Source organism: Papaver somniferum, unplaced genomic scaffold, assembly GCF_003573695.1.
Source record: "Papaver somniferum cultivar HN1 unplaced genomic scaffold, ASM357369v1 unplaced-scaffold_132, whole genome shotgun sequence".
NCBI classification, from domain to species: Eukaryota; Viridiplantae; Streptophyta; class Magnoliopsida; order Ranunculales; family Papaveraceae; genus Papaver; species Papaver somniferum.
In genome coordinates this window covers 20217859-20289947 of record NW_020622381.1, presented here as the reverse complement: position 1 = coordinate 20289947, position 72089 = coordinate 20217859, and the positions used below count along the sequence as shown (strand labels likewise).

Below are 72089 nucleotides of genomic sequence, written 5' to 3'. Positions count from 1 at the left end.
TATATGGAGTAATTGAGGGAGATTCAACGAGCTGTAGGTGTATAAATATGTTCCCTGGGAGTACTAGAGAGTCTGTCGAGAGTTGGGAGAAGAGAGGAGAGCCACAGACGCAGAAATCAAGAGTTGATCAAACTCTGCTGCTGCTGATGAAGAACACCAAGAACACGAAGAACGGACTCGCAGCAGCAGTCGTTTATCAACAGTGAAAATGACTCACATCCGTGGGTCGTAGGTGTGGGTCTTAGCATTTCAGCGACAACAACACCTCAGCTTTGTCGTTAATTTTGGACGCCTTCTATGGGTCGCAGAATCCTGTTTTAGAACATTTACTTATCTTTCTCTTTATTGTAAACATCAATTGAGCTTAATAAAATATTTTGAGAGGTTTTCCAACATGATGAGTTAATTCCCTCGTAACCAAGGCAATGGAGGAAGCTATTCACGCAACATAAATGGGTAACTATTTCATTTAATTATATAATTCACCTAATCGCTGCTTTTGCAGAGTTTTAAATTGTTTGAATGATTGTCTTAATTATTTGTTATTCAGTTTGATAGGTTATTCTTGGTTTAATCTCTTGATAATCTATGCTTAAGGTTTACAAATAATGTTTGAGAATTTGTATGATTGATAGTGAATTAAAGATAAAAGAGGACTTAAGAATTGAATAGAGTTTTGAAATATTTATCATTCAATCTTGCGTAGTAGTGGAATCTAGTGTCTTGGTTACCTCTCGCCCAAAATTGTTAATATTTTGTATATATATTTTTATAAGTCTAAAAAAATCCTTTACCTTCACAAGTCTTAGAGTTCGAACCTTTATTACTACAACCCCCATTAAATCTTTAATCAATGGTTGGTCTTAGGACTAATTCAACTAATCCAGATCAGAATCTTTCAAATGGCAGCATTCCTCATGTTACACCTGACGGCATGGAAGGCGGAGAAACCCCGACTTTGGCAGAGTTGGCCCAAATTCTGGAGGTCCATACCAGGAACATGGACCTGATGAAGGATACAATGAACCACATCCTCGACTTTCTAATCAAACTAACATCTGAGTTAGGCGGTATCTCTGCTTTAGAAGTCCCAACACTGGAGACTGAATCGTCACCTGACCCTCAAACCAACAGTTTCACTACTTATGAGAAGTCGGTGGACCAAGAAGTTGCACAACTGATCGGGAGCTTGTGTGAGCTTCTGCACTTCTCCAGGGATCAACGCACGAATACATTTGCCGCACTCAACCAGATATCGTCAGACACACCTCTGACTCCAGCGTGTCGGACAATTGAGGAAAGACCTGTGATGTCTGGCCAGTCGATCCACAACATCACTTTTGGAGAAGAAGACCGCATGGCAGACGAAGGACACAATCGAGATTTGTATGTGACTGGTTTCATCAGAGATTACGAGTTCAAGAGAGCCCTCGTTGACACAGGCGCCTCTACAAATATCTTCACCATGAAGACTCTCAAATCAGCCAGGTTCCCGCAAAATAAGATTGTCCGACACCCCATCCTGATGACGGGCTTTGAAGGAAGCCAGATTCACACATACGGGTATGCATACATATACTTGAAGGTAGGACCTATTCATTCAAAAGTCAAGTTCCACGTGATCGAACAAGTGCCAGACTATCACATGATACTTGGACGTCCATGGATTCATGACAATAAGGTGGTCCCTTCAACGTACCATCAATGCATGAAGGCTCTACTCAACAACAAGATTGTTCGCATCCCGGCTTCATCATCTCAATACCTTTAATGATGTCGAATTCCTTGAATCTCAATACAGCATCCCAGAGCCTCCAAGCAAGGTTTACAACACCCCACTTTCAAGTTGAAAGACTATTGAAAAGATTACTGACAAGCCATCACCCTCGGATGCTAAAGTGATTAAGTAACCTACTACACCGATTAAACGCCGTAATGATCAAATCTCGACTCCAGGATCAAACTTCATAACTGACCGTGATGCAGAGGGGAGGATCGTTTATCGCCGACGTGAAGATTAGCAATTAATAGGTGAGAACGATGAAAAGTCTCCCCACTCTGAAGAATCATGTCAGAGCGAGCCGTCACTTGAAGAAGAGGTCCAGGATGCCCCACGACAACTACAAGACGACACTGACTCTACCACTGACGATCTCGAAACAATCAACATTGGGATTGATGACGATCCAAGGCCAATCCTAATCAGTTCAACACTGTTATCAGAGGAGCGGACCGAGCTGATAAAATTACTAAAAGAATATCAAGATGTCTTCGCCTGGACGTATGAAGAAATTCCCGGTCTGGATGACAAACTGGTCACCCATCACCTCCACATTGTTCCCGGTTCCAAAGCCGTCAGACAACCGCCTAGGCAATTTAGACACGAAGTTGAGGAGCAAATCAAGGTCGAAATCCAGAAACTGTTAGCAGCAGGATTCATCAAGCCTATTCTTTATCTAACGTGGCTAACGAACGTGGTACCTGTCAAGAAGAAAATGGTCAAATCAGATGTTGTGTCGATTTCAGGAACTGATGTGCTTGGGAACGACACACAAAAGACTTGCAAGTATACAAGGCCAAGTTTTAGTATAGAGAGTAAGCAAGGGATCAGTCCACAGGGAGTGGGAGCATACGAGAAATTTTCCTAAGCTAGCAATGGAGACAAGGCACTATGGCAGTGAGCAAGGCAAAGTAATATGGCAATTGCAAAGAACCAAAACAGTTAACAAAGCAAAGATGACAAAACAGCATGGAACCAAGGCTGTGAGCCAAGGGCAGGGGTGAGTTTGTGCACTGATTTCAATGCACAACAGGCTTCAAAATACAAGAAATAAACAGCAAGATAGCTAAGAAATTTAGCTGAGCAGGGAGCAAAATAAGACTGAAATTGTAAGTGACTGAAATAAGGTATTGTGGTCTAAGCTAAGGCTTAGAGTCCACCTTTGTGTCCTAGCCAAACAATGTGATCCTAGGTTGAGTTGAATATCCTATGCATACATCTAGAATGGGAGGAAAACTAATTTGCTCACTAGTTTGCCCCTAGCATTGACTGTCTTTTGACAGAACAATCAATCACAGGCACTATGAGCATCAATCTCTTCCCATTGCTCAATCAGAACATACATCAGGATAACTATCCTAGCAATTCACCATTTGACAATGCACTAGGCTTCATCTGAGCCTCAGCCTAATGCTACTTAGCTCATGCTCAACATATTACATACACAAGCATTCATCATACAAGATAATTCAAACACAACACACAACATTCAAAAATCAACTGTGATAAAGGGACTGAATTTGAAATTGTAATGAAAATTTCTTCAAATGTCTACTGGCTAGTCCAGAGATGCCCAATTTTACAACCCCTAACACCCTTTTATAGTTACAGCCCAAAAAAAAACTAAAATCCCCAAATCAGTAAAATTAGGGTTTACTAAAAAATCTAAAATTGACCTTTACCTAATCTCTGAAATCAATCAATGGTCTCGACCCATTCTTCTATTGCTTCTCCTCTTCCGTAATTGGTGGTTTGATTTCACTAACTCTGTTTCTCTCAAACCTAGTTTCTAGGTTCACTGTTTTTGAACAGATAAAAGGGTTGAGAGAGAAGGAGCTAGAGAGTATCATGGTGGTGTCCTTTAGTGATGGAGGGGGTGGCTGATTGATGGGGTACAGTGATGGAGGTGGTTGAGCGGACATGGTGGAGGTGATGGTCGTTGTAGAGGAATGGAGAAGATGGAGTCGATGGTTTTGGGAAGAAGGGTGTGTTTGTTTTGCGGGTATAGGTATTTGGTTGTTTGGGTGTTGAGAGGGCTCATCAAATCTTGATGTTTCGCGAAGGGAATCCGTGGGATGATAACTTCTGAAACGGATCTAACGGCGAGATGGAGACAGATTATGAGCGACCGTTGGATGATGAGATGGATCCAATCCGACGGCTGAAGATGGAGGCGGGTTTGGATATTGGAAATGGGTTTGGGTGAGGGTTTTGGGCCTTGGGTATGCCAAGCCCATATCTTCTTTAAGAACAATTCTTCCTTCTTCAAGACCATTCCTAGCCTCTTGGTTTTGTGCACAACGTTCTTCGCGGCTTCCTTGCGTAACTCCTCCCGGCTTTTCACTACTTTTCTGCTCTATTCCGCTCCGCAATTCATCCAAACTTTATTTATTACCTAAAAATATAAAATTAAGTAAGAAAAATATTTATTCTTGAAAACAATGAAAATACAGAATATGGGATAAAATGTAGAATTAATGCACAAAGATGAGTTAAATGCTAACAAAAAGGGATAAATATATGCACTTTTTAGCACTCATCAAATACCCCCAACCTGAATTTTACTTGTCCTCAAGTAAAACAAAACTAAGGAAATCCTACCTATACCACTGTCGCTGGTCTCTCGAATGCATTTAGCATATGCACTAAGCCTTTTAAACCACTAAGTGTCCCTAGTGGACGAGTGAAGTCTCGTGAAGGTTTGCTTAGAACGTACCTACAAAGTTCTAGGTCAAAATATAAGCTCAGATTCCATCAAATGTGACATGTGCAAGTCAGTTTAAGCTCACAGCAAAATGGAGATGTCAATCTAGCTATCAAAGGCACAATCCTAGCACTGATAACAACAAGACGTGATAAGAGTGTAAAGTGTATCTACACATTTCTAGAATGACCTGAAGTTATGACTACTAATCACCAAGAGATAGTTTTTAGGCTAAGAACCGAATTCTAAGCCAAGCTAGCTGTCCGGCTTTACGAGAATTGTGAATGTTCACCCAATGAGTTGGTGATATTTCAGTTTACCCGCGTTATACATCGATGGCTGCACCCTCCTTGCTTATTACAAGACTATTTACAACAAAAAGATAACTCTTTACATGACTCTTATTTACATTGATTACTCTCTTTTATTTTTGGAACAAGAGAGAACTATTGTCTTTACATGACAAAACATAGAATAAATAAATACTTATTTTTTTTTTTTTTTTTGAAGAAAAACTTTGATCTTTAACATCATGACACTTTTGATACATGAACAAAAAGAAAAACATAATTACATGACTTAGCAAGAGGTGGCCCTTATCGAATGCATCCGGTCAAATTCTATGGTTGCTTTTCTTAACGTATCCTCCAACTTCTATCCCAGCCAACCAAAGAACAAGCTAGTCAAGTCTCATTCAGTATTCTAAAGTGATTGGCAATCTAACTTCCTATCAAACACCTTGAAGATCGAGGCTATACATGTATTGGTAGATCGTGCGCGTGCAAGTTTCTTATCACTATGTGAATTGTGCTAGAATCAGGGTGCCTAAATATCTGACTAAGACTCCTAATAATTACATATTTGCACAAGAGTCAACATTTCAAGGTAAATGAGCTCCATTTTTATGTTTTTATTTTTTTAATTTTTTTGGAATTTTTCAATTTTTCAAAAAGAGGAGTTTTGTTTTCAATTATGGCATATTATCGTGGTATCTACTCTATACCCCCAAACCTAAACTAAACATTGTCCTCAATGTTTAAAAATATGGAAGAATTAAAATGCAACATATGGAAAGGGACATGCTGAGTAGAGTAAAAGGAGAGAGAATACCCGATTTCGGCGAAAGCAGAATTAAAACTCCGTTATCCAAGGAAAACTCCAACATATTCGGAGTCACAATGGATGAGCACAAAATATAACAAAAGGAAATTTAACTAACACATTATCTACAAGAAAATTTGGTTTTTAATGGGATTGGACTTTTTGGGAAAAATTTGGTTTTGTCGGGAGTGAAAACTTTTTGGTTTTTTAGGGAAAAAGGCTTTTTGGTTTTCAATGGGGAAGAAAACGCAGCTACTTATGTACAAGGGTGGACCAGCTTAGTCCACATAGACTGGGTCCTCCAGGTTGGTTTTTCAGTGTCGGGTGGGAATGGTTCAAGGAATGGTTTTAATCTCTGCCCGTTGACTTTGAAAATGTTCTTGTTGGAGACATCTTCAAGCTCTACAGCTCCATGAGGGAAAACTGTGCGTACTAGGTACGGTCCCTTCCATCTGGAACGCAGTTTTCCTGGAAAAAGATGTAACCGGGAGTCATACAGCAAGACTTTCTGACCAGGAGTGAAGGATTTGCGTAGAATACGCTTGTCATGAAATATCTTCATCTTCTGCTTATATAACCTGGCACTGTCATAAGCCTCATTTCTCAATTCTTCCAACTCGTTGAGTTGAAGTTTCCGTTGAATTCCAGCTTCTAGAGAAAAGTTCAGTTGCTTGATTGCCCAATAAGCTCGATGTTCTAACTCCACAGGAAGATGGCACGGCTTTCCATACACTAGACGATAGGGGGACATGCCAATTGGTGTCTTATACGCTGTTCTATAGGCCCACAAAGCATCATTCAATCTTATTGACCAATCTTTCCTAGACGGGTTAACCGTCTTTTCTAGAATGTGCTTGATTTCCCTATTAGACACTTCCACTTGTCCACTGGTCTGAGGGTGGTACGGAGTAGCAACCTTGTGAGTTATTCCATACTTGCGTACTAAAAACTCGAAGTGCCTATTGCAGAAATGTGACCACCGTCACTGATGATAGCTCTCTCGGGGTACCAAAACGTGAAAATATGTTTTCCTTTAAAAAGGAAAGTACCACCTTGTGGTCATTTGTTCTGGTTGCGATGGCTTCTACCCACTTGGAGACGTAGTCAACGGCGACTAAGATGTACAACTTGCTGTCAGACATGGGAAATGGACCCATGAAGTCGATCCCCCAAACATCAAAAATCTCAACAATCAGAATAGGATTCAATGGCATCATGTTTCTCCTTGAAATGCTTCCCAGCTTCTGACAACGTTCACAGGCAACACAGTAATCATGGCAGTCCTTGAACAACGATGGCCAATAGAACCCACACTGCAAGATCTTTGCAGCGGTTTTCTTGGCACTGAAATGGCCTCCACAGGCTTGGTCATGACAGAAAGATATCACATCTTTCTGTTCGGTGTTGGGGACACATTTCCTAATGATTTGGTCTGGGCAGTACTTAAACAAATATGGGTCATCCCAAAGGAAATGTTTAACTTCAGCCAGGAATTTAGAGCGGTCTTGTCTCGACCAACGTGAGGGCATCCTACCTGTAGCGAGGTAGTTAACAATATCAGCAAACCAAGGAAGGTCTGAGATAGACATCAGCTGTTCATCTGGGAATGATTCTCTAATCAGCTCAAATTCATCAATAGACTCTAAAGTCAATCTAGACAAATGATCAGCAACCACATTCTCACAACCTTCTTATCACGATTTCGAGATCGAATTCCTGTAATAGTATCCATCGAATAAGGCGAGCTTTAGCATCCTTCTTGGAAAGAAGATACTTCAAAGCCGCATGGTCTGTGTATATGATGATCTTAGACCCTATCAGATAAGATCTAAACTTGTCTAATGCGAAAACGACGGCAAGCAATTCCTTCTCGGTAGTTGAATAATTGAGTTGGGCATCATTAAGGGTTTTGCTAGCATAGTATATCACATATGGTAGTCTATCAACTCGCTGCTCCTAAAACAGCACCAACAGCATAATCAGAGGCATCACACATAAGTTCGAACGGAAGCTTCCAATCGGGTGGTCGGACTATAGGAGCGGTGGTGAGAAGGGTTTTTAATTCCTCCCATGCCTTCACACAAGCAGCATCGAAATTGAAGGCAACATCTTTGGAGAGAAGACTGCACAGAGGTCTGGAGATTTTGCTGAAATCTTTGATGAATCGCCGGTAAAAACCAGCATGACCTAGAAATGATCTGATCTCCTTCACAGAGCGAGGTTGTGGTAGATGTTGAATGAGGTCAACTTTAGCTTTATCCACTTCAATTCCTTTTTCTGAGATGATGTGTCCTAGAACTATTCCTGAATTCACCATAAAATGGCATTTTTCCCAATTTAGAACAAGGTTCTTTTCTTTACATCTGGATATCACTAGGGCAAGATGCTTCAAACATTCGTCAAATGAGGAACCAAAAACAGAGAAATCATCCATAAAGATCTCGAGAAAACTATCTATCATGTCAGAAAAAATGCTCATCATGCAACGCTGAAAAGTAGCAGGTGCATTACACAACCCGAAGGGCATACGTCTATAAGCAAACGTCCCAAATGGACACGTGAATGTAGTTTTTTCCTGATCTTCCGGAGCAATGTGAATTTGGTTATAACCGGAAAAGCCATCTAGAAAACAGTAGTGACTGTGTCCAGACACACGTTCTAGCATTTGGTCAATGAAAGGGAGCGGGAAGTGATCCTTCCTTGTTACTGTGTTCAAATTCCTGTAGTCGATGCATACTCGCCATCCTGTGGTTGTACGAGTAGGGACTAATTCATTCTTGTCGTTCTGAACTACAATAATGCCTGACTTCTTAGGCACAACTTGAATGGGACTAACCCATTTGCTATCAGGTATTGTGTATATGATACCCGCATCAAGTAGTTTCAGGATCTCTCCTTTGACTACATCTCTCATGTTAGGATTAAGTCTCCTTTGCATTTCCCTCGATGGTTTGGCATTCTCTTGAAGGTTAATGTGGTGCATGCAAATGGTGGGACTAATTCCTTTGAGATCTGAGATGGTCCATCCTAAGGCCTCTTTGTGTTCCTTAAGTACTTCTAAAAGCTTACTTTCCTGTTCCGTGTCTAAACATGATGAAATAATGACAGGTAAAGTATCAGAAGAACCTAGGAATGCGTACTTCAACGTACTAGGCAATGTTTTCAATTCAAGCTTGGGTGGCTCAACAATGGATGGAACAAGCTTGGAATCAGAGAGTAAGGGTGGTTCCACTTCATATCTTCTTTCAGTGACGTCCATTTGAGGTACAGATTCGAGCAGAGATAGGACGTCACTACAGTATGCATCATCATAGGAATCTGAGTTAAAGTTATCCATACATGCTTGAAAGGGGTCGACGGATAGAATGTTAGTCAACGAATCTTGTATTAATCCTTCAATCATATTAACTTCATGCACATCGTCATCATCAAGATTCACAGGTTGTTGACTAATATCGAACACATTCAATTCTACCGTCATGTTGCCAAAAGACAGTTTCAACACTCCATTACGATAATTAATGATTGCGTTGGACTTAGCCAAGAAAGGACGTCCTAAGATGACAGGAATGTGACAGTCTGGGTTTTGTACAGGTTGAGTGTCTAAGACAATGAAGTCTACGGGAAAATAGAATTTGTCAACCTTGATCAAAACGTCTTCGATCATTCCACGAGGAATCTTGACAGATCGGTCTGCCAGTTGTAGAGTGATAGATGTTGGCTTCAAATCCCCAAGACCTAACTTCTCATAAACAGAATATGGCAGTAGGTTAACACTTGCACCTAGGTCTAATAACGCTTTATTGACCGTGTGTTCTCCTATAGTGCAAGAAATTGTTGGACATCCTGGATCCCTAAACTTGGGTGGAGTTTTGTTCAGAATGATGGAACTCACCTGCTCAGCTAAGAAAGCACGTTTGTGCACATTGAGCTTGCGCTTTTGAGTACACAAGTCTTTGAGGAATTTGGCATAAGCAGGGATTTGCTTGATTGCTTCAAGAAAAGGAATGTTGATGTTGACTCTCTTGAACAGATCTAACATCTCATTGTAATGGGTACTTTTCTGTTGATAGATCAATCTTTGAGGAAATGGGGCAACAGGAGAATGAGTTGGCAAAGGGACATTCACAGCAGTAGAATTGTCAGGCTTTCCAACTTGCTCAGATTCTTTGGTTTTCTGGGGTTGTGGAGACAGCGTGGAATTTGTATCAGATTCATTAGGTTCGCCCACTTTGTTCTCGATGACTTTACCACTTCGGAGGGTGGTAATGGCATGTACTTGATCGGGAGAGGTTTCCTTGCAGGATGATGAGCCTGTTTGAAATATACTCTTTGGATTTTGTTGGGGTTGGCTCGGAAGTTTACCCTTTTCTCTCTCACTTATGGAATCACAGATTTGACCCATCTTTTGATCAAGACTTTTCTGACTTTGCACCAGACTCTGGACAATCTCCTCGATGTTGGATAGTCTCTTGTCGGTATTGTGTTGAGGATATGATTGTTGAGGGTTTGATTGTTTTTGAGGGTTTCTCGGGTGTTGATAACCTTGATTGTTCTGATATCCCTGATTGTTTTGATAGCTCTGATTGGGTTGAGATGGTCCTCCCTGAGTGGGTCCTTTGGACCATGAAAAGTTAGGGTGGTTTCTCCATCCTGGATTGTAGGTCTGTGAATAGGGGTTATGCTCTTGTTTTTGAAACATGGCATGTGCCTGTTCAAGCCTAGATTCCTGGACTGCAAGCAATTCGGTACAATTTTGGAACTGATGGTTGGGATCGTTACAAGCGGCACATATAGACGAAGCGACATGTTCTCGGAGAGTAGTGGTGGAAGGTTTTGAATTTTTATGTAGTTCTAACTCTTCTAATCTCCTAAATATTGATGCCATGTTTGCTCTTCCCTCGAAATCTGCTTCAATCCTAAAAGCCTTCGCTTCGGATGTAGTCTTTCTGGGTTCACGGATGGATTCCCACTGTTGCGTCTTTTCAGCTACTTCAATCAAGAAGTCCCAAGACGCATCAGCAGTTTTGTCTACGAATAGACCATTACACATCGACTCAACCGTTGTTCGGGTGGACACATCTAGACCTTCATACAAAATTTGCACAAGTCTCCATTTTTCAAAACCATGATGGGGACATTGGAGCAATAATTCATTGAATCTCTCCAAGTATCTAGCTAAGGTCTCACCCTCTAATTGCACAAAGCTATTTAGTCTTGTGATTCGGGAAAAACTTTTTGAAAAACTCCTTTATGAGGTCATCCCATGTCATGATGGATTGAGGCTGTAAAGCATAAAGCCAGGCCTTTGCCTTATCTTTCAGGGAGAAAGGAAAGAGCCTTAACTTTAGGGTTTCGTCGGACATTTGAGTGAAACGCAGAGTTCCACAAATTTCCTCGAATTCTCTCACGTGGTGGTACGGGTTTTCATTCTCAACACCTCTAAAAATAGGAAGCATCTGTATTGTGCTCGATTTCAGCTCATAATGGCCATTATCCTCGGGTAGCACAATACAAGAAGGTTGACTGGCTCTAGTTGGGTACATATAATCCTTGAGGGTACGGGGTTCTCCCATTGTTTCTGGTTGATCTGGACTGTCTCCCTCAGAACTTAGAATTTTGATAGGTTCGTCTGGGTTAATTCTAACAAGTCTGTTTGTTTGGTCTCTGTAGGTCACAATCATGTCCTAGCAGGTACCTTAACTAACATGTTGGTCAGACAGAGCAATCAGAAACAATTTTGGACCACAAAAAGGCCCAATATTTTGGTTTAAAATGGGTTTTGATGATTTGGTTTTGAGTGGGTTTTGGTTTTAATAAGGGATTTTGTTTTTGGTTTAAAATTGGGCTTTGGAAAATTTTTTGAACTAAACCTAGCATAAATTAGCACAACCCATAAAAGAAAATAATAACAATAATAATAATTAAGACAAGCCCATAAAAGAAAAAGAAAAAGAAAAAGAAAAGAAAAATAAAGACAAAAAATAATTACAGTCCCAAATAAAAAAAAGAAAGAAAAAGAAAATAAAGGAAAATAAAAATTATTACAATCCCAAATAAATAATTAAATTAATTATTACAAGCCCGAATTTGAATTTAAATGAGGCCCAAGTGGGTTAACTCATGAGTTAGGCTTACTTGATTTTTGGAGGGAAGCCCAAAAATAGGCTTTTGGTCCCCTTTTAGTTGCACAGCCCAGTTGGGCTTTAGGATCGTCCTAAGCAGCTCACGCTCAAACCCAACAACAACAGGTGGAACAGAGCCCAGCAGCAGCAACAACAACGAAACCCAGCTCAGTTGAAGTGGTGAAGCCCAGCAGTAATGGTGGCACAAGCCCACCTCAGTTGGACGAGCCCAACAACTTGTTGAGATGCAGCAGCCCAGAAGCCCAGTTCGCAGATGAAGCAGCAGGCTTGGCTTGGCAGCAGCAGGCTTGGTTCACCAGCTCCAGCAACAGCAACAGCAGCAGCCAAGGTTCCAGCAGCAGCAGCAGCTCAGGTGCCCAGCAACAACGCTCTGCAGCAACTCAATGGCACCTGCAATGATAGTGATGAAGCTCAGACAACTCAGTGCAATGATTGCAGGTCAGGACAGCAAAGGAAATCAGCAGCAGCAAGCACCACTCCCCGGCAGCGGTGCCAAAAACTTTATGTGCTTGGGAACGACACACAAAAGACTTGCAAGTATACAAGGCCAAGTTTTAGTATAGAGAGTAAGCAAGGGATCAGTCCACAGGGAGTGGGAGCATACGAGAAATTTTCCTAAGCTAGCAATGGAGACAAGGCACTATGGCAGTGAGCAAGGCAAAGTAATATGGCAGATGCAAAGAACCAAAACAGTTAACAAAGCAAAGATGACAAAACAGCATGGAACCAAGGCTGTGAGCCAAGGGCAGGGGTGAGTTTGTGCACTAATTTCAATGCACAACAGGCTTCAAAATACAAGAAATAAACAGCAAGATAGCTAAGAAATTTAGCTGAGCAGGGAGCAAAATAAGACTGAAATTGTAAGTGACTGAAATAAGGTATTGTGGTCTAAGCTAAGGCTTAGAGTCCACCTTTGTGTCCTAGCCAAACAATGTGATCCTAGGTTGAGTTGAATATCCTATGCATACATCTAGAATGGGAGGAAAACTAATTTGCTCACTAGTTTGCCCCTAGCATTGACTGTCTTTTGACAGAACAATCAATCACAGGCACTATGAGCATCAATCTCTTCCCATTGCTCAATCAGAACAGACATCAGGATAACTATCCTAGAAATTCACCATTTGACAATGCACTAGGCTTCATCTGAGCCTCAGCCTAATGCTACTTAGCTCATGCTCAACATATTACATACACAAGCATTCATCATACAAGATAATTCAAACACAACACACAACATTCAAAAATCAACTGTGATAAAGGGACTGAATTTGAAATTGTAATGAAAATTTCTTCAAATGTCTACTGGCTAGTCCAGAGATGCCCAATTTTACAACCCCTAACACCCTTTTATAGTTACAGCCCAAAAAAAAAACTAAAATCCCCAAATCAGTAAAATTAGGGTTTACTAAAAAATCTAAAATTGACCTTTACCTAATCTCTGAAATCAATCAATGGTCTCGACCCATTCTTCTATTGCTTCTCCTCTTCCGTAATTGGTGGTTTGATTTCACTAACTCTGTTTCTCTCAAACCTAGTTTCTAGGTTCACTGTTTTTGAACAGATAAAAGGGTTGAGAGAGAAGGAGCTAGAGAGTATCATGGTGGTGTCCTTTAGTGATGTAGGGGGTGGCTGATTGATGGGGTACAGTGATGGAGGTGGTTGAGCGGACATGGTGGAGGTGATGGTCGTTGTAGAGGAATGGAGAAGATGGAGTCGATGGTTTTGGGAAGAAGGGTGTGTTTGTTTTGCGGGTATAGGTATTTGGTTGTTTGGGTGTTGAGCGGGCTCATCAAATCTTGATGTTTCGCGAAGGGAATCCGTGGGATGATAACTTCTGAAACGGATCTAACGGCGAGATGGAGACAGATTATGAGCGACCGTTGGATGATGAGATGGATCCAATCCGACGGCTGAAGATGGAGGCGGGTTTGGATATAGGAAATGGGTTTGGGTGAGGGTTTTGGGACTTGGGTATGCCAAGCCCATATCTTCTTTAAGAACAATTCTTCCTTCTTCAAGACCATTCCTAGCCTCTTGGTTTTGTGCACAACGTTCTTCGCGGCTTCCTTGCGTAACTCCTCCCGGCTTTTCACTACTTTTCTGCTCTATTCCGCTCCGCAATTCATCCAAACTTTATTTATTACCTAAAAATATAAAATTAAGTAAGAAAAATATTTATTCTTGAAAACAATGAAAATACAGAATATGGGATAAAATGTAGAATTAATGCACAAAGGATGAGTTAAATGCTAACAAAAAGGGATAAATATATGCACTTTTTAGCACTCATCAGGAACCTGGACAAATGTTTCCCAAAGGATGATTTTCCTCTACCCAAGATAGATATGCTCGTCAACGCAACTAGTGGCCATGGTATGTTCTCGTTCATGGATGGTTACAGTAGATACAACCAAATCAAGATGTACGAACATGACGCCAACAAGACTGCATTCCGTACTCCCATTGGGAATTTCCACTACACTGTGATTCCCTTTGGATTGAAGAATGCAGGTGCCACTTATCAGCGGGCCATGACCGCCATATTCCATGACATGATGCATAAGCAAGTAGAACATTATGTTGATGATGTGGTGGTGAAATCAAAGACTCGAGCATCTCATCTCGAAGTTTTAAGACAAGTATTTGAAAGATGCAGAAAATACAAATTAAAGATGAATCCTTTAAAGTGCGCTTTTGGTGTCTCTTCCGGAAAGTTTTTGGGATTCCTGGTTATAGCCGAAGGAATCAAAGTCGACCCGGACAAGACGAAAGCTATCACCACCATGCCCCCTCCACGCACTGTGAAGGAACTACAGAGCTTTATGGGCAAGGTAAATTATATTCGACGCTTCATCCCTGGATTGGATCAACTCATTGCTTCGTTCATACCTTTGTTAAAAAAAGGAGAAAGTTTCACCTGGATAGCTGTTCAACAAGAAGACTTCCACAAAATACAGATATTATTGTCAGCAGCTGTCATGAAGTCTCCAGTAAAAGGACGACCCCTGATTCTTTACACAACTTCCAGTGATGTTGCTATTGGAGCACTCCTCTCCCAGGAAGACGATGAAGGCATCGAACGACCGATCTACTACTTCAGCCGCACCATGAGAGATGCTCAACTCCGGTATCCAAAGGCTGAAAGAGCATGTTTAGCGTTGGTACATGCAATCCAGAATTTCAGGCATTATTTACTATCTAACAGGGTCGTACTCATCTCCAAAGCTGATCCTATAAAGTTCCTGCTATCAAAGCCAGCTTTGATAGGGAGACCAGCAAAGTGGCTACTCCAAATGTCAGAATTTGACATAGCTTGCACGCCACCTAAAGCAATCAAAGGCCAAGCAGTTGCAGACGAAAGCTACACTCCAAATCTCCCAACTCTCAGAGCAAACCGTCCATCAATGGATAATCCCTATAAGAAGCCTCGTCAAGCTTCTTCTGAAAGGTCTTGGTCTTTGCTTTCAAGTCTTCGGATGCTTTCTCAACCCTTGTTGACTCCAGAGCCAGTATCCTCTCCTCCTCCAGTAAAGCAGTATTCATGGAAATTGCATCAGCAGCCTCCGCTGCCTTATGAATCTTGATATCTCAAGTCGACGACGAATCCAGCTTACATTGAATCGCAATGTCTCACAGTTCGATATCATCTCATCCCATTTGTGTAGCTCATGGTTCTTGACATCTCGCAAGCGCATCTGGTTCATTTCTTCAATGATCAGCAATAGCCCAGCTATTGTGGTTAAAAGTGTTGGAAGAAAGCCTTTCCATACTTCTGTAGTGGCAATGTGCCCGTATCTCTTCCAAATATTTGTATACAAAGGCGCGTGGCACTTAGGAATGACGAACCCACCAACCACTTTATTTTATGGGAAAGTATTAATCAATGGGGCTTCAACAAGAGTCCAGCCGCCGGGTATTCGCGAGCATGAATAATGTCCCTGTCTCCACGGATCCTGCAGAGTCTTCACACGCCTGGTTGCTGCTATCTTCGACTTCGACTACGGTCACAGACTTTCCACTCTTTATCCGTCTATCATCGACGACGACACGAACATTCGCCTGTGATGAAATGAAGAAGTATTAAATTTCACCAATTGAGCACAATAGAGCCTCAAGAGTTATAAGATTACTTACAGATGATCCAGCCTCAGCACGAGCCGACCTGTACTGCACAAGAGCTCTAACAGTCCGCTTGGGCCTTGTATTGTGAGAAGAAGCATTCTTCTGACCATCCTACGACAAATCATTTTCTTATGATCAATGATCTCGATCAAACAGAGTTAAAAAAAAGTGTACAACTTACTGAGATAGACGCTGTTATTTCACGCTTCGACTGAGGATCATCTTGAGAAGAAATACTATTGCTTGACATGGCGACAAGGAGGTATGATCGAAACTTCTCTACACGATGAAACCGACTCAGGAATGGAAGAAATATTTGCGTGGATGATAGATTTGGAGTCTTGAAGATATATATATATATATATATATATCAGACATGGCGGATGATTATCACTTGTGGACGGTCAATTCAGTTACGAGTTTCACTGAAACCCTAAGTTTCAAAGATCAATACTGAAGACGCGGAGGAAAATAACGCACTGGGGACTGACAATGACTGGTCATAGAATAGGCCACACATCTTTATACACGTCACGAGTTCACAACCGTGTGTCATGTTACTTCTCATGAAAATCATCAAGTCATGATGGATTTAGGTGTATGGACGTTGGTCCATGTCATTGATCAGAAGGAATCAACATTAACAAAGTGTTTATCATTCATAAGAAAACTCTAATCTTGAAGCGAAGTCATTTAAACAATTAAAAGAGATGTCTACTACGAAGGCTAAAAAGAATGCTCAAATGTTTAGAGAAGAAAAGAAGGTGGAAGTAAAACTACTCGTCAGACTCATCCGAATTATCGGATTCTTCATCACTATCTTTCTCGGAATCCTCCTCTTCAGAGTCACTGACAGAATCATCGATGAAATCCGGCGGACGGATACAAATATCATCATCATCTGAGTCTGAATCTTCTTCTGCTTCAGCCTCAGCTTTAATTTGCTTCATGGTTTTCTGGAACTCTCTTTCATATTGATCAGGCTTAATATAGAGCTCTGGTAAACCCCATGTAGTTTCTTCTTCAGAAGCATCAGCATCAGAGTCAGAATGCACCCCGTCCAAGAATTGACGTTTCTCCTCTGCTCTTTGTATTTTCCGCCGGATTCGATTCTTTTCGCGCTTACGAGCCTCTTACTCATTGTCCTCAGCCTTTCTTTTCCTAAGTTCAGCAAAAGTGATCCTCCGTTCATTCAAGGGTACGCTAGGCTTCGCTCCCTCACCATGAATTACCTTGGCTTTTGATTTGGCTACGGAGGCTTTGGGACCCTCATCAGAAGAACTGGAGGAATAGTCGCTGCTACTGCTACTGGAAGCTGACATTTTCTGGAACAGAAAGCATCAAGACATCAACGCGCTAATAAATGCATCGACAAAAATGGTTACTCTGAACTCTTACCTCTTTACAATTCTACTAACAATAGTGGTTGTGACGTAAGAGCTAACACGCTAAAGTTAGTTCGTTCCCTGAAACCTGCAATAACGAACGAGACTTTATTAATTTCCGAAACTGATTTTTCATAAAATCGTGGACACAATTTTCATAATGTGAACATTCACACAACTGACCCATGAAGTTTACAACAATACAATATTTCATCATAAATATGTTGTCTAGATTTGAGAATTACTGAAAACCCACGTTTTGATTTTTCGAAACAGTAATTAATGCAACTTGCTCACATAAATTTTCAAAGATTTTATCTAATGAAAACAAACTCATGTGAATAAAATATGTCATCATATTCTACATAATATGTCACGGCTGCATATAAAAAAATGTATTTTCCTCGTACGAGCATTATTCTCTAAAACGAGGTTTATTTCGGTTTTGTGAAAAATCATACCTTTTATGATAAAACCTTAGTTCACATGAAATCTCATAAGCTAAGTTTTTTCACTGGACCTAGGTTCATATACAAAAAAAAATCTATCCTAAATCAGGGATTATTATTAGTTTTCAAAACTAACGATCAAACGACCATACGTTTTTAAAAAAACAAGGGTTTTTCGACAAAATCCTATTCACATACACAAATATGTGGTTTCAACATGACCACTTCATGAAACCATCAAACTCTGAAAAAAAAAATTGGACGTACCTGGTCGGCGGCGGCCGGAAGTTGGCCAGACGGTGCTAGCTCCGGTCGGACGGACGGTGACGCTCCGGAGATAATTCTTCCTGCTCCTGTCAAAATCGGACGTGAAGGTGATGAAGAAGATGGTGGTCAAGGAGAATAAAAAAAAAGGAATTAATTCCTTTTATACCTAATTTTATTTCCTAAACCTAATTCCATAAGGATTTCCTTATTGGGCCCGACCCGCGAATCCTAAACGACGAAGGTCCCGTCGTTCAAACCAGCGGTTCAACACCAATTTTTGCTCATCAAACGATGCTCTATCATGCCACAGAGATCTTCATTCAAGTCATGGTTTGCTCGTACTATCGAAATCCGGTAACGTCTTAACTTGCGACTAAGTTCAATTACTTATATTGTTTATGACCGGAAAATCACCATTCAATGCTGACTAAGGAACACGGCTTTCCTCACTAAGCAGGGACTTAATGTAGATGGTGGATTTTCAACAAAGGCTAAAATCGTAAACCCATAATAATACGAACCTCTGATCCAGCAATCAGACGCGAGTATTGGGACAAGAGTCTCTCATCGAACCTATGACTGAGAATACTGTCTCTCAGAGTACATACAGATATGTAATCTCTCGGCTGGACAACGACATATCTCATGAATACTGGACACTTCAGTAACTATTTCTATATAGAATCACGAGATTGACGGCTCCTAGACAGCTTTCTCTGCTAGTATAGAGCGATAACGTCTTCAGGATACAAACAACAGTTTTCCTTGACTATATAAATGATATGAAGCTCCAGCAAGCTCATATCAGAATAATTAATGCTCCTAGACAGCTTGCTCTGCTAGTATAGAGCCATCAGTTAATTATTCTTAAAATTCTTGGATTCATCCATTGAATTTCTGAAAATATTCAAATATTTTCGTAATATTTCATTACTTCAATCCATGGTTCTTCCCAGCAGAATTCCATGGGTTAGTAATAAATATTCAACACACGGGCGTCTGAGCTACCTCCGAGTAAGCCCCGATTTAAATGGTGCAGGTGTATTCAACGATGATGCACTAACAATCACCGTACGAACGAGTATTTCAAAATACGACGAAACGACGAACCTATGCAAAATAGGAAGGAAAAATAATAATAAAATATTAGCAAAGGCGCCAGGGGGACTGGGCTCATCAGTCGGCCGGTCATGCAGTGACCAGTCCCGTGCCCATTTTTATATTTTATCACATTTTATTATTTTTCCATGATCTCATGAAAATTCTCTCGTTCGAGCAAATCTACCTCGTTCCAAAGAAATTCTCTATACTCATGATTTTATCAAAAATAATAAAATTAGGGAAAGGTGTCGTGGGACCAAGCACCAACCGGCCGGCATGCCCTGACCGTGGAGGTCCCACACCTCAAGTCCCCATTATTTTATTATTCCTCTTGATTTTATGAAAATTCCTTGATTTCATGAATTTTCTCTAAAACCCTTGAAAATTACCTAATTTCATGAATTTTCTCTAAAATTATGAAAATATGGTGGAATTGGGAGAAAAACGTGGAACCGGGCTCTAGCCCGCCGGTCATGCCATAGCCGGTCCCACACGTATATTATTTTATTATTATTTGGTGTTTTGTTTCCTAATTCCATGAAATCTCACTGATTTCAACAAAATACCTTGGTTTTCAACAAATCTCTTTGATTTTATGAAAATTCCCTAAAATCATGAAAAATTATATAAAGTTGGGAAGAGTGTCTTGGGACCCGCGCCCATGGCCGGCTGGCCGTGCCTTGGCCATTACCTGTCCCACACTCCCATTCTCTATTTTATTATTATTATTTCATCTCTCATCTCATGGAAGTTCCCTAATTTCGTCAAATTCTCCAGTTTCCTGGAATTTCCCTCAAATCAGAGAAAATACATAAAATTACATAAAACTGGGAAAGCACGTGGGACCGCGTTGTCAGCCGGCCGGCCATGCCTTAGCCGTGGCCGGTCCCACATACCTTGTGATTCCCTGTTTTATTTATTATTTTCATCATTTCATGTATTTTTCCCAGTTTCAGCAAAACCCTGGATTTTGCATATTTTTTCAAATGTTGCTCAAACGCGCACCAAAAAATATCAAAATTCTCAGGACTTAGATGCGGACACCATGGTGACAAGGGCACATCCCCTTGACCGACCAAGGGTGTCCCTAAGGCTTGCAAACATCCGGTCCCACGTGTTTTAATGTCTTTAACCTAATTTGCTCAGTCGCTCGTATTAGGTTTGAACTCTTTCCAAACAATTGGAAGTTTGCTCAAACGGCCATTAATTGGTCCCGCGGTCACCAAGAGCCGGTTCGTGACCTATTAGTCGATCCCTCATCTTTCCTAACTATTTGTCGCTCACATGAGTATTTTTGAATAAATGATTAAACCAGCATTTGATCATTCTTTCACCGAACTGGTCCTCAAGGACTTTGGTATTTCTTGCTCATTCGAGCATATGGACATACATGGTGAACTCGTCATCCCATGTGGCCGGTCCTTGCTTCACTTTGCGTTGATTTGCAATAAATCATTATTTTGGTAAAATTAGGGTTTTGAATCCAGAGCTCTGCAGAAACACAATTCTGAGCAGATTCAAATACTCTGATAATTTTACGTTAATTTCATGATTAATATTTATTTTATTTTTCTCGACCCATCAGTCAGTAACTTATATTAATATTTTTTTCGGTCATGCTACCAACAGTTCATCAAATGAGCAATACTTTCTCGAACTAGCAATACTTGCTCAAACTAGCAATACTTGCTCAAACTAGCAATATTTGCTCAAACCAAGGAATATTGGTCAATTCTCAATATTCAACAATTCATCGAATGAGCAATACTTGCTCAACTCAACGTGAGAATCACGTTTCAACAGGCACGCTCAATTCATGAGTTTCAGAATATTTTACAAAATCATGTTCAACTCAGCAAATACATGGACTCATCGTCCCATAAGTCATGAAGTCAACAACTGACTAATTAACCATGAGACGTCAATCGTGTCACTTGGGGGAATCAACTAGGGTTTTGGTCTGGCGGTCTACGACACGCGTGTTCAAACACACGTTGGAATGTGAGAAAGTCGTGCAATCAGTTGAAGGGATTAACAAAGTAGTGGATGGAAAATCAACCAAGTCTCCTCACGATGAGCAACTGGTTTCAAACACGTTCCCCACTCCTTGGTTCCATCAAATGTCACACTTGATGGGATCATGGTGTCTACAATTCCAGCAATATAAATAAGTTTCTGAATCATGGTTGAAGTATCATCAATCTCACGTCAAACTGACAATAAGAGATCAACAACTCATCAATTGAGCAATTACTCTCAACTGAGCAATTTCAATCATTCAGAACTTATCATATTCAGAATTCACAACACACCCACAATCTTCGAATACCATTGATTCCACACATTTCTCAGCTTCCCTCCTACAGATCAACCTATCCTCTCTTGTGACCGAATTTACTCTGGAACGACCATTGTCTTGGTTTAGGCCGAAGTACTACAGATTGATATCTCGAATTCAAAGCACCCCCTTTGCAGCGGTGCATCTGTGTGAGGTTGAACATTTCGCTCGGTTCAAGGAGTCTCCTCCGTACGGTCGTCTCCTCAATTCCGTAAAAACCAGCAAATCATTTTCCCCCATCTACAATCTTATAAGGGATGAATGGGCAATCAGTAAATCTATATGTAAATCTTAAGTTAATGAAGTTTCTTTTGCATCAAAAAAAATTAATTAAGTTAGTGCTTTACATCATATATATAGCCAAGTATTTATATATAGCCTTCGATATTAGCTTTGCATATAAAGCACTTAGTAATTTAGGTTGGTTATCCTAACTTAGCATCAGTACACCATTAGGGTCATAAAAGCAGAATTTATAAAAAATAATTATTAATTTTTTATTATTGGATAAAGAGTACTACATTAACTAGTTGGAAGCCTAACAACCTAAGCTCCAACAACATATTACTACACAAATTGAACAGGTTGTTGTGCTAGACTGCTAGCGAGCCTCATGGGTAACCTAGCCAAGGGAGCCGAAGCGGATGGGGGATGAGATTGTGTCACAAAGGGGGAAAACTAACGCATGAAACTTTTGGGAACGGGGACGACCAGCTGAGCTAGGTACCTGTTATAATTTATAATTTTAATTATTTTTAAAACTTTTTTTTTAATGTTTTCTAAAAAAGATTTTTAATTTTTTTTTTCTGCCTTCATTTTTTTTTAAATATTTACAACACACTAGGTTCGGCTGACAACTTATAAGCCGAACTTCCGGGTATGAACAGTTCGGCTGATAACTAGTCAGCTGAACCTAGGTCTTCTGGAAACATACTTAGGTTTGGTTAATATGTTAGCAGCCGAACTTCACTCTGTAACTTCCGAACTTAGTTTCGGCTGATTCGAGAAAAAAATATGACAGACGAACTTAGTGTTATTTTCCATAAAGTGAAGTTCAACTATCATTTTCGTATTTAATTATCAGTCGAACTTTCATCAGCACCTTCGGTGAGAAGAAAATGAGAAGTTCGACTGACAGTTCTTTTCAATTATAAGCCGAATTTCATTCTGTAACTACCAAAAAATTCATGTTTTTTTTTATTTTAAAGGTAATCTATTAAATCAAATACAGAAAAATTAATTTAAAATAATAATAATAAAAAAAAGTAGTTTAAAAAAAATAGTTAATTCATTAAACAAAAAAAAATTGAAAAATAAAAAAGTATTAATTTTTTGAAAAAAAATTCAAAAAAGATAATTAATTTTTAAAAATATAATTATATTAATATTAATAAACAAATGACGTAATATTGCAGGAATATTGCAATATTCAGCTGGTCATCCCCGTTTCCCAAAGTTTCATGTCCTCTAGGAGGTCCCAGGTTCGAGCCTCCAATGGCATAATATTGCAAGAATTAACTTGGAAGGTAGTGTTAGCTTGCCCCCTTGTAACACAATCTCAGTCCCCATCCGCTTCGGCTCCCTTGGCTAGATTACCCATGAGGCTCGCTGGTAGGTTAGCACGGCAACTTGTTCAAATAATGTAGTAGCATGTCGTTGGAGCTTAGCTTGTTAGGGTTCCAACTAGTTAATGTAATATTATTTATAAAAAAAATGACGGTCATTATGTATTTTTTTTTTTGATAGGCCATTATGTATCATGCGTTGGATCCCCACTTGGTGAAATTCACTGGATTTGTTCCGATCAATGTAGAATCGGTGTATTCAAAATGGAGATTCTATTTAGTGGTAGCCTTAGTTTTGAACTCTATTAGTGGGGCTTTGAAGGGGTGGGACTTTGGGGGCTTGAAAGACTATGTGGAGACTAAGTGGTATAGGGGGAGATAAGATATATGTTAAAGTTCAAAAACACCCTCAATAATTTTCACTTATGACATTTCTATCCTTCCATTAACTGATTAATCTAATAAAAAAATCATTAAATTTAAAAAACAAATCAAAATCAAAATCATTAAAAGAAAAAAAAACCGTCCCACCACCACCTCTTTCTTTTCCTCCTCCTCCTTCTTCTTCTTTCCTTACTCCCCCTTTCTGTTTTCATTCTTCTTCATCTATCATTCTTCGTTTGAAACGATTAATCATCGATTCAAAAAAATTACGCCGTCGATTAAACTCACTGTATAAAATCATGAAAGCAAAGGAAAAATTAGGTCATTCTTCGTCGAATCAACCTTCTATTGAAGCAGAGAAACCAACTTCAGCCAATGAAGTGGTAAGTGAAGATGAAGAGGAATTGAATGAAGGAGATAGACCAGCCTCCCAGACTCCTGAGATGACAGCAATAAGGTATGAATCGAAATACCCACTTTTTATTTAAGCTCTTTCTCGATCTTTCAGTTGGTTTCGAAGATTTTAGGTCTGAAAAAACAGTTTCAGAATTTGATTACAGCTGGGAGTTCTTTGATTCCCAGCCGTAAATATGTATCACGGTTGGGATATGTTGAATACCCATCCGTTTAATTGTAACACAGTTGGGAGATATAAGAACTCCCAGGCGTTTTAATTTTCACGGAGGGGAAATTGTTGAATCCTCTGCCGTAATTCTGGTCGATACGTACGAGATAAATTATTCTCATTCGCAAAGACTGAATCACGGCTGGGACTTTCCTAGACGTATATGTATCTGAGTTCGAATGCATGTTTCAGCGGTAGTGGTAACGTCTAGGTTTTGTTGTCCGTAAATGGTTTTCCAAACCTTAAATAATAGATTCCTAGCCGATTTTATTAGGCGGCTAGGTCTTCTTATCCGTAATATGAGAAAGCAATGAAAATAAAAAAAAAAATCCCAGCCGTTATGGTTTTTACGGCTTGGTCGATAAATCAACTTCCCATCCATTATTATATTTGCGGCTGGGATTTTCTATTTATGCTAGACGTTTTTTATTTACGTCTTGGACTTTTGATAATTATCCCATCCATAATTAGGTTTTCGTCTGGAACTTTGTACACATCCTAGCCGTTGTGACTTATCTTATTTTGCATTTTATTCTGGTTTGTCTTTGAACATAAAAGAAGAAAAGAGGAAGAGAAGATCAGTAGAAGTAACACCTTCTAGTGAGCCCACTCCGCAACCCCGTCACGGAAAACCATTGGGTGCAAATGCAAAGGAATACAAGTGAAGGTGTACTTGCTCTTACTGGAGGAAATGATGATGTTTCTCTTACTGGAGGAAATGAAGATGGAGGTGAGACTGTAGGAAATGAAGGTGGAGGAAATCAAGGTAAAGTTGTTTCTGGAATAAATGAAGGTGGAGGAAATCAAGGTGTACTTGCTATTACTGAAGTTGGCACTTCTAGTGGTTCTGCTATTGATAAAGGTAAAGCAGTGGTTGAGGAGGACAAGAAGGATGGAAAAAAGAAGTATCCACCAAAGGAAAATGCAAGAGAAATCATTGATGCCATGGAGTTTATACCTAAGAAGGGTAATGGGAGACCTTGGGGTGAGCCAAGAGATCATTTCGTCTTGATGGGTTACGAGTCTTCATGGACTGCTAGAGTCTGTGTCGCAAAGGTAATAAATCAAACCTAATGTATTTTGTTTTCATTTTATCATGGATATTCAATCATAAACCAAAATTTTATATTATGTGTAGTTTCCCGATAAAGCGGTTCCTAAACTAAAGCACCAACAACCAAGGTTTTGGCCTTTAGAGGGTGATGATCCAGAGCATCCAGATGTGGTAGCTTTGGTAAAAGCTTCGGGGTTATGGTCTGGAATCGAGGCGCTGCAGAAGTCGTATGATGTTGTGACAGTTTGTAATTTTATAGAAAGATTCTGGCCCGAAACCATGACTTTCCAACTCCCATTCGGCGAGATGACTATGATTCCGGATGATGTAAAGTCAATCACTGGTGTTGCTTTGGAAGGAAAGGCCGTGTATGAGGGTTTCAACAATTCTCTACCTTATAATGAGCTTTATGCCTTGACTAGACACTGTCTTGGATGGAGCAAATATCAAACGGAAGAAGAGTTTGAGAGCTAAAAGGAGACCTAAAGAATCGGGTGAACCTCGTGAAGGTGTTAATATGTCAAGGAAGATTAACCTGGTTCGTCTGAGGGGCCAGTTTGAGCATTCTGACCATAGAACCAAGAATGGAGAGTTCGTGATGGATGGAGAAAGATCTATACATACGACTATAACTTACTTGTTGCACGCTCTTGGGACCGTCTTTTTTCCCGATTTCTCAGAAAATAAGGTAAATACTTGTTTTTTGCAGTGGTTGAAGACTCTCAGTCTCGATCCGGAAACAAACGAGGTACCTAGGTACTCGTGCGGCACCGCCCCCCTTGCTAGTGTGATGGAAAGTCTTTGCAAAGCTACTAGGTGGAACGAAACACAAATCATGGGATGTGTTGCTCTTATCCAGGTATATTTTTGTGTTAATATAACAAATGCTGGTTTATTTTACTTTTATATATATTGGTTTGTGTGTATAATTGATTAATTTTTGTTCCGTAGTCATGGGTTTAGGACCATTTCAAATCCTTGAGGCCTACTCGGGATAAAAAATGGCCTATAGAGAAACCTACAGGAGGAAGATACCCCTTTAACGGGACCCAACACAAGTATAAAGAGAATGAAATGGTCGAAATGAGGAGAAATTTGGATGCTTTGACAATTAATGATGTTGTGGTTGATCCATATTTGAAACTTGATGAGGATGGAGATGAGGAAGTTGGTGATAGAGTATTTTCTAATGTGGCGACCTATACGGGCCTTTTGTTTCATTCAACCGGGTTCGTCATTTTGGATCCTCGTAGAACGCTCCGCCAAATTGGTATTGTCCAGAAAATTGTACCTCAAGAATCTCGTTTTTCACTGAGCATAGCCAGCTCCATCTTTGAGGAAAGTAGTGTCAAATTGAACTATGCAACGGAAATAGCTCAATCGATCGAGCATTGGAATGCTCGTTCCCAATCGGCAAACCAAATGAGTACAAGAGGGCTTGAAGCTGCTCATGGGACTTCTGAAGCGGATCTTAATTACGTGAGATGGTATTAAGAGTGGGCTCATCCTTATGTGGAAAATTTGGATCCCGAGGCGCGGAAACATTATAAGAAGGCGGCGAAAGAGAGTTCAAAATCAGCGGAAGAGATAAATGAACAAAAGGAATGGGAGAACATGGTGGTACATATACTACTAATTATATTTATAAATGTTTTTTATTAGCTATGAATAAGTGTATTGATAAGAAAAATAGATTGAACGAGTTAATTGGTTGTCCAACAACATCACCGGTATGATTGATGCGGGAGAGATGTTAACAATCCCTGAACTAAGATTACTTCGTAATCGAGTCCAAGGCATAATAATCCCTGAGAAAGGTTATATCCTGAATAAGGTGCACAATAAAGGAGAAATAAGAGGGCTAGGTCTCCTTCTCCTAGCGACGACAACTTGGATACTCCCCCCTCCCCCACCCACGCACCCCCCACCCCCGTCAGCAAGCTCCATCAAAGCAACGGAGAGACTGCAAAAAAGGAGGAACAAGTGTTAAAGAAGGAACAAGTGCTAACGGCGGCAAAAAATGAGGAACAAAAGGATGTCATGCGGGAACAAGTGCTGCTCGTGGTAGAAAAGGTTGTTAGAGCATTGCTCGGTTGAACCCACCATGCGTTGGTATGTCAAGTGTGGTTGTCATATTTTAGTGAATCAAAACTCATATTAAGAGTCGCTTGATTTGTACTAGAGTTATACTTCGTATAGGTTAGCTTGAAAGGTTTAGGATATGAGACATTACAAGTATTGCGAAGTCTTGAAGATGTGAAGAAGTACGGAGATACAACAACAACGATCATCCTTCCACTTGAGGTTAGTGATATTTGACTTGAACTGTTTCATTCCCTATCGTATCTTTCAAGTCGTGCATATTGAAAACATAACTGCGAAGCATGTTTGAACTCTAGATAGACATAGTATTAAGGAATACAATACGAGGTTTATTGCTTGACCATTAAACTTTGTAGATAAGACATCGCCATAATCATTTGAATGCTATTGTAATTATGTATGGGTATAAGGTGAGGATTTCATCCTAGGGAACAATGCTTGCATGTGTTCTAAGGAAGTAAGTTCATAGACTTGTTTTGTGAACCGAAAAGGAAATGGCCAGGAGTTATTGGTTTTGTTATTCATTGCATATCTTATGAACAACCAATATGTGTGATAAAGTAGAACCACTCACAACTTGTTGTGTTCTTGGTAGAACTGTTCACAAAGTTCTGACTTTTGTATTGGTAGAACTTTTATTAGTAAAACCAATCTTAAGTAATCACCTTGGTATGTATCGGTTATGCAACTGCCAAATGTGTAAGGGAACCGATCCTTGTAAGGGGTGAAGGGAACCGATCCTATTAAGGGGTGCAGTGCAAATAGGGGAACCGATCCTTGTATGGGGTGCAACAAATTTACAGAAGAAAGGGGAACTGATCCTGTGAAGGATGCAGCACACATGAGTTAGATACCATATGTATGTGGGAAACCGATCCTAGTACCTAGTCAACCATATCTTTGGTAAGATAGTGTGACTATGCTTAGTACTCACATGGAGGTAGAACCGAAACTTGTTCTGGTAGAACCGCAAACCCATGAGTGTGATTGAATGTTTGGTTTGATCAATCACATAGTTCTTGAAAGTCAGATGAACCAATTCTAAACTTGTTTGGAAGTGTGGCAAATCGGTTTCAATATTGTAAGTGTGAAAGAGAACTTACAAAGTAAAGATGTCGAAAAACTTTGAACACGTGCCGAATGCCTAGTTGATATTATTGTTCAAAGATATTCCTTAAAGGCTAAATGGAAGTGAATCCCAGGATCGAAACATATAAGTTAAGAATCTTTTAATTAAGGTGATTAATTTATCTTGGATGGAAATTTATGGAATTGGTAATGTGCATTTACTAATTATATTTTCCAAGAGATTTCGATTATATTTTTGGACAGAGCATTTCCAGAAATTATGAAAACTGAATATGTGCATTTATGAATATCTTGAGAATATTTTCGGTTTTGGAAATTCCTTGGTGTCCAAACTTCCTTGTCTATAAATACCGAAGTTTGCCTTCTTAGCAAACTAATCCTTCGTAACAATTTGACTTCCTCTTTTGTCATTGTTACTGGTGTAGCCGCCTATCGGAAAGGAGAGTAAGCTAATTAGGTGAAATCTCTTACGACCGCTCGTTTTAAAGTCTTCTTTGGGATTGAGAATCTCTAGCGCGACCCGTTGGTGGGAAACTAGATAATTGCGGTTTATCTTTGTTTTCGATTTGATTTGATTGACTAACGGAGGTTGAAATCTGTTTGCACCTAGTTTGTTTATGCTTGAGAATCTTCTCTTCTGATATAAGATTCACTCAAACTAGTACAGAGTTTCGACAGGGATCTTTAGACTGTTGTTAGATCTAAAGACGATCTTGTGATAATCCATTGTTAACAGACTCCGTTCTTTGGTGTGCACAATACTTGTTTGGGAAAAGAGGATCCAATTGATAATCGGTTTATCCTTGTGGTAGATTAGATTGATTGATTGTAGTAGATCGACATCAACACAGTTCCTTTGTGGATTAAAGGTGTTGTTGGCTTGATCTTAATTGATTGCCTTCGGGTGATTAAAACGTAAGATAGATCTAGACCTGACAAAGGGTTTATGTTGAGATAAACGGAAGAGCCTTTTTTCGACTCATATCACTTGTTTGAAGAGAGTTGTTCCCAGGCAGATTTCTTGTTCCTTTACTGTTTGGAATACGAACCAAAAGGATTGTTCCAAGTACGTGCTTGAGGCGTGGGAATACAGACGGAACTAGGTATACTATAGAGTTAGGTACTTGGTCTCAACTATACGAAGTAAGTGTCATTTTGTATAACGGCTTAATCCTGAGAGTATTCAATTCTAGACTAGGTCCCGGGGTTTTTCTGCATTTGCGGTTTCCTCGTTAACAAAATCTTGTTGTGTCATTTACTTTTATTTTCCGCATTATAATTGTTTTATTATAATTAAAGTAAATCACACAAACGTTAATATCCTATTACTTGATAAGTTAATCCTATTGTGTTTGGTTAAGACCGAACCTTTTTATCAAGTAACACACTTTGTCGTCGTATTGTCTCGATCCCGTATCCGTAGACAATCACACATAGTGTGAACCGATTAGTTGTATTGTCTCGATCTCGTATCCATAGACAATCACTTTCGGAGGAAAGGACTTATAGGTAGGAATTTTTTTAGCTTGAGGTATATTTGGGTACCCTCGCCTTTTCAATTGGTATCAGAGCAGGCAAACACGAAAAGATCTAACAATCTGTGTTTGGTGCGATCGAACCTATAAGAATGAATCCAGATATTGATTCAGTTAACGTTATGCAAGAGTATGAATGCTCAAATGTTGGAGATGTTACTACTTCATTGACTCATGATCCAGGAGTAATGAAAACATCTACGTCTTTTTCTGATCAAAAAGAAGATGCTGATAAAGAGTTGGTAAAACTCCTAAAGCCTATACAATCTCTGTATTCTAAGGTAGCTATTTTAAAGACAGAGACAAATCTTCTTAAGGAGGAGATTAAAGAAAAAGACATTATGCTGAACTGTCTTATAAAAGAGAAACTGGATCTTGATGTCCAACTAGAAGCTCTTGGTAAATCTCTTACAGATAAAGAGATACGTCATATGATTCTGACAAATGATGCTGTTGTGATTTCTTCTGATGAGGAAACTAAAAGTCCTTGCTCGACTTTAACAGATTGTGTTAAGAATGATTTAATCACATCTGAAACAGATCAAGATGATGGTAGTTTGCCTAACTACATCAAGTCAGAAGAGGATGAGAAACCAACCTCTAGTTCTACTGATAATCAAACGAAATCTTGTCCAAAGGAAAATTTGAACCGATTCCGTGTTGACTCTAAGGAATATAATTTTCAGTCTCTTGATAAGAAACTTATCCTTCTTCAACATACAGTGGTAAAATTTTTGAAGGAAGTCTCTTGTCTTAGAAAACTGAAAGATTATTCCTCAGTAGAAAGACAGATTATACTACATCCCAATAAGATCGACTCAAAAGGAGGAGAAAGAGTTGATAATCGCTTCAGGAAAAAAGGTTCCTCCACACCTATATCGAAACAGTTCTGGTTTTGATGAGGAACGACTTCAGAAGGAAAGGAAAGAGCGAATCTCTGCCAAAGGAAACAATCAGGATTTTCTGATAATTGTTTCACATGATCACACTAATGTTTATAATAAGGAAGTCCTTAGAATGAGAAAATCTTATGAAAATCTCATCGAAAGAATTAAGAGAGATCTAGCTATCTCCGAGAATTCTCACATTAGTAAATCTTCTCCACATGATCATATATCCAGTGTTAGAAAAGATCATCGGTTTGTGAGAAAATACATTGGGCATAAATTCCCTAAAAGAGACATGAGTTATGTGTCTGATATTCACTGTAAGCTTGAAAAAGCTTATTCCAATGCAACCTAGATTGTATCAAATGTTGTGCTTTCTCATCAGGAGGTGCTCATAATTGTTGATGAGAAAGGCACAATAAAATAGGAGCACAATTGTTTGTGCAGTTGTTTATCAAAGTTCATGTTTGATGTTGGAAGTCTAGGATTTAATACTTTCCAAACTGTTTTTTTCGGATTAAGGAAACAAAAAATATGTTCTGTTATATTTTCGGTTTTTCCAAAGGTCTTTTGGTCCGAAAGTTATTTCTTTTAAGAAGAGAAAGTTTCTCCTGTCTGTATTTGAAACCCCGAGGGATCCTTTATATATACGTTCATAACCGAACATGCTTCCAATAACTCGTAGTGTCTCAAAGACTAATAATGAGGAAGCTAAAAGGATCAAGGATTGTCAGGGAATCCATACAGGAAGGAAAAGAGAGAGTGTATCTAACATCATGTCTGTTTATGATTCTGATGAATCTGTTGAATCTCAAGATGATTCTTGTCTGTTAGCTCACAACCTTCAAGATCCAACCAAAACCAAGTGGATCCGCTCTGATAGCATGGTTGAATATATTCAAGGTTTTGAGATATTGAGATCTAATCTCATCATAACTGTTCGAAATCAAGATTGGCTCAAAGACAAGATTGATGAAACTAAAGCTGATATAGCTAGTATGAAAATTCAAGTTGAAACACTTGAGAAACAAGAAGTGGTTGCGGACAAGTCTTTGGAGACATGCTTCAAGAGTCTGAGCACTGAAGAGACCTCAGTGAACAACGAGAGCACCACTAGAGATTAAGTTATTGCTGTAGGACTTAATCTAGTATAATAGACATCAATTTGTGATTTCTTTCATCGATTGTATTGGTCTATTATGAATAAAATTATTTATTTTTGAGTAATTTTTCTTGTGATAGTTTTCAGTTTACATAGCTTGTGCTTTATTGATTTTATATTATTGCTATGTATGATTATGAGATGTTTGATTTCGGTTTTATTACCTTGATATTCGATCTCATATGGAACCCTCATGGTTTGGGTGACTTTTTGATTTAGCGGGATTAAGTTCCAACCCAAGTAGGTAGGCTTCATCAAAGGATTATGAGGGGTTCTCTTAGAAACAGTATGTGAAAAAGTCACAATATGTTGAATCGGTTTTGGTTTAGCATAAAAGCATATGTGTTTCGACGGTTTTCGACTTTTGCTTGCAATAGTTCAAAACCGGTTTTCTACCTTTCTCTAGTAAAGGTTGAGGTGTGTTGTTATTCTTTTTGCTTGCGCATAAGAGTGACAACGAGAGGTGATATTTCGTCATCGATCCTCCCTGGACGAAGATGCAATCATATTGGAGGAGTGGATGCGAAATTGAGATAACAATATTGTTAGTTAATTGTTTTCCTGTTTAAGAAAAGCCTGAGTTTATATTATATATATGTATTGCTTTTGCTTAACGAAATTTAGGTGCAATTGATTTGTTATTCCATTATATGTGTGTGGATGTGTGTTTCAATTGATTCCTGTTAAGAAAAACTATTGTTATCTTGCTTTATTGTGTGGTCTCAATCGTTCAGGCTTACAAAATTGTGGTACAATTGATGTGTGTGTTGATTCAATTGGTTCCAGTTAAGGAAAACCATTGTTGTCTTACTTTTGTTGGGTATCGATGGTTTAGACTTACAAAAGTGCGGTACAATTGATATATTGGTGATTCAATTGGTTCCGGTTAAGAAAAACCTTTGGTATTTTTGCTTTGGTAAATTATCACTGGTTTAGGCTTACAAAATTACGGTGCAATTGCGGTGCTTATAACGTCTATGTTGATTCAATTGCTTCCGGTTGAGGTGAATAATTTTGCAAGTTGATTTATATTGGTTTGTATGAATTATTTATGGCTTAACGAATTAATATGTTTATGGGACGGGTTGTTTAGTCCAATTCGATTCCGGATAAGAAACTAAGTTAATTCCGATCTTAGTTTGTCTTATCAAAGTGATGTTTCGGTTATTCAAATCTAATTGAATGCCTAAACAAAGAAATGCTAGTTAACTAACATAATATTTGGTTTGTTTGAAATTGAAAGGTCTAAGTTGTGGATAATTAGAACGTGATGAGAAAGATGGAGTTTTATACTTTATTTTGATCTTATCGAATTAAGCGGTTGTTTTTGAAAAATCGGTTTAGCACGGGAGCTAATTTGATTAGTTGTTTTTTGGTTTGCTAAACTAAATGGAAAAAATTGTTTCGGGCAATTGTTTCCTTGGTAACATATCAAAATAAAACTACTTGTAGTTTCGGTTTTGATAGTGGTTATCAGAACGTGATGTGTGGAACCCTCGTGCCTAACTCTACAGGTTTGCAAGTCTATTTCTGAGATTTGTAAGATTCTTTTCGTGTTGTCCTTTATTTTTTCGTTTCTTTGTCATTTTTGTGACAAAAAGGGGGAGAAATATATGGAGTAAACAGGTGATACTGGCATTGATATTTATATTGATTGGTATCACTAGGGAAAAGAACATTGGTTCTTGAATGTTATTATCTGACGAAAGAGTGAAAGCACAGACTAAGGGGGAGTAACATGTCATATTGTTTAGTATAACAAAGCCGTGCGGATTGAATATCTACCTATCTTCCTTAGGGGGAGTATTTTGCTTTGTTATTATGATGTCAATAACAACATTTTCAAGGATTGAATGTAAGCAGGTTTTCTGTGCTGTTGAATCAGGAGTCAAGCAGATGTAATTTGTTTATCCATATTGATGTAAGAGTTTTGTCACTAAAATTGACGAAGAGGGAGATTGTTAGAGCATTGATCGGTTGAACCCACCATGCGTTGGTATGTCAAGTGTGGTTGTCATATTTTAGTGAATCAAAACTCATATTAAGAGTCGCTTGATTTGTACTAGAGTTATACTTCGTATAGGTTAGCTTGAAAGGTTTGGGATATGAGACATTACAAGTATTGCGAAGTCTTGAAGATGTGAAAAAATACGGAGCTACAACAACAACGATCATCCTTCCACTTGAGGTTAGTGATATTTCACTTGAACTGTTTCATTCCCTATCGTATCTTTCAAGTCGTGCATATTGAAAAGATAACTGCGAAGCATGTTTGAACTCTAGATAGACATAGTATTAAGGATACAATACGAGGTTATTGCTTAACCATTAAACTTTGTAGATAAGAAATCGCCATAATCATTTGAATGATATTGTGATTATGTATGGGTATTGATGAGTGCTAAAAAGTGCATATTTCTATATATTTTTCTTGGCATTTAACTCATCTTTTGTGCATTAATTCTACATTTTATCCCATATTCTGTATTTTCTTTGTTTTCAAGAATAAATATTTTTCTTAATTAATTTTGCATTTTTAGGTACCAAATAAAGTCTGGATGATTTGCGGAGCAGAAAAGTAGTGAAAAGCCGGAAGAAATTACGCAAGGAAGACGCAAAGAATGGAGCACACGTCCAAAAAGCTAGGAATGGGCTCAAGAAGGAAGAATTGTTCTTAAAGAAGATATGGGCTTGGCATACCCAAGGCCCAAAACCCTTACCCAAACCCATTTTCTATATCCATACCCGCCTCCATTCTCAGCCGTTAGATCGAATCCATCTCATCATCCAATGGTCGCTTCTTCATCGTTCATCAAAATCTGAAGTCCCTGCAAAACACCATAGTACCTAAATTCCAAGCCTTCAGATTAGATCACATTTAGATCCTACGGTCGTTTCTTTGCCTGCGCATCAAATATCGATACTTCCGCTAAACACTACAGCACCTAACCTCGATCTTCGCCGTTAACTTCGTTGTATCAAGACATCCGACGGTCGCTACCAGCCTCTTCAGGGGTAGCCATCTGATTCACCTACCAGCTTCGCATCCAATGACTCAGATTTGCCAACATCGAACTTTGATATCCCGCCTCACACACTAGCAACCTAACCCTATACCCTAAAATCTATCGACTTCTCTTTCATTTCCTTCTTCTTCTTCTTCTTCTTATCTTTCTCTCCACCTCCTCTCTGCAACACCCATTCCGCCACCATACCTCTGCCACAACCACCAAAACCCATCATGGATCTCACCAATCTAAACCCATCATTATCCTACCCTTCTACCTACCTATTTCACCATTCTCTCTTCCTTTTCAGAAACCCTAGAGGAGAGATTAGTGAAATATGTCGAGCTAGAAAGAGAAATTGAAGGCATGGGAAGGAGCAGAGAAGGGAGAAGAAGCATGGGTTGAAGACGGACTCGTCTTATCACGTTTGGTAAGTTCGAAAATCAAAACCCTAGTCTACTGTCAATTTGGGGTTTTTTTTTTGTATATGAACCCTAATTCTGTTGAGAGATAATTGGGAGGAGGAGAGTGAGTGAAATAGGGTAAGTAATTAAACCATTCCCCTAATTTGTCGAAACCCTAGGTCCACTGTTTAAATTAGGGATATTTTTGGGGAAGAACCCTAATTCTGTAATTTGGGGGAAAACCCAAATTGGGTCTGTGGGTATAAAAAGGGGACTGTGGGTGTGATGTGAAGGTATGCTGGAATAGCCAGTGTCCAGAACTTTGATGTTCTGTATATGTTCTACTCTTGGTATTCACTGTTGATGTTCATGTGTTTAATTCCTTTCCCTGTTTTAATATCCTGTTGATGTTCATGTGTTTAATTCCTTTCCCTGTTTTATTATCCTGTTGATGTTGTTGTTAATGTGATGTTTTGGGAGAACTGGATTAGCCAGTATCTCCAATTTTTGTGTTGTTCCTGTTAATCATGTGTTGTTCCATCTGTTAATTATGTTCTGAGTCACTGCTGAGGCTCAGTTGAAACCTTAGTGCACTAATGAATGATGAATTGCTAGGAAGGCCTGTTTTGCTTGAGTAATGGGAAAAAGTTGGTGCTCTGATATGCCTGTGATTGACTGTGCTTTCAAAAGACAGTCAATGCTAGGGGCAAATCAGTGAGCAAGCTGATTCTCTTCCCATTCTAGTTGGATGCTTAAGTTTTTGCATTGTTTAGCTAGGACACAAGGTGTATTCTAAGCCTTAGCTTAGCCACAGCTGCAAACTCCTCCCTGCCCTTGGCTAACAGCCTTGGTTTATTTGGCTTTGTTTCCTGTTAACTGCCACTGTTACCTTTGCTTCACTGTCACATTTACTTCACTGCCTTGGTCTTTCTCTTTGCTTCATTTTCATTGTCTCATTATTTCACTACCATCTTCATTGCTTTGTAAATATCACAGTTTCACTGCCACTATTTGCTCTTTCTTCTCTTTTGTTTCTCCTGTTCTTGTTACTGCATTCACTGCCTAGTGCTCTGCTGCCTTGTTCTCCCCCAGCTGCTTCTACTTGCTACTGCTTTTGCTGCTGCTGTGCACTGCTTCTGCTGCTGCTGAAGCCACCACTGCTGCTGCTGCTTCTTCTCCAGCCCAGCCTTGTCTGCTGCTGCTCCAAACAGTTAGCTTAGAACCAAAGGCTAAAAGCCCAGGTTCAAAGTCCAGGTTAAGGCCTAAAGCCTAGTTCATAGCTCAGAAGCCTAGCTAATCTAAAGGCCCAGCCAACTGAGCCCAAGGCTCAGTTCATTCCAAAAACCTAAGGCCCAATTCACTGTTACCAAGCCCAGTTCACATCAAAAGACCAAAAGCCCACTGAGCCCAAAACCATTTCATTGTTACAAAAACCCACTAAGCCCAAATCACAATTAGAAGCCCAATAGCAATTTAGAGCACAAATAGCTAGAAACTCCAAACACCCCCAGTCTCTGTGGATCGACCCGTACTTGCACGAGCTACAACTGACGACCGTGCACTTGCGGTATTACTGTAGGCCCGTTTATTTCACTTCAATTTTATACGCTTTCCCGGGTCCACCAGGTATAAGGTGAGGATTTCATCCTAGGGAACAATGCTTGCATGTGTTCTAAGGAAGTAAGTTCATAGAATTGTTTTGTGAACCGAAAAGGAAATGGCCAGGAGTTATTGGTTTTGTTATTCATTGCATATCTTATGAACAACCAATATGTGTGATAAAGTAGAACCGTTCACAACTTGTTGTGTTATTGGTAGAACTGTTCACAAAGTCCTGACTTTTGTATTGGTAGAACTTTTATTAGTAAAACCAATCTTAAGTAATCACCTTAGTATGTATCGGTTATGCAACTGCCAAATGTGTAAGGGGAACCGATCCTTGTAAGGGGTGAAGGGAACCGATCCTACTAAGGGGTGCAGTGCAAATAGGGGAACCGATCCTTGTATGGGGTGCAACAAATTTACAGAAGAAAGGGGAACCGATCCTGTGAAGGGGTGCAACACATATGAGTTAGATACCATATATATGTGGGGAACTGATCCTAGTACCTAGTCAACCATATCTTTGGTAAGCTAGTGTGACTATGCTTAGTACTCACATGGAGGTAGAACCGAAACTTGTTTTGGTAGTACCGCAAACCCATGAGTGTGATTGAATGTTTGGTTTGATCAATCACATAGTTCTTGAAAGTCAGATGAACCAATTCTAAACTTGTTTGGAAGTGTGGCAAATCGGTTTCAAGATTGTAAGTGTGAAAGATAACTTACAAAGTAAAGATGTCGACAAACTTTGAACACGTGTTGAGTGCCTAGTTGCTATTATTGTTCAAAGATATCCCTTGAAGGCTAAATGGAAGTGAATCCAAGGATCAAAACATATAAGTTAAGAATCTTTTAATTAAGGTGATTAATTTATCTTGGATGGAAATTTATGGAAATGGTAATGTGCATTCACTAATTATATTTTCCAAGAGATTTTGATTATATTTTTGGACAGAGCATTTCCAGGAATTATGAAAACCGAATCTGTGCATTTATGAATATCTTGAGAATATTTTCGGTTTTGGAAATTCCTTGGTGTCCAAACTTCCTTGTCTATAAATACCGAAGTTTGCATTCTTAGCAAACTAATCCTTCGTAACAATTTGACTTCCTCTTTTGTCATTGTTACTGGTGTAGCTGCCTATCGGAGAGGAGAGTAATCTAATTAGGTGAAAATCTCTTACGACCGCTTGTTTTAAAGTCTTCTTTGGGTTTGAGAAGCTCTAGCGCCACCCGTTGGTGGGAAACTAGATAATTGCGGTTTATCTTTGTTTTCGATTTGATTTGATTGACTAATGGGGGTTGAAATCTGTTTGCACTTAGTTTGTTTATGCTTGAGAATCTTCTCTTCTGATATAAGATTCACTCAAACTAGTAGAGAGTTTCGACAGGATCTTTAGACTGTTGTTAGATCTAAAGACGATCTTGTGATAATCCATTGTTAACAGACTCCGTTCTGTGCCTGGTTGATCACAAGAGATTCAAGTTATTGTGTGCAGGTTTTTATTGAAGATTAAAGAAGATTTGAAGACGAAGAAGATATGACTTGGATTTATAATCTTTGGTGTGCACAATACTTGTTTGGGAAAAGAGGATCCAATTGATAATCGGTTTATCCTTGTGGTAGATTAGATTGGTTGATTTTAGCAGATCGACATCAACACGGTTCCTTTGTGGATTAAAGGTGTTGTTGGCTTAATCTTAATTGATTGCCTTCGGGTGATTAAAACATAAGATAGATCTAGACCTGACAAAGGAGTTTATGTTGAGATAAACGGAAGAGCCTTTTTTCAACTCATATCACTTGTTTGAAGAGAGTTGTTACCAGACAGATTTCTTGTTCCTTTACTGTTTGGAATACGAACCAAAGGGATTGTTCTAAGTACGTGTTTGAGGCGTGGGAATACAGACGGAACTAGGTATACTATAGAGTTAGGTACTTGGTCTCAACTATACGAAGTAAGTGTCATTTTGTATAGCGGCTTAATCCTGAGAGTATTCAATTCTAGACTAGGTCCCGGGGTTTTTCTGCATTTGCGGTTTCCTCATTAACAAAATATTGCTGTGTCATTTACTTTTATTTTCCGCATTATAATTGTTTTATTATAATAAAAGTAAATCACACAAACGTTAATATCCTATTACTTGATAAGTTAATCCTATTGTGGTTGGTTAAGTCCGAACCTTTTTATCAAGTAACATACTTTGTCGTCGTATTGTCTCGATCCCGTATCCATAGACAATCACACAGAGTGTGAACCGATTAGTTGTATTGTCTCGATCTCGTATCCATAGACAATCACTTTCGGAGGAAAGGACTTATAGGTAGGAAAAGTTTTAGCTTGAGGTATATTTGGGTACCCTCGCCTTTTCAAAGGTCGAGGTGGAACAAGTGCTCGAGGTGGACGTGGTGGAGGTAAAAAGACTCCACCTCAAGGTGCCAAAGGAAAAGGATGTAAAAAGGCGAGAGTTGTTGAACCGGCACCAGTTGACGATTTGGATGAGTTTCTGAACGAGTCCACGGGGGAGGACTCAAGTGAATATCAATCTACTCGTTTTTTAGTATTTTACTTCATGGATATTTTGTTAGCCATTGACATTTTAATATTTTTCGTTGTTTGGTTAAGGATTGAGATGGATGGATTTTTATAACTTTGCATTTATGAATTGATTTTAGTCTTTCAATGTGTTTAATCTAAGAAAAATGAGGAAAAAAACAACATCTTGGTTTTTTCAGGCATTTTCGGCTAGGTCGATGCTTCACAAAACCTAGCCGAAAATGCTTATAAATCTTGAAAAACAATCTTTCATAGCCGTAAAAAGAACGACGGTTAGGAACTCCCAGACGTGAAACTCAAAACGGTTAGGAAACCAGCCCGTAGGAGGTTCACGGTTAGGAAACACCTAGCCGTTTTTTGGTCTGAATTCCCTGAACTACAATGACTTATGTTTACGTCTAGATATCCAAGCCGTTTTGGAATCACGGTAAGGAATCATATCCGTAAATATATTTACGTCTTGGTCGACCAAGACAATTCCCTGCCGTTAAACTCTGCACGGTTAGGAAACCCATCCGTAGTTGGTTACGGTTGGGACATTCCTAGCCGTTTAGTACTCTGATAAACCCAACAAAAAAAGGCTTCTAGAAACGGCTACATATCCAAGCCGTAATGTTGTTCACGGACAGGAATCCCAGCCGTTATTCTGCCTAAAATTAAAAAATCGAAATTTCGGCCGGGAATCCCAACCGTAACTCTGACAGACCACCAACTGTGCAAGGCATACAGAATTACGGCTTGGTATACCTAGCATTTCCCAACCGTAATTCGCTATAATTTCACTTGTACCACTTCAAATCGGCTAGTTTTTTGAATTTTTGAAAAATAGATCCGTTTGAAGACTAATCTATAGAAGGTTCTAGTTGTTCAACCACCTATTTAAACTTGAAATAACTTGTTCTCCATATAACCACCCATTCCAAATCAAAATCACACCTACAAGCTCTAATAAAACTCCTAATAACTCAATGCAATGTACTCAAAGGATAAACCCGACTTTAATTTGGACGAAGACTTATCTCTTTATCAAAATTTTGTAGAAGGGAGAAGAACGAAGGAATGGTGGTGTACCAAGTCAATCTTATTAGAAGACGATTTTTGAAATTTTTTGTAGTGAAACAGGTAACCCTAACAACCGCGATGGGATTGAATTGTATCTTCGATTCTCAAGCATACGCAAAAAATGGAAGAGTATATGACTTTACTTCGTATGTGCAAGCAACTTCGACTTAGAGGTGAGACCGATGAAGAAGTCGTAGCTCAAGCTAACAAGGAATGGAGAAAATGGAAAGGTTATAATTTCAACTTCGAAGATCAAATGACCATCATCAAGATTTCTTGATACATCGGAATGGATGTTACTAAAACCAACTTTGTAATGGGGATATATTAAGCATGTAATGAGTTTTATTGTGGTCTAGTTAATGAAAGTATCAGTAATTTTCAATTGTATTAAGAATTCATGTTGAATCCAAAAAAATTTCAACTTTCAAATCTAATTACGGCCGGGAAAGTTTGTATACCCAACCGTTTTGCAGACTCAGGTAATTCATGGAAGAATTACGGCCAGAAGTTCGTAATGTCCCGTCCGATATTTTAAATCACGGCTGGGAGTTCCTAATATCCCAGACGTTTTAGTTATTTACGGCTTGGAATTCTTAATATCCTAACCGTTTTGTGGTGTTTCAGCCAGGTCGACAAGTTTACCCAGCCGTTACTGCAAAAAATTCCAAAAAAAAATCTCAGATTTTCGACGCATTTGAACTGATAAAATTGATGTCGGGAGTTGATTATAAGGTTATCTTGAGTTTTGTGATGAAGGGTTTCGTCATTTGTCTTCAAAATTTGTCAATTTTTTTTTCCAAAATCAACATTTTTCCTTCTTTAAAACTCAATAAAATCAAGTTTTGATTTTCAAATGATTAGTATTTTGATTAGTCTAATCGATTCACTAAGACTGATTAGTTAGCTTAATCAATTTAATTAGCACTAATCAAATGAAGGGTAGATTAGACACTAGAGAAAAATATAGATAAGAGTCCAATGGGTTGTTATTTCATGACTCCAAAAAGCCCCCAAAAACCCATCTGTTTTAAGCCCAACAATAGGATTCTTAATTTTTGTTCCAACACGAGCACAAGACTTATTAAATAAAAATTGTGACATGGAATATTTTGGAAGGTTTAAGTAAAAGGCAATAAGGTCGGAAAGAGGCTTCCAAAATCTGGTGCGATCTGGGGGAAAGCAACATAAGATTGCTTTGCACATAAGCTGGTTGATCTGTGCTAATATCTAATTGGGAGTTCAGTTCTGCGCAGCATGGCAGATTTGCAGTAATATAGGTTACAGTCAGCATTCTATTCATATCGGGAACATGCGTTGGACAATCATAATTAATGAATATTAATGCATGATAACGCACAAGGAGGACATACTGCAGACCAAAAACATATCTTCAATAATATATCCAAACCTATACGGTTCCTCTAGAATCGTTGTTCTAATAATGACATAATTAGATTCAAGAAGGGCACACTCCCCTGCAAATATGCTTATATCATTGAGAAAAGCAACAACGATTTAGATTAAAAATACTAGTTCGTTGCGTAAACTTGAACTTCTCCTGCTCTACTCTTATACACCTGATTCATGGCTCCTCTCGCTTCTCCAATGTGTCACTTCTTCACCTTCATCCTCTGATTCACTCATACTCTAATTCCCCACGTTGTGCATAGTAGTTTACTTCGGGTAGTGCATAGTAGTGTTTGTATAAGCTTGCAGTAGCTAAATCCTCAAGGCCATAAGAAAACCATCCCTTATTCGTGTAGAACTTTCCCGGGGAATCTGCTCTCTCTTTCACTATGGAATCCCAGTTTAAATCCTTACAATTCTCAAAATACTTCACCTTCACGAAGTTAAAGCGATCTTTTATGAGATTGAGCGAGTCTAAGGGAATTGAGTTGATTCGAACTGGATCACGTTTGAAGTCCCGAAGAACAATAGTCATATCTACTACCCCAGGTTTAAGCCTCGCCAGATTAACAATCTCAATGTCACATAGGTCGACCACAACGAAAGGTTCATCTACAAGCCCAACTAGTGAAAAAAAATTCAAGGCAAAGATGGTTGGTACCTTGGAGGGAAGATTTCCTTGAAATTCATCCTTCTTATGAAGCTCAACACCAGCAAATGGATAACAATAATGGAATACAGGTAGATTGACTCCATATAGCTTGAACTTTGTGGACAAAGTTCTTTAAATCTTTGTTAGGGCCATTAGGGCCAACGATCTTATCTGAATCATTATAATATCTCTTATGTCCAACAGGAGTCTGCACCAGATGGAATTGGACATTCTGTCTCTTTTCAGCCCCCACCTTGATGGGGTGATGCAAGTGGAAGTGCAAAAGAGGCAGCATATTCTCGTCTTCATATCGAAAGAAAGCGTTCTTTACATTCCTGTACAAAAAATGGAAATGGAAATTAGGACTGGAGGTTGAATAGGAGAACCCATTCAAATTGCCTTCAAGGTTGCCAACAGTGGTCTCTCCACTTTGTTCTCCTACACTGGGAAAGATTTTGAGGCCAGTTAAAGTCATAAAATTGGCTTTTTTATTCATCTGCAGTTTATTGTTTTTTGATACTACACGGTTTGTCTCACTGATCCTCAGGCAACAATCTCCATTTAGGTCCTCTCTGTAATTGGTCACCAAGTCTTGCCTGAATAACCCTGCGCGAAACATCCTGCACATACCGGTAGATATCCTCTCCTGTGCATTTTGGATACATAACTTTGGCTTCCTTTCTGGCATGCGTCAAACATTTGGTTCGAATTGGGCATCTAGGAAATTTCATTGAAAAGTGAAGTAGAGCTATATCTGTGTCTGGAAACAAGAGAGAAAGAGAAGACTTAGTATAAAACCGCTGGAACTTTAAAAGAACAGATAAGAATAAATTCCAAAACACATCATATCTTCTATCTATCATAGGAAAGAATGAGGTCACCAATAGGGTATGCAAGTTGATTCCACGATCAATCCTCTAGGCCATTTTCTAGATTTTTGATGAGTTAAAAACATGCAAGGACATAATGCCTTATTGACGACAACAGGGACATGATAAAAAAAATAAAAACTAGTGTTTGCAGACAATAATGTGAAAAGTTGTGTCTAAATTCTGGGAGTAGTTGCTTGCACCAAAACATTCTTACAAAGTTAAGAGGTACACCAACAAAAACTAATAAGAAAATCAATACAAACACACAGATGTGATCTCAGCTTGTTAACACCTTGAGCCGAAAACATTTATATTATACACACACACATACACATATATTAAAGCAAAATTTAAAAAGGGTGAATTCCAGAAGAGATCGACATCAATCAACACTAGATATATATATGAGCTGAAAAAGGAGCTATAAGGGCATATATATGTAACTATATAGATATATATATATATATACAAGTATACAAGTGAAATAGGAGATCACTCTGATGATTATCGAACAACAATTCGAAACCCTAGAACACAAAATTAAACAGAAACTTTGAAGAAAAAGTTAAGGAAACTAGACATAATTGGAATTTTATAAATAAAAATCACTTGCAGGATTCATATGATACATACCTGAATCGTTGGTCAAAAGAGAAAGCTGATCTTATAAATCATTAATCAAACGAGAAATCTGATTTTACGTGTCTCGCCTCGCTCTCAACACAACCTCTTTCGACCAAAAAAACAAGCCAACACTAATTAGGGGTTTATCTACATCAACCGGGTTATATGTTAGTATATGAATTTGAAAAATTTGCTGTTTGGTCTTAAGCCCATTAAGTTAGTTATAGTAGGGTCCAATCGGATTTTAGACTTATCATTAGATCCATAATTATTTGAAACTACAAAATGACCAGCTTATCCTAGAACTAAACACGTGTGAAGAATGCACCACATTCTTAGGGTTTTGTTTCCCGTATAAAAACTGCTAAAACGGTCAGAAAAACATTAAATGAATTTTAATGTTACTTTAGAGAGAGAATTCACAGACAGATCTCAAAATTCATTCTCAAAAGAGAAAACAAAACCCAAAATCATTCAGAGATTTTGCTAGTTTGAAAACAACAATTCTGATTCAGAGAAAAACCCTAAAACCTAGATTTTGATAATGGTTATAAGAAGAAAAATCAAAAGAACAATCCAAGAAGAAGAAACAATAATGGATGATAGCACTGCTCCTAGGTCATCAGAAGACGATTCAAGAATTTCAAGACGAAAATCAACGAGGAAAAAATGTAAAAAGGTTGTAACACCAAAATCAAAGAAAAAAGCTGCTAAAAGTTCATCGGACGATGAATCTCCAGATGTACTAACCCGAAAAGGAAGAAAACATAGTAAAAAGGCACCAAATCAGAAAAAAGGTACCATTTCTAACACTTTAGTATGTTTTTTGTGTTTCTGGGACATAGATCCACCAGTACATATTTGAGGTACTGATGAAAAATTGATGAATACCCATCATAGTTTACATGCAACTTCTACTTTGTGTTACTAGCACTTAGAATTGGCAATACATAACTAAAAAACTATAGAATAATAATCAAAAGCGATATGCAATGTGTTTTATTTTTTTTTCTGATACATAGAACAACCAGTACATATATCAAATACTGAGGTTTTTTCTGAATTAGGTTGTTTTTTCGAAGTACATAAGTCCAATAGTGGATGGGTAACATTGTTTATGTGTCTATTTATCATTGTTTGTGTTTCTGGCACATAAATTGTCAGTACATAATTCAAAAACTGAGACATTGTAGTGTTTATGTACTCTAAATTCATTAGTTTCTTTGTTTATGTGTCTATTTTTACTTTATGTGATAATGATCTTTGGATATGCAGTACATAAGGCCAATACTGATTGTTTGTGTTTATGAGATGATGAATGTGCAGTTCATAAATGCTATACTGAAATAAAACCAATTAAATTTTGCAGGTAAGGTTGTGCCGAAATCTATTAGGAAGTTGTATAGGTCTGGTTTCACAGCATTACATAGCCTGGTTGCCAGAATGAAGGCGAGTAAATTTACTTTGAGTGATGCCACATTGCAAAAGATAGGAGAATCTTCTTATGGACAAATATTCTTGATGTTCTGGCACACTAATACACAGAAAGTCACTGGGAAAAGTTGGAAGGTGCCGTGAAAAAGTACTTGAAGTGTTACAAAATGGGTCGAGTCAAGAATGAGCTCACATTTGAGTTTGTTAGAAGAGGTGAAACACACACGTCGACACCAGAAAAAAGGGTGTAATGTTTGGAATGCCAATAATGGCAGGAAGAAGAACTGATGACACCTTTTTGATGGGAGGTGGTGGATGGAGACATAAACCATTCTATATTAGACACTTTGGTGACAGCAACATGGTTACAAGACCAATGCTATAAACTGCGATCCTGAACCTTCTCAAGCGTACTGGAATCAAGAAGAAGAATTCTGAATCTGAAGGTGGCGAAGACAGTGATGAAGAAGTACCGGATAATGAAGATGATAAAGAAATGGAATACAAGATACCAAGAGTATAAACTGAGCAAACTATTAAAGATATGGTCAAGCTACTATGCATGTTTATGTGTATTACTTTTTTTTTACAACAAAAGATACTCATAAACTCAAACAAAAGTACTTTGGTTTAGTTGATGATCTCGAGAAGTCAAAGAATGTATCTTGACCTGACCTGACACATAGTTTCTTAGAGAAGAAAATCAATCAGAATTACAACACTCCCGAGGACATCACTGGTTGTATCGTCTATTTGCTGGTATGATTGTCTAGTACAAGCTTTTTTTTTCCCAAGTACATATTTACTGTACTGTCATTTAAGATTCTGTATTTGCTTCTACTGATGTTATTTTGTCACAGTTGTTGTATGCGGAGCATACTCACTTGGTGAAACCACTGGCGTTACCATATGATCGATACCTTCCAAGAGCGGCAAGGTGGAACATCAAAGAAATATATGTTGAGTTTCTAAAGGATATGGAGGCTTCGCAATACACAGTAAGTCCCTAAGAAAAACAATACATATTACTAGTATAAGTTTTATTTCATTATGCTTCCTGTAGTTTTGGTTTAGGAAACAATGATGCACCAGTACACATCTCAAAAACTGATTAAAGATGGTGAATTAAAGTATAATTATTTATGTTTTCATACATTAAATGATTTGTTTTAGGTAGGACACTATCAGAAAAGCAGTTTTCCGATTGACCAAAATGATTGTGTGTGTGTTATATGTACTATTTATTTGAGTACATATATGTTATACTGATACAAAAACTGGTTATATGTGTGTGTTATATGTACTTTTCCAGTTCTCTAAAGAATTTAAGGATGAATATACTATGTATAAAAAAGAAATGTTGAATGAAATTGCTCAAAGGCTTCCAGTTGAAGACGTACCATTGAAAGTAGATTGGCAAGAAAATTTTGAGGATTTGGAAGTAAAGCATGAAGATTTGAGGCTGACAATTGCAGAAAAATGGGGCGAGTTACAGAGCAGGAAAGATGACGACCTCCCCATTGGTGTATGTATACTATAAGAGCTTTTGAATGATATATATCACAGAGCTTACCCACCTCCACAACTAAACTCGGGAGAAGAAGAATCTAGCAGTAGCTCTGAAGAAGTCCAAGATAATTTAGATGACACCGTTCCGTCAGCAACTACTCCCTTGGTAACAGAGGCTGAAAGGAAAATCCAGTTGATACGCAAGAAAATTCGAATGAACAGGGAAATGCTACTCCAACCATGCCTGTTATGGGGAGCTCTGAAGAAAATCCCACACAATTCGATCTTGAGGTTTCACCTATTAAAATTTGGGCTCGATCTGATTTGGAGCGAAAGGTGAAAGTGCTGCAAGAGGAAAAGAGCATGCCACAACTATCACATGTAAGTTATAATCCTTCTAGTATTAGTTTTATTTGTAAAAAACAAAAATTGTCAGTACATATCCACTATATTGAAAATGCATACAAGTACATATCTGCAATACTGAACAAAACATATCAGTATATGTTGAAAAACAGGCTGAAACAGCCGAACTCCAACAAACAACAACTACACAAGTTCTGGGTAATATTGAAGCGGAAATTGGTTCTTTTGGAGAGAGACAGGTGAGAAAATTGAACGTAACACTAGTTAGGTCCATTTATAATTTTTTATCCTATAAAATAATACGTTTGGCATTGTTATGTAGGGTGCATCTCTAGAAGAAATGTTGTCGAATATGCAGTTTATGCCCATGGTTTGTGAGCTGCCGAGTCTCAAAGAACTGCATACCATGCCGATGGAGAAACAGATTGACCTGGCCATCCATGGCAAGGGTATTTATACCGATGAGTACTCAAAATATCTACAAGCTGAAATTATGAGAGATCCTTATTCATCCTTAGGAAGTCTTAATCTGGAGTACCCGTCGACTGGTAGTTTACCAAGCTTGGAAAAAATGGAATCTTCTCAAATCTTTGATAAGTATTTTATTAAAGACCTGGATCATCCATCACAAGTTTCACGACCAACTTTTGACTTAGGTTTAGAAACAGATGATCAAAATGGAGAAGAGGTGCAGCAGCCTGCAATTAATCTTGCAGCTGCGCCTATGCATAATGGAGCTCCAGTTTCTAGAGGAGCATCAGATCAAACTCAAATGGATCCCTCGGCTGAGAAGCTCAAATCAATACTGCACCTACACTTAATAAAGCCTCTGCAATTGTTTTAGTTGCAGCCGTACAAGCTCGTTTGAAGGCTGATCTTCAGCAACCTCAACAAGAAGTATGAACATGTTATAAAACCTAGTACATATATCCTTATGATACATAGAACCAGTAGTACGTATATCAATTTTTAGTCAAATAGTTTATAGTCTGATTTGTATCAAATGCAGGAAACAAGGAAACCTTGGGATCCCATTCCATTCAATGAAGTAGAATGGAAGCAGAAAATTAAGAATGACAGAAAGCAACAACCTGCTGAAGGAGAGAGCTACAAAGAATTAGAGAGTCTTGTACGTACATAAATCTACTTCTTTAATGAATTTATGTTTTGTTTTTGATGATGCTTTTAACATACTAATGCTGCCGATTCTCAAACATAAGTCTCCACTTTTAGATGCTGAAAAGGCATAGGAAGCTCGATTAAAGAAGAATAGGAGCGTCGAAAAATCTAATGCATATGCTGAGACTCTCCAACTTCTTTCTGAGCTACAAAAGGTAATTATAATTAGCAAAAAAGTGAAAAGTAACATCAAATATGTTCAGTAACATGGGAAAACCCAAAAGTACATATGTTATGTACTCACTGAAACTAAGAGTACATAAGTTATGTACCGAAAAGAATCCGACGATACGTATGTTCTATTCTGTTCATTTTTTTTGCTTTTATAGTCTCTCATTTGTTTTTTTTTAAGTTTATGCTATATTGAAGGATACCGAACCTGGGGTAAGTCAAACATCAGAGGAAGATGACGTAACACTTTCCAAGAGACTCGAAGATAGGCAGGCTACAAAGGGTAATGAAGTCAAACCAATAGAGAAGGCGACTAAGTCAGTCATGGACAAGGAGAAGAAAAAGCCGACTATCTCAGGCAAGGAGAATAAACTTACTCCAAAAATAACATTTACCTCTCAGAAGCCAGTAACTCGGAGCCACCCGCAGAAAAGAGTTGATCCTGAGTTCGCGAGTGGCAAAGGACTGCCTGGAACTAAAAGGCCAAAAACAAAGTCCATAACTGAAACCCCAGTTGAACAAGATTTCCCAACAGAGAAAGTTCAGAAAAAGGATGACGAGAATGTGAGAAAGAGAAAAGCTAAAGGTGGTCCAAATCTTCAAGAACAGCCTAAAAAAGTGAAGTCTGCACGCAATTTGTTGAAGCTAAGGAAATCTCCGTTCTATAAGGATATGAGTCCACAACAAAGAGCGCTTTTCTCTCATTTTTTTGACAAAGAAACCTCAATGTGAGTCTCTCTTGGATAGGTCCCTTTCATTTTAAAAAAACTTTATGTACTTCGTTTACAATCAAACTTATAAATGATTTGGATTATTTGAATTTGAAGCTCCAATGCTTGGAAAGCTCCTACTGTGGTTGGTCATCACATATTATCTGCAGAGACACTTGAAGATCTGCTACATAACAGGGTTTTAGAGGGAGATCTTATAAATTACTGGCAATACCAACTGAAAAAGCATATCATGATGAGCAACCGGTGAATGGACAGAGAAAGTACATTTCAGTACTCCACATTGATCCAACTGGCTGGGTGTGTTTTCCAATTTATCTCGATAAACTACATGCATCATGTCTTTGTAAAATGCAGTGTATATCTCTCATACTGTTTTACATTGAATCCGACTTCATGCTTATTTTGTTTTATATGTTGAGAATTTGAATAACATATCTCCGAAACTAAAAGAAACAATTTTTTCTTTTAATGTTGTAACAAATATTTTGCTTTCATATATGTGTTTTACACTATAATTTTCAGTACATATTTACTACACTGATTTTTTTTTAAATCCTTTTTCAGTTTTTTTTAAGTGACCCAGTGCATCAAGTAGCAGCAAACAATGCTGTCTTTTTACCCATCAGTCGTATGGAGGAAGGAACCAGGAAGATTATTATTCCAATGTCACATCAAAACGTGCATTGGACGCTTCTTGTGTATGAATACGAGAAAGGAGAATTCTTCCACTACAACACTTGGGAAGTCGCATCCAAAGACCAGTGTCTCGATAATGCTAATCTTATGGCAGAATACTGCTTGTTAGCAGTTAATGAATGCTTGTCCTGCCTCCGCCTTCCACTTGTACACAAAGTAAAGATGATCAGTTACCCAACACCTCAACAGGGAGACTATCCAGATTGTGTAATATATATCATGCACATCATGAATAAAGTTGCAAAGGAGGAAGTCAGTGATGGAGTGGGAATGAGCTTGGGAGACCCAGAAGAACTAAAGGACAAAATTAATGCATAAGAAGAGGATCTCTTTAGCATGCGACATACTCTCAGCAACATCTCCTCCCGAGGATAGATGGAATATTAATGCTCCAAAAGGTTTTTAAGACAATACTTATATGAATTAGGACTGCATAGTAGAAGTTATCCTAGAGAACATATTCAGAGTTTACTAGTTTTTTTTAGACACTATCAAAGTTTACTAATCGTTCTTACTTATTTTGATAACAACTGTTCTCGAAACTATGGTGTTTGTCTTTAATCTATGTACAGTTGTTTCGCTTTATAAAAATGTTGATATGTTGGATGGTAAAAGTCCATAGTATGAAGTGTTTTGGTGTGTCTTATGTAACATAGATCATCTATGAGATTCAATTGAATAATATGACTCTCTAAATTTGTTAATCATGATGGGAAAGACTATGAATCTCATAGCTGGTCTCTGTGTTTTGTGTGTCTTATATGACATTTTCTGTCACCTGGAAGAACACAGAGTACATAATAGTTGTACTCAAAAAACCCTGAACAACCATAATGTACCTGGAAGAACACAGAGTACATAATAGTTGTACTCAAAAAATCCTGAACAACCATGATGACCTGGAAGACATAGTTTTAATATTTATGCAGTGTATAGGTGTGACATATTGTAACATTTTTTCAGAGTGCATTCACCTGGAAAAAAAATTATCCAGATAGTTGTTCATTACAGACTAGATAACAACTTAGAGTACATAACTCCTGCACTCTTAAAACAAACTTAGAAAGCAAACTGAAAATCCAATAATACTGAAAGTGGATAATGCTATATGATTAACGAGTTTTAAATGAGCACAAAGTACCCTGTTCCAGAGAGATATCAAACAATACATAATTGCCGTACTCTAAAAAAAGCTAACAAAAGTTTGAAATGATGCGCGAACAGAATCTGCATTGTGACCAATAGAACTAATCAGGGAGAACAGAAAACCTAAAACTCAATGGTACGAAGGAATGACAGTGCATGTTGCCTTGTTGTGATGAGTTTTCTTCTTGCAGTTTGAACAACGGACGTACTTCCTAGCTTTCTCCCATGCATTCTTGATACGATTTCCCTTTGGCCTACCTGGTGGAACTCGTGGATGGGGTGGAAAGATAGTATCCTCTGGTAGATACTGCTCTGGCCTGTTGTAGTTAGGGATTGGTCTGATAGCAATTGAATACAGCTGCTGAAAATTCGTAACTTTGAAGTAGTCTTGGATATAATCTACGTATCTATCATCCTTGGCAGAAATAGCTGATGTAGCATGAGAGCATGGAAAACCATAAACACACCATCTTTGGCAGGTGCAAGTCTTGCTCAGCAGATCAACAGTATGAGACCTGCAGATGTGCAGAAAGCTTTTCATCACAAATAACTTAAAAGCAGTACCTATATGCAATACTGCAAACAAATACAGAAAAGAAACAAATTAAAAACGATTCAATGTTACATGTATGCTATACTGCAGAAGAACTTGTTTTAGGGAATAAAGATAACCTAGGTGAATGAATCTCATACTCATACTCAGATGACTGAGTAACATTCCAAACTCGACCAATTTGAATATGTTCTTTAAGTAACTCCTGTTAGGTAGGAGTGAGCAACTCAGGGTCCATAAAAGCACTCAGTTCGCGACGTTCATTCATCAATTCCATAATGCGTAACCAGCCGTTACTGCAAAAAATTCCAAAAAAAATCTCAGATTTTCGACGGATTTGAACTGATAAAATTGATGCCGGGAGTTGATTATCAGGTTATCTTGAGTTTTGTGATGAAGGGTTTCGTCATTTGTCTTCAAAATTTGTCAATTTTTTTTTCCAAAATCAACATTTTTCCTTCTTTAAGACTCAATAAAATCAAGTTTTGATTTTCAAATGATTAGTGTTTTGATTAGTTTAATCGATTCACTAAGACTGATTAGTCAGCTTAATCAATTTAATTAGCACTAATCAAATGAAGGGTAGATTAGACACTAGAGAAAAATATAGATAAGAGTCCTATGGGTTGTTATTTCATGACTCCAAAAAGCCCCAAAAAACCCATCTGTTTTAAGCCCCAACAATAGGATTCTTAATTTTTGTTCCAACACGGGCACAAGACTTATTAAATAAAAATTGTGACATGGAATATTTTGGAAGGTTTAAGCAAAAGGCAATAAGGTCGGAAAGAGGCTTCCAAAATCTGGTGCGATCTAGGGGAAAGCAACATAAGATTGCTTAGCACATAAGCCGGTTGATCTGTGCTAATATCTAATTGAGAGTTCAGTTCTGCGCAGCATTGCAGATTTGCAGTAATATAGGTTACAGTCAGCATTCTATTCATATCGGGAACATGCGTTGGACAATCATAATTAATGAATATTAATGCGTGATTACGCACAAGGAGGACATACTGCAGACCAAAAACAATAGTCAAATTCCCCACGTTGTGCATAGTAGTTTAGTTCGGGTACTGCATAGTAGTGTTTGTATAAGCTTGCAGTAGCTAAATCCTCAAGGCCATAAGAAAACCATCCCTTATTCGCGTAGAACTTTCCCGGGGAATCTGCTCTCTCTTTCACAATGGAATCCCAGTTTAAATCCTTACAATTCTCAAAATACTTCACCTTCACGAAGTTAAAGCGATCTTTTATGAGATTGAGCGAGTCCAAGGGAATTGAGTTGATTCGAACTGGATCACGCTTGAAGTCCCGAAGAACAATAGTCATATCTACTACCCCAGGTTTAAGCCTCGCCAGATTAACAATCTCAATGTCACATAGGTCGACCACAACGAAAGGTTCATCTACAAGCCCAACTAGTGAAAAAAAAATTCAAGGCAAAGATGGTTGGTACCTTGGAGGGAAGATTTCCTTGAAATTCATCCTTCTTATGAAGCTCAACACCAGCAAATGGATAACGATAATGGACTACAGGTAGATGACTCCATTTAGCTTGAACTTTGTGGACAAAGTTCTTTAAATCTTTGTTAGGGCCATTAGGGCCAACGATCTTATCTGAATCATTATAATATCTCTTCTGTCCAACAGGAATCTGCACCAGATGGAAGTGGACATTCTGTCTCTTTTCAGCCCCCACCTTGATGGGGTGATGCAAGTGGAAGTGCAAAAGAGGCAGCATCTTCTCGTCTTCATATCGAAAGAAAGCGTTCTTTACATTCCTGTACAAAAAATGGAAATGGAAATTAGGACTGGAGGTTGAATAGGAGAACCCATTCAAATGGCCTTCAAGGGTGCCAATAGTGGTCTCTCCACTTTGTTCTCCTACACTGGGAAAGATTTTGAGGCCAGTTAAAGTCATAAACTTGGCTTTTTTATTCATCTGCAGTTTATTGTTTTTTGATACTACACGGTTTGTCTCACACTGATCCTCAGGCAACAATCTCCATTTAGCTCCTCTCTGTAATTGGACACCAAGTCTTGCCTGAATAACCCTGCGCGAAACATCCTGCACATACCGGTAGATATCCTCTCCAGTGCATTTTGGATACATTACTTTGGCTTCCTTTCTGGCCTGCGTCAAACATTTGGTTCGAATTGGGCATCTAGGAAATTTCATTGAAAAGTGAAGTAGAGCTATATCTGTGTCTGGAAACAGGAGAGAAAGAGAAGACTTGGTATAAAACCGCTGGAACTTTAAAAGAACAGATAAGAATGAATTCCAAAACACATCATATCTTCTATCTATCATAGGAAAGAATGAGGTCACCAATAGGGTATGCAAGTTGATTCCACGATCAATCCTCTAGGCCATTTTCTAGATTTTTGATGAGTTAAAAACATGCAAGGACATAATGCCTTATTGACGACAACACTTGGGACATGATAAAAAAAATAAAAACTAGTGTTTGCAGACAATAATGTGAAAAGTTGTGTCTAAATTCTGGGAGTAGTTGCTTGCACCAAAACATTCTTATAAAGTTAAGAGGTACACCAACAAAAACTAATAAGAAAATCAATACAAACACACAGATGTGATCTCAGCTTGTTAACACCTTGAGCCGAAAACATTTATATTATACACACACATACACATATATTAAAGCAAAATTTAAAAAGGGTGAATTCCAGAAGAGATCGACATCAATCAACACTGGATCATGCGTGTACACAAATTATGAGCTGAAAAAGGAGCTATAAGAGCATATATATGTAACTATATATATATATACAAGTATACAAGTGAAATAGGAGATCACTTTGATGATTATCGAACAACAATTAGAAACCCTAGAACACAAAATTAAACAGAAACTTTGAAGAAAAAGTTAAGGAAACTAAGCCCATTATGTTAGTTATAGTACTGTCCAACCGGATTTTAGACTTATCATTAGGTCCATAATTATTTGAAACTACAAAATGACTAGCTTATCCTATAACTAAACACGTGTGAAGAATGCACCACATTCTTACGGTTTTGTTTCCCGTACAAAAACTGCTAAAATGGTCAGAAAAACATTAAATGAATTTTAATGTTACTTTAGAGAGAGAATTCACAGACAGATCTCAAAATTCATTCTCAAAAGAGAAAACAAAACCCAAAATCATTCAGAGATTTTGCTAGTTTGAAAACAACAATTCTGATTCAGAGAAAAACCCTAAAACCTAGGTTTTGATAATGGTTATAAGAAGAAAAATCAAAAGAACAATCCAAGAAGAAGAAACAATAATGGATGATAGCACTGCTCCTAGGTCATCAGAAGACGATTCAAGAATTTCAAGACGAAAATCAATGAGGAAAAAGAGTATAAAGGTTGTAACACCAAAATCAAAGAAAAAAGATGCTAAAAGTTCATCGGACGATGAATCTCCAGATGTACTAACCCGAAAAGGAAGAAAACAGACTAACAGAGTAAAAAGGCACCAAATCAGAAAAAAGGTACCATTTCTAACACCTTAGTATGTTTTTTGTGTTTCTGGGACATAGATCCACCAATACATATTTGAGGTACTGATGAAAAATTGATGAATACCCATCATAGTTTACATGCAACTTCTACTTTGTGTTATTAGCACTTAGAATTGGCAGTACATAACTAAAAAACTATAGAATAATAATCAAAAGCGATATGCAATGTGTTTTATTTTTTTTCTGATACATAGAACCACCATTACATATATGAAATACTGAGGTATTTTCTGATTTAGGTTGTTTTTTGGCAGTACATAAGTCCAATAGTGAATGGGTAACATTGTTTGTGTTTCTGGCACATAAATTGTCAGTACATAATTCAAAAACTGAGACATTGTAGTGTTTATGTACTCTAAATTCATTAGTTTCTTTGTTTATGTGTCTATTTTTCCTTTATGTGATAATGATCTTTGGATATGCAGTACATAAGGCCAATACTGATTGTTTGTGTTTATGAGATGATGAATGTGCAGTTCATAAATGCTATACTGAAATAAAACCAATTAAATTTTGCATGTAAGGTTGTGTCAAAATCTATTAGGAAGTTGTATAGGTCTGGTTTCACAACATTACATAGCCTGGTTGCCAGAATGAAGGCGAGTAAATTTACTTTGAGTGATGCCACATTGCAAAAGATAGGAGAATCTTCTTATGGACAGATATTCTTGATGTTCTGGCACACTAATACACAGAAAGTCATTGGGAAAAGTTGGAAGGTGCCGTGAAAAAGTACTTGAAGTGTTACAAAATGGGTCGAGTCAAGAATGAGCTCACATTTGAGTTTGTTAGAAGAGGTGAAACACACACGTCGACACCAGAAAAAAAGGGTGTAATGTTTGGAATGCCAATAATGGCAGGAAGAAGAACTGATGACACCTTTTTGATGGGAGGTGGTGGATGGAGACATAAACCATTCTATATTATACACTTTGGTGACAGCAACATGGTTACAAGACCAATGCTATAAACTGCGATCCTGAACCTTCTCAAGCGTACTGGAATCAAGAAGAAGAATTCTGAATCTGAAGGTGGCGAAGACAGTGATGAAGAGGTACCGGATAGTGAAAATGATGAAGATATGGAGTACAGGATACCAAGAGTAGAAACTGAGCAAACTATTGAAGGTTTGTATAAGCTTGCAGTAGCTAAATCCTCAAGGCCATAAGAAAACCATCCCTTATTCGTGTAGAACTTTCCCGGGGAATCTGCTCTCTCTTTCACTATGGAATCCCAGTTTAAATCCTTACAATTCTCAAAATACTTCACCTTCACGAAGTTAAAGCGATATTTTATGAGATTGAGCGAGTCTAAGGGAATTGAGTTGATTCGAACTGGATCACGTTTGAAGTCCCGAAGAACAATAGTCATATCTACTACCCCAGGTTTAAGCCTCGCCAGATTAACAATCTCAATGTCACATAGGTCGACCACAACGAAAGGTTCATCTACAAGCCCAACTAGTGAAAAAAAATTCAAGGCAAAGATGGTTGGTACCTTGGAGGGAAGATTTCCTTGAAATTCATCCTTCTTATGAAGCTCAACACCAGCAAATGGATAACAATAATGGAATACAGGTAGATTGACTCCATTTAGCTTGAACTTTGTGGACAAAGTTCTTTAAATCTTTGTTAGGGCCATTAGGGCCAACGATCTTATCTGAATCATTATAATATCTCTTATGTCCAACAGGAGTCTGCACCAGATGGAATTGGACATTCTGTCTCTTTTCAGCCCCCACCTTGATGGGGTGATGCAAGTGGAAGTGCAAAAGAGGCAGCATATTCTCGTCTTCATATCGAAAGAAAGCGTTCTTTACATTCCTGTACAAAAAATGGAAATGGAAATTAGGACTGGAGGTTGAATAGGAGAACCCATTCAAATGTCCTTCAAGGGTGCCAACAGTGGTCTCTCCACTTTGTTCTCCTACACTGGGAAAGATTTTGAGGCCAGTTAAAGTCATAAAATTGGCTTTTTTATTCATCTGCAGTTTATTGTTTTTTGATACTACACGGTTTGTCTCACTGATCCTCAGACAACAATCTCCATTTAGCTCCTCTCTGTAATTGGTCACCAAGTCTTGCCTGAATAACCCTGCGCGAAACATCCTGCACATACCGGTAGATATCCTCTCCTGTGCATTTTGGATACATAACTTTGGCTTCCTTTCTGGCATGCGTCAAACATTTGGTTCGAATTGGGCATCTAGGAAATTTCATTGAAAAGTGAAGTAGAGCAATATCTGTGTCTGGAAACAAGAGAGAAAGAGAAGACTTAGTATAAAACCGCTGGAACTTTAAAAGAACAGATAAGAATAAATTCCAAAACACATCATATCTTCTATCTATCATAGGAAAGAATGAGGTCACCAATAGGGTATGCAAGTTGATTCCACGATCAATCCTCTAGGCCATTTTCTAGATTTTTGATGAGTTAAAAACATGCAAGGACATAATGCCTTATTGACGACAACACTTGGGACATGATAAAAAAAATAAAAACTAGTGTTTGCAGACAATAATGTGAAAAGTTGTGTCTAAATTCTGGGAGTAGTTGCTTGCACCAAAACATTCTTACAAAGTTAAGAGGTACACCAACAAAAACTAATAAGAAAATCAATACAAACACACAGATGTGATCTCAGCTTGTTAACACCTTGAGCCGAAAACATTTATATTATACACACACACATACACATATATTAAAGCAAAATTTAAAAAGGGTGAATTCCAGAAGAGATCGACATCAATCAACACTAGATATATATATGAGCTGAAAAAGGAGCTATAAGGGCATATATATGTAACTATATAGATATATATATATATACAAGTATACAAGTGAAATAGGAGATCACTCTGATGATTATCGAACAACAATTCGAAACCCTAGAACACAAAATTAAACAGAAACTTTGAAGAAAAAGTTAAGGAAACTAGACATAATTGGAATTTTACAAATAAAAATCACTTGCATGATTCATATGATACATACCTGAATCGTTGGTCAAAAGAGAAAGCTGATCTTATAAATCATTAATCAAATGAGAAATCTGATTTTACGTGTCTGGCCTCGCTCTCAACACAACCTCTTTCGACAAAAAAAACAAGCCAACACTAATTAGGGGTTTATCTACATCAACCGGGTTATATGTTAGTATATGAATTTGAAAAATTTGCTTTTTGGTCCTAAGCCCATTAAGTCAGTTATAGTAGGGTCCAATCGGATTTTAGACTTATCATTAGATCCATAATTATTTGAAACTACAAAATGACCAGCTTATCCTAGAACTAAACACGTGTGAAGAATGCACCACATTCTTAGGGTTTTGTTTCCCGTATAAAAACTGCTAAAACGGTCAGAAAAACATTAAATGAATTTTAATGTTACTTTAGAGAGAGAATTAGACAGATCTCAAAATTCATTCTCAAAAGAGAAAACAAAACCCAAAATCATTCAGAGATTTTGCTAGTTTGAAAACAACAATTCTGATTCAGAGAAAAACCCTAAAACCTAGATTTTGATAATGGTTATAAGAAGAAAAATCAAAAGAACAATCCAAGAAGAAGAAACAATAATGGATGATAGCACTGCTCATAGGTCATCAGAAGACGATTCAAGAATTTCAAGACGAAAATCAACGAGGAAAAAATGTAAAAAGGTTGTAACACCAAAATCAAAGAAAAAAGCTGCTAAAAGTTCATCGGACGATGAATCTCCAGATGTACTAACCCGAAAAGGAAGAAAACATAGTAAAAAGGCACCAAATCAGAAAAAAGGTACCATTTCTAACACTTTAGTATGTTTTTTGTGTTTCTGGGACATAGATCCACCAGTACATATTTGAGGTACTGATGAAAAATTGATGAATACCCATCATAGTTTACATGCAACTTCTACTTTGTGTTACTAGCACTTAGAATAGGCAATACATAACTAAAAAACTATAGAATAATAATCAAAAGCGATATGCAATGTGTTTTATTTTTTTTCCTGATACATAGAACAACCAGTACATATATCAAATACTGAGGTTTTTTCTGAATTAGGTTGTTTTTTCGAAGTACATAAGTCCAATAGTGGATGGGTAACATTGTTTATGTGTCTATTTATCATTGTTTGTGTTTCTGGCACATAAATTGTCAGTACATAATTCAAAAACTGAGACATTGTAGTGTTTATGTACTCTAAATTCATTAGTTTCTTTGTTTATGTGTCTATTTTTCCTTTATGTGATAATGATCTTTGGATATGCAGTACAGAAGGCCAATACTGATTGTTTGTGTTTATGAGATGATGAATGTGCAGTTCATAAATGCTATACTGAAATAAAACCAATTAAATTTTGCAGGTAAGGTTGTGCCAAAATCTATTAGGAAGTTGTATAGGTCTGGTTTCACAGCATTACATAGCCTGGTTGCCAGAATGAAGGCGAGTAAATTTACTTTGAGTGATGCCACATTTCAAAAGATAGGAGAATCTTCTTATGGACATATATTCTTGATGTTCTGGCACACTAATACACAGAAAGTCACTGGGAAAAGTTGGAAGGTGCCGTGAAAAAGTACTTGAAGTGTTACAAAATGGGTCGAGTCAAGAATGAGCTCACATTTGAGTTTGTTAGAAGAGGTGAAACACACACGTCGACACCAGAAAAAAAGGGTGTAATGTTTGGAATGCCAAGAATGGCAGGAAGAAGAACTGATGACACCTTTTTGATGGGAGGTGGTGGATGGAGACATAAACCATTCTATATTAGACAATTTGGTGACAGCAACATGGTTACAAGACCAGTGCTACAAACTGCGATCCTGAACCTTCTCAAGCGTACTCGAATCAAGAAGAAGAATTCTGAATATGAAGGTGGCGAAGACAGTGATGAAGAAGTACCGGATAGTGAAAATGATGAAGATATGGAGTACATGATACCAAGAGTAGAAACTGAGCAAACTATTGAAGGTATGGTCAAGCTACTATGCCTGTTTATGTGTATTACTTTTTTTTTTACAACAAAAGATACTCATAAACTCAAACAAAAGTACTTTGGTTTAGTTGATGATCTCGAGAACTCAAAGAATGTATCTTGACCTGACCTGATACATAGTTTCTTAGAGAAGAAAATCAATCAGAATTACAACACTCCCGAGGACATCATTGGTTGTATCGTCTATTTGCTGGTATGATTGTCTAGTACAAGCTTTTTTTTCCCAAGTACATATTTACTATACTGTCATTTAAGATTCTGTATTTGATTCTATTGATGTTATTTTGTCACAGTTGTTGTATGCGGAGCATACTCACTTGGTGAAACCACTGGCGTTACCAGATGATCGATACCTTCCAAGAGCGGCAAGTTGGAACATCAAAGAAATGTATGTTGAGTTTCTAAAGTATATGGAGGCTTCGCAATACACAGTAAGTCCCTAAGAAAAACAATGCATATTACTAGTATAAGTTTTATTTCATTATGCTTCCTATAGTTTTGGCTTAGGAAACAATGATGCACCAGTACATATCTCAAAAACTGATTAAAGATGGTGAATTAAAGTATAATTATTTATGTTTTCATACATTAAATGATTTGTTTTAGGTAGGACACTATCAGAAAAGCAGTTTTCTGATTGACCAAAATGATTGTGTGTGTGTTATATGTGCTATTTATTTGAGTACATATATGTTATATTGATACAAAAACTGGTTATATGTGTGTGTTATATGTACTTTTCCAGTTATCTAAAGAATTTAAGGATGAATATACTATGTATAAAAAAGAAATTTTGAATGAAATTGCTCAAAGGCTTCCAGTTGAAGACGTACCATTGAAAGTAGATTGGCAAGAAAAGTTTGAGGATTTGGAAGTAAAGCATGAAGATTTGAGGCTGACAATTGCAGAAAAATGGGGCGAGTTACAGAGAAGGAAAGAGGACGACCTCCCCATTGGTGTATGTATACTGTAAGAGCTTTTGAATGATATATATCACAGAGCTTACCCACCTCCACAACTAAACTCGGGAGAAGAAGAATCTAGCAGTATCTCTGAAGAAGTCCAAGATAATTTAGATGACACCGTTCCGTCAGCAACTACTCCCTTGGTAACAGAGGCTGAAAAGGAAAATCCAGTTGATACGCAAGAAAATTCGAATGAACTGGGAAATGCTACTCCAACCATGCCTGTTATGGGGAGATCTGAAGAAAATCCCACACAATTCGATCTTGAGGTTTCACAGTTTAAAATTTGGGCTCGATCTGATTTGGAGCGAAAGGTGAAAGAGCTGCAAGAGGAAAAGATCATGCCACAACTATCACAGGTAAGTTATAATCCTTCTAGTATTAGTTTTATTTGTAAAAAACAAAAATTGTCAGTACATATCTACTATATTGAAAATGCATACAAGTACATATCTGCAATACTGAACAAAACATATCACTATATGTTGAAAAACAGGCTGAAACAGCCGAACTCCAACAAACAGCAACTACACAAGTTCTGGGTAATATTGAAGCGGAAATTGGTTCTTTTGGAGAGAGACAGGTGAGAAAATTGAACGTAACACTAGTTAGGTCCATTTATAATTTTTTATCCTATAAAATAATACGGTTGGCATTGTTATGTAGGGTGCATCTCTTGAAGAAATGTTGTCGAATATGCATTTTATGCCCTTGGTTTGTGAGATGTCGAGTCTCAAAGAAATGCATACCATGCCGATGGAGAAACAGATTGACCTGGCCATCCATGGCGAGGGTATTTATACCGATGATTACTCAAAATATCTACAAGCTGAAATTATGAGAGATCCTTATTCATCCTTAGGAAGTCTTAATCTGGAGTACCCGTCGACTGGTAGTTTACCAAGCTTGGAAAAAATGGAATCTTCTCAAATCTTTGATAAGTATTATGTTAAAGACCTGGATCATCCATCACAAGTTTCACGACCAACTTTTACCTTAGGTTTAGAAATAGATGATCAAAATGGAGAAGAGGTGCAGCAACCTGCAATTGATCTAGGTGCACCTGATCCACCTCAAATCCATCTTGCAGCTGCGCCTACGCATAATGAAGCTCCAGTTGCTAGAGGAGCATCAGATCAAACTCAAATGGATCCCTCGGCTGAGAAGCTCAAATCAATACTGCACCTACACTTAATAAAGCCTCTGCAATTGTTTTAGCTGCATCCGTACAAGCTCGTTTGAAGGCTGATCTTCAACAACCTCAACAAGAAGTATGAACATGTTATAAAACCTAGTACATATATCCTTATGATACATAGAACCAGTAGTACGTATATCAATTTTTAGTCAAATAGTTTGTAGTCTGATTTGTTTCAAATGCAGGAAACAAGGAAACCTTGGGATCCCATTCCATTCAATGAAGTAGAATGAAAGCAGAAAATTAAGAATGAAAAAAAGCAACAACCTGCTGAAGGAGAGAGCTACAAAGAATTAGAGAGTCTTGTACGTACATAAATCTACTTCTTTACTGAATTTATGTTTTGTTTTTAATGATGCTTTTAACATACTAATGCTGCCGATTCTCAAACATAAGTCTCCACTTTTAGATGCTGAAAAGGAATAGGAAGCTCGATTAAAGAAGAATAGGAGCGTCGAAAAATCTAATGCATATGTTGAGACTCTCCAACTTCTTTCTGAGATACAAAAGGTAATTATAATTAGCAAAAAAGTGAAAAGTAACATCAAATATGTTCAGTAACATGGGAAAACCCAACAGTACATATGTTATGTACTCACTGAAACTAACAGTACATAAGTTATGTACCGAAAAGAATCCGACAATACGTATGTTATGTTCTGTTCATTTTTTTTTTGCTTTTATAGCCTCTCATTTGTTTTTTTTATGTTTATGCTATATTGAAGGATAACGAACCTGGGGTAAGTCAAACATCAGAGGAAGATGACGTAACACTTTCCAAGAGACTCGAAGATAGGCAGGCTACAAAGGGTAATGAAGTCAAACCAATAGAGAAGGCGACTAAGTCAGTCATGGACAAGGAGAAGAAAAATCCGACTATCTCAGCCAAGGAGAATAAACTTACTCCAAAAATAACATTTACCTCTCAGAAGCCAGTAACTCGGAGCCACCCGCAAAAAAGAGTTGATCCTGAGTTCGCGAGTGGCAAAGGACTGTCTGGAACTAAAAGGCGAAAAACAAAGTCCATAACTGAAACCCCAGTTGAACAAGATTGCCCAACAGAGAAAGTTCAGAAAAAGGATGACGAGAATGTGAGAAAGAGAAAAGCTAAAGGTGGTCCAAATCTTCATGAACTGCCTAAAAAAGTGAAGTATGCACGCAAGTTGTTGAAGCTAAGGAAATCTCCGTTCTTTAAGGATATGAGTCCACAACAAAGAGCTCTTTTCTCTCCTTTTTTTGACAAAGAAACCTCAATGTGAGTCTCTATTTGATAGGTCCCTTGAATTTTAACAAAACTTTATGTACTTCGTTTAGAATCAAACTTATAAATGATTTGGATTATTTGAATTTGCAGCTCCAGTGCTTGGAAAGCTCCTACTGTGGTTGGTCATCACATATTATCTGCAGAGACATTTGAAGATCTTCTACATAACAGGGTTTTAGAGGGAGATCTTATAAATTACTGGCAATACCAACTGAAAAAAGCATATCATGATGAGCAACCGGTGAATGGGCAGAGAAAGTACATTTCAGTACTCCACATTGATCCAACTGGCTGGGTGTGTTTTCCAATTTATTTCGATAAACTACATGCATCATGTCTTTGTAAAATGCAGTGTATATCTCTCATACTTTTTTACATTGAATCCGACTTCATGCTTATTTTGTTTTATATATTGAGAATTTGAATAGCATATCTCCGAAACTAAACGAAACAAATTTTTCTTTTAATATTGTAATAAATATTTTGCTTTCATATATGTGTTTTACACTATAATTTTCAGTACATATTTACTACACTGATATTTGTTTTTTTTTTTTTTTTTTTTTTTTTTTTTTTTTTTTTTTTTTTTTTTTTTTTTTTTTTTTTTTACTTTTTCAGTTTTATTTAAGTGACCCAGTGCATCAAATAGCAGCAAACAATGCTGTCTTCTTACCCATCAGTCTTATGGAGGAAGGTACCAGGAAGATTATTATTCCAATGTCACATCAAAACGTGCATTGGACGCTTCTTGTGTATGAATGCGAGAAAGGCGAATTCTCCCACTACAACACTTGGGAAGTCGCATCCAAAGACCAGTGTCTCGATAATGCTAATATTATGGCAGAACAATGCTTGTTAGTAGTTAATGAACGCTTGTCGCGCCTCCGCCTTCCACTTGTACACAAAGTAAAGATGATCAGTTACCCAACACCTCAACAGGGAGACTATCCAGATTGTGTAATATATATCATGCACATCATGAATAAAGTTGCAAAGGAGGAAGTCACTGATGGAGTGCGAATGAGATTGGGTGACCCAGAAGAACTAAAGGACAAAATTAATGCATAAGAAGAGGATCTCTTTAGCATGCGACATACTCTCAGCAACATCTCCTCCCGAGGAGAGATGGAATATTAATGCTCCAAAAGGTTTTTAAGACAATACTTATACGAATTAGGACTGCATAGTAGAAGTTATCCTAGAGAACATATTCAGAGTTTACTAGTTTTTTTTAGACACTATCAAAGTTTACTAATTGTTCTTACTTATTTTGATAACAATTGTTCTCGAAACTATGATGTTTGTTTTTAATCTATGTACAATTGTTTCGCTTTATAAAAATGTTAACATGTTGGATGGTAAAAGTCCATAGTATGAAGTGTTTTGGTGTGTCTTATGTAACATAGATCATCTATGAGATTCAATTGAATAATATGACTCTCTAAATTTGTTAATCATGATGGGAGAGAATATGAATCTCATAGCTGGTCTCTGTGTTTTGCGTGTCTTATATGACATTTTCTGTCACCTAGAAGAACACAGAGTACATAATAGATGTACTCAAAAAATCCTGAACAACCATAGTGTACCTGGAAGAACACAGAGTACATAATAGTTGTACTCAAAAAATCCTGAACAGCCATGATGACCTGGAAGACATAGTTTTAATATTTATGCAGTGTATAGGTGTGACATATTGTAACATTTTTTCAGAGTGCATTCACCTGATTTTTTTTTTATCCAGATAGTTGTTCATTACAGACTAGATAACAACTTAGAGTACATAACTCCTGCACTCTTAAAACAAACTGAAAATCCAATAATATTGAAAGTGGATAATGCTATCTGATTAACGAGTCTTAAATGAGCACAAAGTACCCTGTTCCAGAAAGATATCAAACAATACATAATTGCAGTACTCTAAAAAAAGCTAACAAAAGTTTGAAATGATGCGCAAACAGAATCTGCATTGTGACCAATAGAACTAATCAGGGAGTACAGAAAACCTAAAACTCAATGATACGAAGGAATGACAGTGCAGGTTGCCTTGTTGTGATGAGTTTTCTTCTTGCAGTTTGAACAATGGACGTACTTCCTAGCTTTCTCCCATGCATTATTGAAACGATTTCCCTTTGGCCTACCTGGTGGAACTCGTGGATGGGGTGGAAAGATAGTATCCTCTGGTAGATACTGTTATGGCATGTTGTAGTTAGGGATTGGTCTGATAGCAATTGAATACAACTGCTAAAAATTCGTAACTTTGAAGTAGTCTTGGATATAATCTATGTATCTATCATCCTTGGCAGAAATAGTTGATGTAGCATGAGAGCATGGAAAACCATAAACACGCAATCTTTGGCAGGTGCAAGTCTTGCTCAGCAGATCAACAATATGAGACCCGCAGATGTGCAAAAAGCTTTTCATCACAAATAACTTAAAAGCAGTACCTATATGCAATACTACAAACAAATACTAGAAAAAGAAACAAAAAAAAAAACGATTCGATGCTACATGAATGCTATACTGCAGAAGAACTTGTTTTAGGGAATAAAGCTAACCTAGGTGAATGAATCTCATACTCATACTCAGATGACTGAGTAACATTCCAAACTCGATCATTTTGAATATATTCTTTAAGTAACTCCTGGTAGGTAGGAGTGAGCAACTCAGGGTCTATAAAAGCACTCAGTTCGCGACGTTCATTCATCAATTCCATAATGCGTAACCTATGAATGGAACAAAAAGAACACTTGTAATAAACTTTGAACAAAAAAAAAAACTGAACAAAAAACAAATAAACACAAACACACACACACACACACACACACACACACACAAACCTGATCATGTCAACGAGGGCGCAGGCAGACAACCTCTTGTCTTTCCGAATCCCATTATTGAAAGACTCAGCAATACTTGATGTAGTCTGACCAAATCTATAGCCAGTGAAGAACGCGTTGGACCAATTTTACCTAGGCATATTGCGGCAATAGTTAGCAATGCCAGGCCTTCCCATTAACTCCATTTCCGTAAGTGCTTCTTCATATCTTGATGTTGTGAGAGCATAAGTTTATTTTTTGAAACATGCCATCACTTCTTTGTACTTCTCGTTCGATTTCCTGATTGGTAGGTTTCCTTTCAAGTGGTAATAACAATAGCCATGATGGGAAGTAGGAAAGTGTGCAAGAATATCCCTCAACAATCCTTCATGACGATCAGACATAAACTTGATAGGACAGTCACCAACAATGTTCTTAAGATTGCGCATAAACCAATCCCAATTGTCAACATCCTCTCCGGGGACCAATGCAAAGGCTAGCAGATAAAAACCTGCAAAAAACAAACAGTACATATATCATATACTGTCACAAACTGTGTCGCTATACTAACAGGCATATAACAGCTTGCAGATACTAGTTGAAACTGGAAAATAGACTAAGAATTTCCAGTACATAACAACCATACTGTTTAACAAAAAAGGGTCTTACGCTTACATATATGAATCTGTGTGTGTTAGACACAATAAATTTTCAGTGCATAAATGGTATACTAGTAACAAACTAGTTAATCTGCAGTATATAAATGGTATACTCAAAAAGTTCCAACGATTAAAAGCAGTAAAAAACTTGTAAAAATAACATTTAAAACGTAAGAAAGAGCACTTGCCTTGATTCCCATTCAGACAAGACGCATCCATAAGGGTACCTCTAAATCTCCCGGTCAGAAAAGTTGCATCAACAAAAATCATTGGTCGACAAAGTTGATAACCTTCTATACAAGCACCTATTGCAATGAATAATCTTTCAAATGTCTGAGTTGCATCGATAAACTGAAAATCCACATAAGAGCCAGGATTTGTTTCTTTCAATGAATTCACCCACCAAACCATATCACAGTAAGACTTTACATCATTGCCAAAAATCTCATGGTGTGACATCTCTAAACCATGATATGCATGGTGATATTTGATATTAACACCAACACGAACTTTTATGTAATCTTCAATTTCACGAGGCTTGATAAGTGGGTTGTGCATCACACGATCGTGAATAAGGTTGTGTACCAGCTTCTTCGATACTTTAGGACTTCTCAACTTGACACCACCTCCACAAGTGTGCCTGCGAACATAATTTTTTATCCTAAAAACATCGCAAGTAGAATCAATGGCGACTACATGGATCATCCAAGTGAATGAGACCTTACTGCATTTCATTGTGAACCTTTCACGATCATTCTTCACTTTTGTAACGCGATACCCGGTCTCCAAACAATACTTTTGACAGGCCAATCGAACAACATCAATACCACCACGAAAAAGCTTGTTCTGGATCTTCAAAAATATTCTCACACTCATCGGACAGAAGAGGTTTAGCAACTTCTTTACCATCAATTTCATAACTATCTCTAGCTGCCCTAATCAGTTCTGAATTGTTGTCAAAGTTGCTGAAGGTAGAGGAAATACATGCACCGTCGGAAAGACACTCCACATGCAGCTCAAAGAATGCCGCTTTCTTTGAAAAATGCAAGGCAGCGAGACCATGAAGTTGAAAGTCAGCAATCACAAATACTTTGACACCATTCTCAACATAATTGATGACAACATCAGAAGGGTTCAAGGTTCTCCAATTCTCACAAATAAGAAATTTCAGATCATCAACACTAGACTTAAAAGTAACCGGGTGGGCAAAATGATGGTGCTTATAGTAGATGTATGCATAGCAGTAAGTATTTGGATTGGAACACTCAGCATTAGACATGTTATGAACCTTCAAATGTGACAAAGATGTAACCGTATTAAAACACAGTATTTCACATATGTACTGATGGACCAAACTAAAACACGTGAGAAAACTATGAAAGAAATATAATCTAAGAGCAGTTTCTATGAGTATGTGAAAAGGCGAGGGTACCCAAATATACCTCAAGCTAAAACTTTTCCGACCTATAAGTCCTTTTTCCGAAAGTGATTGTCTATAGATATGGAATCGAGACAATACAACAAATCGGTTCACACTCTGTGTGATCGTCTATGGATACGAGATCGAAACAATACAACAACAAAGTGTGTTACTTGATAAAAAGGTTCAGACTTAACCAAACACAATAGGATTCACTTATCAAGTAATAGGATATTAACGTTTGTGTGATTTACTTTAATTATAATAAAAAAATTATAATGCGGAAAATAAAAGTAAATGACACAACAAGATTTTGTTAACGAGGAAACCGCAAATGTAGAAAAACCCCGGGACCTTGTCCATAATTGAATACTCTCAGGATTAAGCCGCTACACAAAATACACCTACTTCGTATAGTTGAGACCTAGCACCTAACTCTATAGTATATCTAGTTCCGTCTGTATTCCCACGCCTCCGACTTGTGAATATGTCACGTAATTGGAAAAATCCCCTTGGTTCGTATTCCAAACAGTAAAGGAACAAGAAATCTGTTTGGTATTGTTGATGGTGGATTTTCATGTAAGGCTAAAATTGTAAAAAAGCCAAGTTTATGCGCTAACATCCCGCAAAGGATAAAGCCATTGATAAAGTGAAGGATACTTCTTCACTATAAACTTATAGCATTTCTGATTAAATGCATGAATAGCCTTGTATTTCCTGTACTACTTCACTCTTTGCGGCATGACGACTGAGTGTTGCTCTCATCAGAGCACCACGAATCTCCAAGCACTAATATGGATGCATGTACGAAATACCCGTACATGCTACAACTCTCGGTGTGTTATACTAGCCCGATTGAGCATACAACTCTCAGTGTGTTATACTAGCCCGATTGAGCATACAACTCTCGGTGTGTTATACTAACCCGATTGAGCATCTGGACTGTCCATATCAGTCTCAAAAACAATCACAACCATCCAACTTCACCAGCATGATTGGATGACTCAGATTGAATCCAAAACCCTCAAGCAGGTATTGGATTATTCATCGCCGACCCAACGCGGGCCCCGCATGGTCGGCCTCCCCAAAAGGGTGGCATAGCTTGCCAAACCGTCCAACCAAAGCAGTATGGACGAGAAACCCCAAATTAGGGTTTGCGGCACATTAAGTGTGTCGCAAAATAGTCTCAACCATCCATCTTCACAGGTATAGATGAAGGGTGTAGATGTGGATTTAGGAGATCTGGATCATATCAACATGATCATCATGGACCCACCTACACACAGGAACAATCGGTAAAGACCAACCACAATTGGTCGTCCCAAACCGATCGCCCAAAGCAGGCGTGTCGCAACGTCCGGAAAAAGCCATAATTAGGGTTTTCATTGATCTTGAGCGTCCATCTTCTCCCGATCGAATGGAAGGCTTAGGAGTTGAATGAGAAAGTCCAGTGAACGTTGACATGATCGCTGTCGACCCGTCTTCCTTCACAACTGATCGGCCAAGGCATATCATGCCTCGTCCCCTCGATTCGCACGTCCAAAGTAGCGTGGTCGTACTTCCCAATCCTAAATCAATCTCAACCACTCAATTTCACCTGAAAAATTGAGTGGCTTAGATCAGGTTTCCATGAGGCAGTCAAGTATGGGCTTGTACACCAGCACGCCACCTGCATATCAGAGCAAATAGCCAAGACCGACCAAGTTCGGTTATCTCGAAATGCGTGCCCAAAGTTGACATGACGCGCGGCTTTTGCGGCACTTGGATTTCTGTCGCAAATTGATTTCGAACACTCAACTTGTCCGGATAAATTGAGTGTCTTAGATCACGTTTTCACGAGACATTGAGGTATGGACATGTACACCGGTATGCCGTCTACACGCAAACCCAATTGGCCATACCAAAACCGTGTCCCAATCTTGGATTAGACCAAGACAAGGAGTGATGCTTGCGCACCTATTTCAAAACCCTAATTCCACTAACGGTCACAGATGAGTGTCTCAGAGATCATCTCGTCCGTCCAACTTCACCGGCTTGGTTATACAACCCCGGTCAGGAGTTAATTGGTCGGTAAGGCGTCATGGTGATCACCACCCGTCACTCTACCACACCATGTGGTCGGCCAAGGGAGGACTTGCTTGCACAACCTCCAAACCATCACATGAAGTAGGCTGGACATCAAGCTATTTTGAGACGCTCAAACAGCGATGCTTCATACATGCTGAATATATTCGATGCAGTACCTACATAGAATACACACGATACTTTACAAGTATCGACTTCTTGAATAACTCAATTAATTAACTCAGCATTACATGCTGCTTTCAGTGGGTCCCACGATCCACACTCTCGAGACATCAATCATGTCACAAACTGGGGGATACATATTGGGGTATTGGTCTGGCGGTCTACAGCGTGCAGCGCACAACACGCCATCACAAGAACGTGTCAGGAAGTTATGGGCGGATAGTGATGATGGGAAGAGTGGTCTTACACCTGGTCATGTGACAGTTACCATCATAACTCCACTACTCCATCATCCCACTTTCTCCACTTCCTACGAGAAATAGGGTTTGAGATTTATGACTTGTATAAATATGTTCTCCTCCCTATTTTCAACAGAACAAGAAAAGACAATAGAGGCAAGTGTTGATACAATCGTATTCAAACACCGGAACTGATAACTTACATCCTGCAAGACAGTTCAGCTTTCTGATACAACTCATACAAAGCCAACACCTTCACAATCTCAACACTTTCTTCGCTTCCCTCCCTAAGATCAACCCCATCTCCTGCACTTTGTGACCGAAACAAGTCTGGAACGGTCATTTATTGGTTTAGGACGGATTTGCACAGATTGATTTCTCGAATCTACAAGCACTCCCGTGCAGTGCATTGTTTAAGGTTTAAACTCATTTCTCATCCACACACCCCAAATTACCAAAACCGACAGAAATAGTTTTCACCCATAAACAGGTATCAACTCTCTTCAACCAAGTGATATGAGTCGCACAAAGGCTCTTCCGTTTATCTCAACTTAAACTCCTTTCGTCAGGTCTAGATCTATCTTATGTTCAATCACACCAAAATGTAATCGTTTAAGATTAAGCCAACAACACCTTTAATCCCAAAGGAACCGTGTTGATGTCGATCTACTTCAATCAATCAATCTAATCTACCACAAGGATAAATCGATTATTAATTGGATCCTCTTTTCCCAAACAAGTATTGTGCACACCAAAGATTATAAACCCAAGTCAGATCTTCAATATCTTCTTTGTATTCAAATCTTATATAATCTTCAATAAAAACCTGCACACAATCACTTGAATCTCTTGTGATCAATCACGGACAGAACGGAGTCTGTTAACAATGGATTATCACAAGATCGTCTTTAGAACTAACAACAGTCTAAAGATCCCTGTCGAAACTCTGAACTAGTTTGAGTGAATCTTATATCAGAAGAAAAGA

The 72089-nt window shown here is 38.1% G+C and overlaps 3 protein-coding genes and 1 long non-coding RNA gene across 5 annotated transcripts; all 4 read right to left on the bottom strand.

The window, feature by feature from the left end:
• Nucleotides 1–16632: 16632 nt before the first annotated feature.
• LOC113332895 (lisH domain-containing protein C1711.05-like) lies at nucleotides 16633–17178 on the bottom strand. The gene is made up of 2 exons (XM_026579396.1): nucleotides 17089–17178; nucleotides 16633–16986 (listed from the first exon to the last, which is right to left on the bottom strand). The coding sequence occupies exons 1-2, from the start codon at nucleotides 17176–17178 to the stop codon at nucleotides 16633–16635; spliced, it is 444 nt and encodes a 147-aa protein (XP_026435181.1).
• A 24626-nt stretch (nucleotides 17179–41804) lies between these two features.
• LOC113333145 lies at nucleotides 41805–44140 on the bottom strand. Its single transcript, XR_003351822.1, has 2 exons — nucleotides 44002–44140; nucleotides 41805–43256 (listed from the first exon to the last, which is right to left on the bottom strand). It is a non-coding gene; the product is annotated as an uncharacterized LOC113333145 (long non-coding RNA).
• A 7217-nt stretch (nucleotides 44141–51357) lies between these two features.
• On the bottom strand, nucleotides 51358–51924 carry LOC113332894. Its single transcript, XM_026579395.1, has 2 exons — nucleotides 51921–51924; nucleotides 51358–51803 (listed from the first exon to the last, which is right to left on the bottom strand). Exons 1-2 carry the CDS (start codon nucleotides 51922–51924, stop codon nucleotides 51358–51360), a joined length of 450 nt encoding a protein of 149 aa, XP_026435180.1.
• A 68-nt stretch (nucleotides 51925–51992) lies between these two features.
• LOC113333144 (FACT complex subunit SPT16-like) lies at nucleotides 51993–58424 on the bottom strand. 2 transcript variants are annotated; one of them, XM_026579650.1, is made up of 3 exons: nucleotides 56807–56906; nucleotides 53237–53988; nucleotides 51993–52076 (listed from the first exon to the last, which is right to left on the bottom strand). In XM_026579650.1, the coding sequence occupies exons 2-3, from the start codon at nucleotides 53957–53959 to the stop codon at nucleotides 52074–52076; spliced, it is 726 nt and encodes a 241-aa protein (XP_026435435.1). In that variant the 5' UTR covers nucleotides 53960–53988; nucleotides 56807–56906; the 3' UTR covers nucleotides 51993–52073. The 2 variants fall into 2 exon arrangements, 1 of the variants encoding a protein (XP_026435435.1); XR_003351821.1 differs by lacking the exon at nucleotides 51993–52076 and adding an exon at nucleotides 58304–58424 and having other exon boundaries at nucleotides 52734–53561; nucleotides 56807–57557.
• Between the last annotated feature and the right edge of the window lie 13665 nt (nucleotides 58425–72089).

Bases quoted from the DNA above. Each gene is read 5' to 3' on its own strand.
- LOC113332895 (XM_026579396.1), bottom strand. From the start codon at position 17,178: ATGTCAGCTTCCAGTAGCAGTAGCAGCGACTATTCCTCCAGTTCTTCT. The intron at 16,987-17,088 runs GTAATTCATGGT...AATGAGTAAGAG, and splicing joins TAGCCAAATCAAAAGCCAAG to GCTCGTAAGCGCGAAAAGAA.
- LOC113333144 (XM_026579650.1), bottom strand. From the start codon at position 53,959: ATGAAATTTCCTAGATGCCCAATTCGAACCAAATGTTTGACGCAGGCC.